This window comes from Notolepis coatsorum (assembly GCF_963971535.1).
Source record: "Notolepis coatsorum genome assembly, chromosome: 4".
NCBI classification, from domain to species: domain Eukaryota; kingdom Metazoa; phylum Chordata; class Actinopteri; order Aulopiformes; family Paralepididae; genus Notolepis; species Notolepis coatsorum.
In genome coordinates, this window is record NC_140168.1 from 134,765,436 (window position 1) to 134,837,524 (window position 72,089).

A 72,089-nucleotide genomic window follows, 5' to 3' on the forward strand; every position below is an offset into this window, starting at 1 on the left:
GCGGGAGTGCAATGCAGACAAACAGTTTTGCTTTACTGAGCTCCGTTATCTGGGGGCTATAGTTGGTCACTTTAACACTTTAATCGCCATGGGTTAAATTCTTAATATACCATCCTCCGCCAGCTCTATTTGTCTATGGAGAAGTTCCCCTTCTTTGCAGGGCTATAACTTTTTAAATTCTATTGCTACATTGCCATTATTATGGCCCATTCAATGTCCTATATGTATTGTTCAGGGTGTAGCAACGTTAAACTTTTTCATTCACATATTCATACTAAAATATGGTCTAAAGTATAAGTATGTTTTTATCGTTTTCTGCAGCTTTCTTCAGAACGTGATTTATAGCCCTAAATGCATTATATTGATGATCAAATACAGTTTGGTAGGAATCTGTGCGAGATAAAAAGTTTCAACTGGACGTACTTCTAGAAGTTTCTACGCATCATCTGATGTTGACCGGATGGGCGGGGGATCGTTTATAATTCCGTGGGCAGCGTTAGATGATTCATCCAGAGTGGGTCATATGTTCATCAGATCAGTTAGTATAGAATACGTTAGAAAATAACGCTGAATCTTACCGTGGCTTCCTCGCGCCGCTGGCAGATGAGCGTGGAACAGATTTTTTCTATTATGGGATGTAGAAATGCCCGATCCATTTCCAGGTTGTATAATAGTATATACTAGGGCTGCAACGATTAGTCGACATAATCGACGATGTCGATTATAAAAAATCGTCGACGAGAAATTGTTGCGTCGATTAGTCATTAAAAAAAATAATAATAAAAACTTTATTTAATTTTTTTTTTTGTGCACTACCTATCTTTGTGAGAGTGGCTTCTCAGGGTTCCAGACAACATCAAACCATGATGATCCCATAGCAAATTTTGGACATTGAAAACATTGTTCCCCTGCAGGAGATGATGATCAGACTAGACACACAATACATTACACACGCACTCCTCTCACTCACACACAGCGATCAGAGTAAGACACACACATACACACTCCTCTCACTCACACACAGCGATCAGAGTAAGACACACACACATACACACTCCTCTCACTCACACACAGCGATCAGAGTAAGACACACACACATTCACACTCCTCTCTCTCACACACAGCAATCAGAGTAAGACACACACACATTCATACTCCTCTCACTCACACACAGCGATCAGAGTAAGACACACACACATACACAAATTACACAGTACACACCTCTCACTCACACAGCGATCAGAGTAAGACACACACAAATTACACAGTACACACACTCCTCTCACTCACACAGCGATCAGAGTAAGACACACACACATACACACATACACACACGGACTCCTCTCACACACAGCAAACAAAAGACCTAGAAGTCTGTCTGATCTGACTCATCCCCCTCTCCCCTTACAGCTGTTCCACGTCACCCTCCTGGTCCTGGACCAAGTTACAGCCCCATCAGCCGCGGTGCTGGGGGCAGATTCTGCTAGTTATTTTTCTTTTTTATTATTATTTTTTTAGTTATTTAAAGTACACTTCCACTTTAATTTGTATTATTTAATTTATTTATCTTGTTATGAGTGATTGCTGTATTGTTCTTCAAATACATTTTCATTTAAAGTGGCTTAAGATCCAAATTCAAATGTTTCATGAGCCATTATTTTAATTTGCTATGGGATCATCATGTTATGATGTTGTTGTTTGGTCCTGACAAGAGTCTCAAAGTCTGGGGTGATGGTAGACAAGCAACTCTGAGGTCATGCTCAATGTCCAATCTGTTCCTCTGCTCTGTCTTCAGCTGGACCAGAGCTGAGAAGCCACTTTCACAAAGATAGGTAGTTTAAAAAAAAAAGAAAAGAAAAAAATTATATCCTTTTTTTTTACCTAATTGGTTTTCGATTAGTCGACTAATCGAAAAAATTATCGACAGATTAGTCGACTACCAAATGTCAATATTTCAAAAATCTGTCATCAAAATCATATTTCCTTTCCGGAGAAAAAAAAAGTTGCAGCCCTAGTATATACGTCCAAATAACGTTGTTTATTGAGTTAGGGCGAGCGATCTATTATCCAGTGTTTCAAGATGGAGTCGCGGGAGCTATAGCGAGTGGCCGGACCACATTTGGATGAGTACTACCGGTTCGAAGGTTAATATCCGGTTGGCGATCTGCCGATCGGCCACCAGATGGCGCTCTTGAACCGCTAGAGAGTTGAGAGGAGATCAGCACTGTGTCTCAGGGCTCCGGAAAGGAAATATGATTTCGATGACAGATTTTTGAAATATTGACATCAAAGACGAGTTACGGCGTCTTCGGCAGAATGAGCATGGCTCAGAATGACGTGAAACTCGTTTTCGGCGACCATAGTGTTAAGCTGCACACCGGAGCATCTTTTAATCCAGCTGTTTGCTGTTCTCTGATATTTTCTGACATTTCGTTGATGCGTCGCTCGACACTTCAAGCTGACATGGGGATATCTTTTATCCTTGATTTGATTGTCTCTTTGTTTGGCAAGCCTTCAAACAAAACATCTGAGCTACAGAGAAAAGCCTCCTTGATATATTCGCCATCAGTGAATGGCTTTCCACATTTCGCAATGCAATGAGCAATGCGATAGCTTGCTTCAGTTGCGTGTTTTTTAGCAGTCGTGAACACTTTGAGGGTGCTGGCTTGCTTTCCATACCTGGCCATGGCACGTTTAATCGATTCTGCCTTACCTTTTTTGATGCTTCGTCTCAAAATGGCGTTTCACACCTGACGTTCTGCAAACTACATTTTCTAAACATAAAGTACACACAGCACGGTCCTTCTGACACACAAACCCGTAGTCGTCTGTCCACGAGGGCTGGAATGCCAGAATTTCCTTTGCTTTAACTGTCTTAGCGGGGGTTGCCATCATGAAAGACGGCACGTGATTACCTGGGAACTGCGCTCGGGCGCGGGAGGCCAGCTGACTGCTGACAGCTGAGCACCATGGGAACAGCTGTATAGCTGTCATAGGGGTGTGCAAAACAGTCGACTTACAAAAAAGAACCTGTGGGAGGATTTCAACAAGATAAATGCGACAACAGTGCAAAATATTTCACTATAATATTTCAGAGCAAAGTAAAAAAAAAAATATATATATATATATAATTTTTTATTTTGTTTAATGCTGCCCCCTGTGCCAATGAAAATGCCCCCGCGTGCCTATGCGGGCACGCGTGCCTAGGGTTGCCTACCCCTGGTCTATGTGAAGCTGTTAAGGCTTCATGTAGCACGCTATGACTGGTGTCATGGCTCTGCTTTGTCATTGCATCGTATCAGGGGTGAGGGGTCATGAGGGGGTGAACTGATAAAACCTCCCTCCCCTTTTTCTGATTGGTCAGGGGGTTGGGCCTCCTGTCCTTCGGGCTTCCTGTCACGTTGCTGGGTCAGCACGTCACAGGGTAGGGAGGGGGGGGAGGGAGTTTCCTGGTCCCACGCCATATTGGGCGGTGGGCCACGGAATTCCCCCCGCCATAGAGTACGTCACTGGGTGCGTTTCTATTGGTTGTGAGACTTTTGTGAGTTATTTTCAGGCTCCATGTTGTGGACCTCTGTTACAGGGAGTTTCAGAGCCTCCTCCTCAGGGAGTTTCAGAGCCTTCTCCTCAGGGAGTTTCAGAGCAGCAGGAGACACACACACCACTGATGATTAACGGGGCTACCGTGGACAGGGTGAGCAGCTTTAAGTACCTGGGGGTCCACATCTCAGAGGATCTGACATGGTCAACACACATAGACACAGTAGTAAAGAAGGCGAAACAACGCCTCTACCACCTGAGACAGTTAAGGAAGTTCAGAGTATCGGGGAAGATACTCCAGTCCTTCTATTCAGGAGCTGTAGAGAGCATCTTGACCGGAAACATCACTGCCTGGTATGGAAACAGCACGGCACAGGACAAGAAGGCCCTACAGAGAGTGGTGCGCTCAGCCGAGCGTACCACGGGGTATTGCACTACCTCTACTACTTCTATACAACAAGAGGTGCAAATCCAGAGCCTGCAGAATAATGAAAGACCCCCACCACCCCAATAACAGCCTGTTTCAGCTGCTGAGGTCAGGCAGACGCCTGCAAACCCCAGCTACTAGGACAGAGAGGCTTAGGCTCAGCTTCTTCCCCCAGGCCATCAGAGTCTTGAACAATGAACATTGAGTACCACAGAACACTGAACTATCCACACATAAGCACACATGAGCACACACACGACACGCACGCTGTGCACGCTCACACACTAGCAGCCACTTTAACACTTCAACATGAGCGGGCACACACTCATGCCGCACACACCCACACTTATTGCCAAAAGGAAAGGCCACTTTAAATTAGTATTAGCAACAGTAACAGTGTATTGCACTACCAAAGCTACCTAGGATGTCCTATATGCTCTGTAAATAACTATGTACAAATACCGAGATGTCACACCATGTTACCTGTTACCTGTTATTGCACAATGTTTTTTGTATTGGATTCTATTATATGTTGTACCACTGTATTGCACATCGTTGCGGGCAAGACCACCCGCATTTCATTGTATACTCGTATGCCGTGACAAATAAAACTCTTGACTTGACTTGACTTGAGCCTCCTCTGTGAGTTTCAGAACCTCCCTCTCAGTGAGGGAGCCTCCTCAGAGTTTCAGAGCCTCCTCCTCAGATTGTCAAGATGAGTAGAACTTAAAAAGAAGTTCTGCTCTGTTGTATGTGTATTGAGCTTGGTAGGTGATGCAATGCAGTAGAGACGATTTGTTCTTCTGCTCTGCTCCCTACTAGTAGTGTGTGTATTGGGTCAGAGCCTCCTCCTCAGGGAGTTTCAGAGCCTCCTCCTCAGGGAGTTGCAGAGCCTCCTCCTCAGGGAGTTTCCGAGCCTCCTCTGTGAGTTCAGAGCCTCCCTCTCAGTGAGGGAGCCTCCTCAGAGTTTCAGAGCCTCCTCCTCAGAGAGTCCTAGTCCAATTTTTACATAGCTCAATGTTGCATATGTCTTTTAAATTTATTGCTCACGTGGGAAGTCTCTCTGGGGGTTCCCTGTCCCGTCTTTTGTGGAGCAGGTTGACGGGGTGTTGTTTAGGGAGTTCCCTGACTCCTCGCCTGTAATGGTCGGTTGAGTCATGGGATTGCCCCCGCCATAGGGTACGTCACTCCCCGTCCCCTCTTTTATGGAGCAGGTTGACGGGGTGTTGTTTTTCCCTCAGCCGCGTCGTATGGGACCCATGTCCGTATTTTTTTCTGTGAAAAAAGCGGCTTCTTGTCGTTCTCCCAGACGGCTTGGAGGAACGGTATCTGGGTTCTTGTTAGAATGTCCATTGATATGTTTTGGGTCTCGACGTGTACATAGTGCTGGCTCTGGGTGCTTCTGATAGGAACCATGCATGGGCTTGCGCGCCTTGGTTGCTCATCATTGAAACAGCGTTTTTATGGGGCAACTGGGATGGAGTTTGTCTCTTCCGAGCGCCAGTGTACTAGGCTTGTCTCGACGAATTCTCGTTCATCTCTGGGGGATGTTAACAGAATAGATCAAAGCATTGGTAGAGGGGTCTCACGCCCTTGGGGTGGGCCACCGGGCACGGTGCTTTGTGTTCTGACCGTCTGGGTGGCGCCCTCTATAATGTTTTGGATCGACACGCGTACCTACCCCCCTCCTGGGACTGGGGATGGCGGCGTGATTAGGGCATGGGACTGGTTCTGGTCGCGCCGGACCAGGTCAGTTAACCCGTTGTCCGCCGGGGCGCAGATCTGCTGTTCTGGTACCCCGAGGGACTTGTGCTTTTTCGGGGGGAAAATGTTGGGTCGGTCCGGGCGTTGCAGGGTTTGACGTTATGGAGATGTTCGTGGTTATGTTACTGCGTGTTATCCCTCACTGTTGCTTGGTCCATGTTGTGTTGTACCTTGCGCCGTACTGAAGGAGCCTGGTCCTTCTCCATTCTTTTTCGCCCCTCTCTTCTCCTGCTTGGCGGGGCTGGGAGGGGGCTGTTGAGGTGGTTCTTGTAGAACTCCTCTGGCATCCCTGTGTATGTCCCGGTCTGCCGGCCCGGGTTCAAAATTGTTTTCGTCAACCTGTTGGCCTGAGTTAACCCCTTCTTGAAAACTGAAACACTTGTACTGCTGTATAGCCAGTGTATACCCGCAGTTGTGTTTTTGAGTTTTTTCTTGGGGGGTTATAGGAACAACCGCCTCATGTTAGAACCAAGGGGGTGGTTGGTTCCCTGGTGTGTTGGTAGCGGAGTCAACTCTCGGGGTAGGCCGGGTTTGGCCCTGTCTACCTGTGAGTGACGTCTGCCAATCATGTCAGCCTTCTCTGCCTCTGCCCCTCTAGAGAGTCGAGTTTTTTTTTGTGGAGGCTGCGACATGATGCACAGCATGCCAGCATACGCCCTTTCCGCCGGGGTGCTGTTTTCAGCAGACCCCTTTGGCGCCTGTCTAGTCCGCAGTGCTCCAGGCTCAGATTGAGTGGCCTGTTGCCTGGATTGAGGGATCGACCTCTTTTGGGGGTTGTCTCCCCGGTGCGCTGCCTGGTCCTGCTGTGGGTGTAGCCTCTTGAGTGCTTCAGGGCGGCGTGCTGTAGGGGGGAAGGGCCTGCTCTTGGATGGGCCCTGTCCGAATACGCTGGCGATGTGGGGGGTGGTGTCACTAGTGACCGCCTGGTGGGGTCTCGATGCTGCGGCGTCGTTGGCCTCACCAGGCCCTTTTCCGGGGGGTCCAGTCCCTTCCTGGGGGTGGGTCCTCCTTCGCGCTCTGCTGCTACGGCCTTGCCACGGGGTTGGGTTTTTGCCCTTGACCCCGTGATATTAGGGGTTGTAACAGGAGTTTTGTTTCTTCCCGTTCGTTCCCTAGTGGCATGTGGTTTGCGCGTTTGTGTAGTCGTGGGTTCTTCTGTGGAAGGTAAGTCCCGCGGTCTGCTCACCCTGTGCGTTTGAGTTGCTAAACTCCTCTTTGCACAGTCGGATCCGATACCCTCCCGTCCTCTATTAGGGGGGTCCGGGGGCTCGGGTCCTCCCCGGGTCTGATGGTTGTGGGGGACCTCAGCGGGTACATTTGTCGAGCTCCCGCTCTGCTTAGCTCCTGTATTACAGTATGACGCAGAGCGGAGCTACACGATACTATAACATACGGTTATGTCTATAACCATAGTTATATGAGTGTAGTGACGCTCTGCGTCAGACTCAATGAGGACCCCGTGGTCTTGCCTTTGTGGTGAAAGACTTGGGAAGGAGCTGTTAGTATGGCCACACCCCTGCTTATGTAGAGGAGCGGATGGGGGTGTGGCCAGGCAGATGAGGTGTGTAAAGGTGCATGTGAAAATGTATTCAGTGCTAATACTGATATTGACGAGTATTACAGTATGACGCAGAGCGTCACTACACTCATATAACTATGGTTATAGACATAACCGTACGTTAACGGCTGCATTGATTACAGTACTGGCAAGTATTTCATACCACTTTATGTCAAAAAATGAATTCCCAACTATCCCGTCTTAATCGAACCAAGTGGGTGCGGTCAACAGCCAATGCCAATGATCTCAAAACGCCGGATATCTATCATTACTGGTGTGACATATTTATGATGTCATAAAGACTCCTGTTGTACCATGGGCTTTCATCTTTATTTCATTACATCTAGGATACAAATAGAAATTCATCATCAACTGCAACACTAAAGATATGTAAAAAAATATGGGCAAAGCCGAACAACAGATTATCTTAGTATCGCCTTTAAAAAATACATTCGTAACGCTAAATAGAATAATGCCTTTAATTAATTATTTCGTTTTTCTCATGAATGGTTATGACGGAATAGAAACGAGCCAATAGAGGCCTTTCACGGAATTTTTGTGTAGTTCTCTGTCTTCCAATATGGCTGCCTGTAGCATAGCAATCATTGTATTATTGTACATGGCAATGGAAGAACAATGCAAAACAACGGTTGCCATGTGTTGATATACGAGGAATATATGAACAAGAACGCAATCATTTTGCATCTTATTACTGGATCTTGTAAAAGAGTCCCAGTGGAACAGTAATATCATGTTCCAGTGTTTTACCTACTACATACACAGCACAGAGCTACACAAGCGTTCCGTGTGAGGCCTCCATTGAAACATAAATAACAAAAATCTAAATATATGGCAAATAAACAACCGAACAAATAATTCATTAAACACAACTGAGGTCACAAAAGGAGATGGACATCAATTTACAACAGAAACCGACAAAACATGAAATGATGAACAGTCAAAGGTTAAAAGTACGACTAAAATAGAAAGGATGACATGGCGTTGGACCAAAAACAACATCAAAATGTATCGATATAATAAACACTGTATAATAAACAGTCTGACCTTTAGACTGATTGAAGGATTGTAATTTCTTCAGTGTCAGCTGTACGACAATACAGTGGTTCTCAACTGACTGTAAAAAAATCTTTTTCTTTATTAGAATATAATGAAATCCGCCTGTAATAATTATTTTCCCCGATCAAAGTTAATACATTTAGCTCCTTGGCAGCAGCTGCTCGTAACTTTTTTTGTCTCCTCTTGTGATCATTTAGTGAGTTCATTGTTGATTGAGAACCACTGCAATAATAAATATCCAGCTGTATTTCTGTCTTTCACTGTGCTCTTAATTCTTACACTTCTTGTCGCCGCTTGTGTCAAAGTCTGAGGCGAAACCATCGTATGTCTGCTGTAGCTGAGGAGGTGAAACCATCGTATGTCTGCTGTAGCTGAGGAGGGGAAACCATCGTATGTCTGCTGTAGCTGAGGAGGTGAAACCATCGTATGTCTGCTGTAGCTGAGGAGGTGAAACCATCGTATGTCTGCTGTAGCTGAGGAGGTGAAACCATCGTATGTCTGCTGTAGCTGAGGAGGTGAAACCATCGTATGTCTGCTGTAGCTGAGGAGGTGAAACCATCGTATGTCTGCTGTAGCTGAGGAGGTGAAACCATCGTATGTCTGCTGTAGCTGAGGAGGTGAAACCATCGTATGTCTGCTGTAGCTGAGGAGGTGAAACCATCGTATGTCTGCTGTAGCTGAGGAGGTGAAACCATTGTATGTCTGCTGTAGCCGAGGCGAGGCGTCTGTCCTGCTGCTTTCAAACCTCAACCCTTTAGTCTGTGATCACATTGGACGCATTTTTCGTGCGCTCAAACACGAGGCGCAGTGGTGAACATAGAGAATCTAAAGCGCAGAGGGAGCAATGAGCGATACCACCGATTACTGTTGCTACCTCAGCTAACGTTATATACGTTACATACATTACCACTAATTACTGTTTTTACCTCAGCTAACGTTACATACATTACCACTGATTATTGTTGCTACCTCAGCTAACGTTACATAAGTTACATACATTACCACTGATTACTGTTGCTACCTCAGCTAACATTACATGAGTTACATACATTACTATTTACTACTGATTACTGTTGCTACCTCGGCTAACGTTACATAAGTTACATACATTACTACTGATTACTGTTGCTACCTCGGCTAACGTTACATAAGTTACATACATTACTACTGATTACTGTTGCTACCTCAGCTAACGTTATATAAGTTACATACATTACTACTGATAACTGTTGATACCTCAGCTAACGTTACATAAGTTACATACATTACTACTGATTACTGTTGCTACCTCAGCTAACGTTACATAAGTTACATACATTACTACTGATTACTGTTGCTACCTCAGCTAACGTTACATAAGTTACATACATTACTACTGATTACTGTTGCTACCTCAGCTAACATTACATAAGTTACACATACATTACTGCTCACAGCCCTCCAGGCGTTGCTGTTCATATCTCGGTTGTGGTAAGACCTGCTCGTTCAAACAAGGTTTGTCGGAAACCAACAAAATTAGCTTCTCCTTCATTATCGATTGGTTCGTTTCGCCGTCGATTTCTCCTCAGATACCACAGATTTGTAATCCCTCCCCTCGGTTGATTTGATCGGTCCGTCGACAAGAAGGTGACGTTGACGTCTGTGCGCTCCACGGCTAAAGTTCCTAAACTTTTTCAAGTGAGAGCGCCCGGAAACGCATCGCTTCTGACACGTGAGGTGAGTAGTTTAGAGGAGACACCTGTCACAACAAAACCATTGAGAACCATAGAAAAAAGGTGCAGGTGTTTTCCAAAAGGCGTCCAATGTGATCACAGCCTTGAAACAGACTGGAAGCAGAAGCAGAATGACGGCAGCATGCAAGACGCGACACTAAATATCTGTATTTATCCTGTATTTATTCTGTATATATTTTTTTATGTATTCTGTATGTATTCTGTATGTATTCTGTATTTATTCTGTATGTATTCTGTATTTACAGAGAAGATGAAAAAAAAGAACATGGTCAAAAATATTGACTGATCTGAGAATTGACCTATTGCAAAACCCACGCCCTCTTTTCTTGATCCTCCAATCATAACCGTTGCTTTTCGGGGGTTTGCGATAGGTCAATTCCTAAAATAGGTGGCCTTCCCCTTTAAATCCATGTCATCTCACTAAATGCTAACAGTTGAGCCGAGTAGTGTCCCTAAGCCACCCGGTAGCCGGTCATGTGGTAGTACTTCTATGTCCCTAAGCCACCCGGTAGGCCGTCATGTGGTAGTAGTTCCGTGTCCCTAAGGTAGCCAGTCATGTGGTAGTAGTTCCGTGGTCCCTAAGCCACCCGGTAGGCCGTCATGCGGTAGTAGTTCTGGCTGTGGCTCCGAGCCGCCCACACGAACAGAGCGGCAGCCATCATGTGCAGCGGGGAGGAGATGAGGGCCAGGTAGAGCGACCAGCCCAGAGAGCCGTCCACCCCGGCAGGAAGCACCGAGACGCGGTGGAGGAGGTCCGTCCCGGCCAGGTAGCAGCACACCGTGGCCAGGGTGCACAGCCCTGCAGGACGCAGCAGAACGTTAGTATGTATTGAAATGTTATTGGTTGACTTAATAGTCATAGGATGGTGTCGACTAATCAATTTGTTGATTTCATGGATCTCGTATCTGTAGAATTGTGTTATGCAGTCGTACAGAAGGGCTTCTTTAAATCTGGTGCCTGGTCATTTTTTGGGGGTTTTAAAACAAAACGACTAACAAATTCTTGGTCGACGAAGACCAAAACCGACCGATTAATGGACGAAGACCAAAACCGACCGATTAATGGACAAAGACCAAAACCGACCGATTAATGGACAAAGACCAAAACCGGATTAATGGACTAAGGAAGCATTGGGGAGGGGAGGGGGACTGGGGTCATGTTTTCATCAGGAGGCTCTTGTCACCATGTCATTCAATAAATGGCTGTTTGCAAACTGATCCGCCATCAGCTCTATTTTCAATCTTTCAAAATGTTCTGTTGCTATTGCATGCACTTACCTGTGTTAACCATGAAGTCAAACTGTTTACCAACTGTTTCGCCTGTTTTATACACTACTATCATCAACATCTAAGAAGGGAGATCCCCCCTTGAACGGCCCTTTTAAGGTTTCTCTCCTCCACATTGCCTGTGGTGCATTTTTTCCCCCTATTGCTAGGTTTTAGTGAGTTTTTCCTTACCTTCGCGTGGGGTATGTCTGGGAGTGTTGCATTCATTTATTAAAATTTGTTTGGACTTCATGGTGTTTTTGGTTTTGTTCTTGATTTATTGTGATGTTTCTTCTTGACTTGTTTAAATAAGACGTGTCCGGCCAATGGGGACATTAACGTGCGTTGTCAGGCCTTAAAAAATAAATTTGATTTGATTTATGAAATGAACGTGACAATGTCGTTTTAAATTCTGCAATTTGCAAAAACCTTAGGGCTTAAGCGGTTAAATGCCATTCTGTGTGCAAGGTGCCACATGCCGCTTAGTGCACGAGGCAGGGAGTTGAGGAGGATGGCAACACAGCGGAAAGAGAAAACCTTATCTGGATCTCTGAGGTAGATCCCTTCTGTCTATCCCTTCAGGCTACCTAACCAATCCACTTTCCAAATACATAAAGCAGTATTGTGCTTCAAACACTATAGTAAAAAGAAAAAGAAAAACATAAAATATTGTGATACACTGCTGTTAACTCATTCTGCGCCATCGCTTAATGCGCCAGAGGGCGCTATTACGGACGACTCAGCCCTGCTGGTCTCTGACAAGAACAAGCTACAGGTTGAAAAAACCCTCAGCTCGGAACTAGGCAAAATCTGCATATGGCTCGCTGATAACAAACTATCATTACACATGGGCAAAACAGAGTCCATTCTCTTCGGTTCAAATAACAAACTCAGCAAGACCGACGGCTTCTCAGTTACAGTGGGTGACAATATTGTCACAAGGAAAGATGAAATTACCTACCTGGGTTCCATCCTAGAGGCTAATCTTTCCTGTGACAAAATGGCATCCAATGTAATAAAAAAAAGTCAACCAACGAACTTGATTCTTGTACCGGATCTCCTCTCTGGTAAACAAGAATACCCTGAAGACTCTGGCAGGAGCACTCATTCAAGGGTACTACAACTATGCTTGCACCTCATGCACCTCAAAGGCGCTAAAAACAAAATTACAAACATCTCAAAACAAACTGGTCAGACTACTGCTTGACCTTACTCCTAGAACCCACCTCACCCCTGCCCACTTTGACAACCTAGGATGGCTTAAAGTAGACGACAGAGTACAGCAACTTGCAATGGGCCTGGTCTACAAGATACACTACACGACCAAGGTACCCATGTACATGTCAAAATACTTCCCAAAGGTCAGTGAATACCATGATCACAACAGCAGAGGGAGCTCCACAAATCATGTTAAACCCAGATTCGGCTCAAACAAGGGACTAAACACGTTTCGCAATTATGCCACATCAATGTGGAACGCCCTACCCACTTTCAAAACCACTCTCAAAGAACACCTACGGGAGACTGCAATTCGAAACTGGCCCCTGTAAATGTCCTAACCCAACCCCCTCCAATGTACAGTAAATTACCAAGTATGGTTTTGTCAATATTCCAATGTACAGTCTTGCTTGTACAGTTGTACAGTGTCCCCCACCCACCCCTCCTACCAAACCCCCCACCTCACCCACCCAACCACCTCCAATGTACAGTCCCCCCCCCCCCACCCACCCAACCCCACCCCACCTACCCAACCCCCTCCAATGTACAGTTTCTACGTCAAATGTATATACTCTCTTTTCTGGACTCTTTTTGTATCACAAACAGTACTGTATTTGCAAATCTGGTATGTCATAAATGTATAGATGTAGCAGTACTGTCTATCTGTATGTCGTGTGTGTCATATATGTTATGGTGAATTGAAAATGGGGGACCCTGATGTAAACAAGACGAAAGTCTTTCTCTGGTCTGCATCCCCTTAACAATTGTATGTATTGAGCTGTACTGTACTGTACCCATTCTGCAATCTGTTAATAAAGTTTTCAATCAATCAATCGCTTTAATCAATGGGGGGACTGCGAGATTTGCGAGTGCTTAAAATATATCTTATATTATAGCTATGGGTCTAATACACCCGTCGATTGTCAGTGAGTTGCTTCCAGTCAACATGTACAAAACGGATTGTTTTTTCATCCGTACATTTCCATTTTATACCGTTTTGAATACGAGCATAGTTTTGGTGATTCTTAGTAATCCCAGGAAAAGACGCAATAATAGCCCTTTAGTGGAATACACTAAACACGTTGTCATTTTTCGCCTGATTATCGAATCTTCCTGAAATCAACGCTAGATTATCATTATTATCCTTCCTCATGCAAGAATGAAATGGCCCTCATAGCGCAAGGCTCCCCCAGTCCCCTCCTGCACCCAACGGCACACAGCCACACACACACACAGACAGCGTCGATCGGGGTAGAAAGAAATATCAGATCAATGCAAGATTTTATATATAGGGTTCTTACCTAGTATCTGATCTAATGCAAAAGAAATAATCTAATTATCTGATCGCCATTCCAAATACTGCTCGTGGAGGTCCGTCCCACATTACAGAGCGTTACACATGAACAGGCGGGCGGGGTTACTGTTCCATGCCATAGTTGTAAAGGCCTGCCTCGTATTTAAACCCCGCCCGCACGGCTCGGATCGTCCCAGAAAAGAAACTATACCATTTCTAATGGAGTGCAATACCAGCTGGAAGGCGTAGGCGGCGGTATTTGCCCTTTTGCAAGCTCAGACCCATTCCCAATGATAACATCAGGCTGGATGGATGAAAATCAATGGATATCGCTAATAAAAGAAATAACGATTAAAACCCGACTATACTCGTGATTGGCGCTGAACGGTTGGCGAGTTAACCCGACTATACTCGTGACTGGCGTTGAATGAGTTAATCAGAAGAAAACAATTGTAACAACAGTAAAAAAAATATCACATCTTTAGTTCACATGATGTTCATGTGTTTAAAGTTTTCACTACCACACTACCAAAAGGTTAACCCTTTCACTCCGACAATACAGAATGTTAACCCTTTCACTGCCACACAACAAAGGGTTAACCCTTTCACTACAGAATGTTAACCCTTTCACTACCCCAATACAGAAGGTTAACCCTTAACCGTCTGTAGTGTGGTAGTGAAAGGGTTAACCTTCTGTAGTGTGGTAGTGAAAGGGTTAAAATGGTATTTCCCCCCTACATTTGCACAGATTTGTACACATTGAATCATAGATCCCAGGGTACTACTAACACAGCGTTGCCCTGTGCACGCTGGGACACAGTGGTGCAGATTGAGGTCAGTGACCCATATATAACCCTTTATCGACTGCCTCGGTAAGTCAAAGGCTTATGCAACGTTCCAGACACCTCGGAAATTCCGACTTCCCACTAAGAGGAAAAAAGCAATGGAATGGCAATGGCCCTTTGAGTACAATTTCAGAGTCAGAAACTCGGATTGAGGGTCTCTGAGGTGCAGTTATTTGTCGTCACGTCAATATGGCGTCATATACGCGTTAAAACTGTAAACATTGCTTTTAACATGATTGTAATATTTTATATAAACACACATTTGACTCAAGATCAAATTACTTACTGTATGCGTGTTCATGTATTTTCTCTGCATATATTGTTGCCAACAAGTGTCTATGTTTGTCCCTGGGTTTTTCCTGGATCCTTGGAACACGCAGGGGTTGTAATTACCACCTCCCAACTGGGGATTTCCGACTTCCATCTTTGAACGGAATGCGACCCAGCCTAAGGCAGCGTGTCCTCTGCAGACCTCTTCTTCAGCCGGCAGTGTTTGAGGGAAGCCGTCACTTGCCTGGCGTGGCTACTGTTGTTGCTAGGCGACTATTGAAAACCCATCAGAGTGTGTATATTTCTCCGAGTGGTGAAAACATGCTCAGCGTGTTTGTGGGTTATTAGTCGGTTATTTGTGGATTATTAGTAGGTTACTAGTGTGTTACTAGTGGCTTATTAATGGGTTATTATTAGTGGGTTATTAGTGGGTTATTAATGGATTATTAGTGGGTTACTAGTGGGTTATTTGTGGATTATTAGTGAGTTATTAATGGATTATTAGTGGGTTACTAGTGGGTTATTAGTGGGTTATTTGGGGGTTATTAGTGGGTTACTAGTGGGTTATTACTAGGGATGTCCGATATTATCGGCCTACCAATATTATCGGCCAATATTGGCATTAAAATGCAATATCGGAAAATATCGGTATAAAAAATTAATTCAAGTTTTTTTTTTTTTACATTTATTTAACCTTTATTTACCCAGGCAAGCAAGTAAGAACAAATTCAGATTTTATTTATTGTCAAAAGTATACATAATGTTGTGTTAATTCCACGACAAGATATATGTAATGTTAATTACCTGAAATTATTCCGTTTTTTGGGAGGGGAAACCCTGCATATATCGGTATCGGTTGATATCGGTATCGGAAATTAAGAGTTGGACAATATCGGTATATATCGGATATCGGTAAAAAAGCCAATATCAAACATCCCTAGTTATTACTTTAGTGGGTTATTTGTGGATTATTAGTGGCTTACTAGTGGGTTACTACTAGTCAACACACCGTATAATGGTGCCCTATCCACTATGCCTGAAGACTGCATGAAATTAGTCCCCATTCCATGTTGGTTCCTTTCACACGGAGTATGCAGGGATAATGTGCAGTAACCGAGGTAACCTGGAGGAACACAACGTCAATTCGCTCACCTGCACCTTGTGTATTCCGTTTATTTGTTTTCATATTCAGGAGTTAACAATTTCAGTGCCACCAGGGGGCGCACGACTTAGTGCTTGAATGCCACCATCGGCACCAATGTTAACGTTAATATCGCCTAATCTATGTTTTAAATTATGGCTATGTGTCTAATCTGCCCGTTGCTTATCAAAGAATCATTTTCCAGTCAGTGTTGTCAAGGCAGATTGGTTTTTTATCGCTTCATTTCCGTTTGAGAGCATTTAGAAAAGCACCCGTTTTGAGGTGAAAAACAGCCCATTCTGTGATAATCGCCTTTTACTGGAATATTCCAGAACGTTGATATTTGTCTGCCTATTTATGAATCGCTTTCAAATAAACGCTAGATAATCAATAGTATACGTGCACGCACGCACGTTCGAGGCGCGCGCTGATAATAGCTGATTCATTTCCTCATGGATTTTACAGTGAAACGGCTGGAGCACATATCACAAAAAAGCTTATATCTCCTCGAAAACGAGTCTGATTATCCTAACACTGATAACATAGATTCCTTACCTGACAGCAGATGGTATCCAACTGGTATATTCCAATTCCTGATCACCATTCGAAAAAATCGATAAGTGTATAGGCTCAGAGCCCCCTGTACTCCGGCTGCATGGGTGAGAAGTGAAATGTGGACTGGAATATTTTTTTTTCCCCATCCATTTTCATTGAGTCCATTCCAAAAGGGTGATTTACCATCTGGGACACGATAGGGGGCGCTTTTTTCACATCTGATCGCCGGTGGCCCTTGAGGCTCGCGTGATGCAATATGATTTCAGATCGTTAAAAAAAAATCCGAGAACTCTCGTGAGTGGCTTTCAACGTAACTATTGTAAACACGAGTTTAGCCGTGAGTGGCTATCAAAGTGTTAATTATATTGTTTACACTGTTTATTTTTCTCATATTTTCATACTCAGATCTCATCTCATTGCCTATATTTATGTCTGTACCCCCCCCCCCCCCCCCCCCATGCTGCTATGACACCCACATTTCCCCAAAGGGATCAATGAAGGAATATCATATTTATTCTGAGCTTTAAGTAACTGTAGTACGTCTTACCGGCCAGCAGGTGGAGCACTCCTATGCCCAGGGTGGGGGTGAGGCTCTTACACAGGCAGGCGCAGAACCCTATCAGGCCGGCCAGAACCACCAGGCCCAAGGAGACCAGAGGCAGCAGGAACTGGCACCTCCACAGATCTACACACACACACACACACACACACAGACAGACAGACAGACAGACAGACAGACAGACAGACAGACAGACAGACAGACAGACAGACAGACAGACAGACAGACAGACAGACAGACAGACAGACACACACACAGCCACACACACACAGAGTAAGCATGTACGCCTCGAAGCCCACCCTGCAGCAATTGGAATATTTTCCTCATACATGTTTGAGTTGCAGAGGAACATGTGATATTCTATTCTATTCTAAATGTATTATTCAGTGTCACACATGCTGTTCATAACCCGTAGTCCACAAGGAGCAACGGTCAAGAAAACGTAAATTAAGTACTAATAGACCACAGGAAACAAGGTACACTACATAATGTATGTTATGTTATAGCCATAAGTAATATTTACATTTCTATCGGCAAAGGTCCAAAATAAACAGTGCGACTGGGAATCAAACTAACAATGATTGTGGTCTCAGATGAGTGCTCTCATCACTAGACTAAGACCCTGATACAAACACAGCTCTCACCACTAGACTAAGACCCTGATACAAACACAGCTCTCACCACTAGACTAAGACCCTGATACAAACACAGCTCTCACCACTAGACTAAGACACCCACCCTGATACAAACACAGCTCTCACCACTAGACTAAGACACCCACCCACCCTGATACAAACACAGCTCTCACCACTAGACTAAGGCGTCGGTTACACCTAGGGTGTTTTCGTTTCGTTTTCAAGATGAGTTTCGCTTTCCAGGTCGCAACGTAGTGGCAGCCGAGTTAGACATTTGTTTTGCAACCTGAGCACTTTCGTTTTGCCTCCTGAGCACAGTGATGTCGTACAATGCCAAAGCAGTAGGTGGTGAACATGAAGGCAATTTTCAACCAATCAGAACTTGAATGTGCCAATACACTTCCTGCAAAAAATATCAACAAGCCGCCATCTTTAAATGCCTCCGTGTAGCACTTATTTTTCAGCAAAGAAATAGCAATTTATTGCAATAAAAGTGCAATAAACAAAATGGATACATTCACTGTGTGTTCTGCCTCTCATTTGTTGATGAAACAAAACTAACATCAACACAATTGACCACCAAGAGCGGATAGTTTAGTCTCACAAAAAGATCGCAGATGTTGTTAGCTACATGCTAACGTGAATGGAATATGCCAGTATAACAGTATAGCATTATGGCTAGCAGCTAACGTTAGCTCACGTTAGTTAGCCAGCCAGCACCAAACTGATGATATCAGGAGCTATCAGTAGCTAGATAACATTAGACAACGCCTCGTGTATTAAACAAAGGTGAATAGATGACTGGGCCATTTTGTTTAATGCTTGTTAAGATTGAAAGAGGAGCTCTGAGCTAACAGGGTCTGATAGCTAACGTTAGCTCACGTTAGCCAGCTGCTCATGCAATCGTTAATGCTAGCAGAATTAATGGATGTAAACTTTATTTAACATATTGCAGAATGGGTACAATACAATACGGCTCAATACAAACAATTGTTAAGGGAATGCAGACTGTTGTAGCTTGGACTGGGGTCCTTATAACAATAACTTGACAACACATGGTAGCTGCAGCTATTTGGGACAGCTCTGTTGTCACCGGACGTTGGTGAGGGTACGCAGATGTCGGTATCTACTGCGCATGGGCATTGAGCAACAACGGCTCGGCGCAGATTACACGACAGTCGGCGAGTTTTGCCGTTTTTCCAAAACGGAAACACAATTTCAGCGTTGTCAGTAGGGCAACGCGTTTTCCTGCCAAAACGGCATTTCTATTTAACAGGGACAGCAAACGTATTCATTCAGCAACAAAACAAAAACAAAAACACCTAGTCTAACCATGGCCTAAGACACCCACCCTGATACAACCACAGCTCTCACCACTAGACTAAGACACCCACCCTGATACAAACACAGCTCTCACCACTAGACTAAGACACCCACCCTGATACAAACACAGCTCTCACCACTAGACTAAGACACCCACCCTGATACAAACACAGCTCTCACCACTAGACTTAGACACCCACCCACCCTGATACAAACACAGCTCTCACCACTAGACTAAGACACCCACCCAACCTGATACAAACACAGCTCTCACCACTAGACTAAGACACCCACCCTGATACAAACACAGCTCTCACCACTAGACTAAGACACCCACCCTGATACAAACACAGCTCTCACCACTAGACTAAAACACCCACCCTGATGCAAACACAGCTCTCACCACTAGACTAAGACACCCACCCACCCTGATACAAACACAGCTCTCACCACTAGACTAAGACACCCACCCAACCTGATACAAACACAGCTCTCACCACTAGACTAAGGCACCCACCATGATACTAACACAGCTCTCACCACTAGACTAAGACACCCACCCTGATACAAACACAGCTCTCACCACTAGACTAAGACACCCACCCTGATACTAACACAGCTCTCACCTCTAGACTAAGACACCCACCCTGATACACACAGCTCTCACCACTAGACTAAGACACCCACCCACCCTGATACAAACACAGCTCTCACCACTAGACTAAGACACCCATCCACGCTGATACAAACACAGCTCTCACCACTAGACTAAGACACCCATCCACCCTGATAAAAACACAGCTCTCACCACTAGAAAGACACCCACCCACCCTGATACAAACACAGCTCTCACCACTAGACTAAAGACACCCACCCACCCTGATACAAACACAGCTCTCACCACTAGACTAAGACACCCACCCTGATACAAACACAGCTCTCACCACTAGACTAAGACACCCACCCACCCTGATACAAACACAGCTCTCACCACTAGACTAAGACACCCACCCACCCTGATAAAAACACAGCTCTCACCACTAGACTAAGACACCCACCCACCCTGATACAAACACAGCTCTCACCACTAGACTAAGACACCCACCACCCTGATACAAACACAGCTCTCACCACTAGACTAAGACACCCACCCTGATACAAACACATTCAGGTGTGTTATTCAGGACAAACAAAGCTTACAGGTGTGTTATTCACGACAAACAGGGAGCTTACAGGTGTGTCATTCAGGACAAACAGAGAGCTTACAGGTGTGTTATTCAGGACAAACAGAGAGCTTACAGGTGTGTTATTCAGGACAAACAGAGAGCTTACAGGTGTGTTATTCAGGACAAACTGAGAGCTTACAGGTGTGTTATTCAGGACAAACAAAGCTTACAGGTGTGTTATTCAGGACAAACAGAGAGCTTACAGGTGTGTTATTCAGGACAAACAGATAGCTTACAGGTGTGTTATTCAGGACAAACAGAGAGCTTACAGGTGTGTTATTCAGGACAAACAGAGAGCTTACAGGTGCGCAGTAGGTCCTCTCCGCTGTTGTGGTTCCCTGGTTCTCTGTATTTGGGGGTGAACTGCTGAGGTAACGTGAAGCTCCTGCACTCCATCACCGTGTTGGCATCTGAAGCAAACATTAATAACCAGCATTTAATCAGCACATAATCCTTCTATATACCTACTTATACACCTGCATATATAACCCATATAACTCTGTGTGATAGCATGTACAATAATGCTGTATATTTATTCCCCTATATATCTTTCATCTATATCAAATAAGTTTGGCATCCAACCAGAGTGCAATAGTAATATACAATGTACAGGTGATTAAATTGGGTATAAAATATATAAATTAGTACTACTGAGTAATAGTGCTAATCAGATGTATGTACAGGGTTGTAGTAGTTGTACAGTGATACAGGTATAAAGACACTATGGTAGTAAGTCATACTGGCCAGGAGCGTAACTAGTAAGAGTACTGTAGGTAAGGGATATATACAGATAGATATAGTAACTAACTAGTCAAGTCAAGTCAAGTCAAGAGTTTTATTTGTCACGGCATACAAGTATACATTGAAATGCGGGGGGTCTTGCCCGCAACGATTGTGCATAATACAATAGTAATATATAATAATATAATAAGAATCCAATAGAACGACATTGTGCAATAATACAAGTAATCAAAGTAGGGCATATCGGTATATGTACATGAGTTATTTACAGAGCATGGTAGGACATGCTAGGTCCTGTGGTAGTGCAATACACTGTTAGCTACGGATGAGGCACTGGGTCTTTATGTACACTGCTATACAATGCTATATTATACAATCTCAAGTTATACTATACTATTCTTAAAGTGACCTTTCCTTTTGTAAAGTGGCCATAAGTGTGAGCGTGTGCAGCACGAGTGTGTGTGTGCTCATGTTAAAGTGGCTGCTCGTGTGTGAGCGTGTACAGTGTGTGTGTTGTGTGTGTGCTCATGTGTGCTTGTGTGTGGAGAGTTCAGTGTTCAAGGCTCTGATGGCCTGGGGGAAGAAGCTGAGCCGAAGTCTCTCTGTCCTAGTTGCTGGTGTTCGCAGGCGTTTGCCTGACCGCAGCAGCTTGAACAGGTAATGTAGGTAGTAAGAGTAAGAGTAGTAAGACAACTAGTAAGAGTAGGTAAGGGATATGTACAGATATAGATATAGTAACTAGTAAGAGTAGGTAAGGGATATGTACAGATATAGATATAGTAACTAGTAAGAGTAGGTAAGGGATATGTACAGATATAGATATAGTAACTAGTAAGAGTAGGTAAGGGATATGTACAGATATAGATATAGTAACTAGTAAGAGTAGGTAAGGGATATGTACAGATATAGATATAGTAACTAGTAAGAGTAGGTAAGGGATATGTACAGATACAGATATAGTAACTAGTAAGAGTAGATAAGGGATATGTACAGATATAGATATAGTAACTAGTAAGAGTAGGTAAGGGATATGTACAGATACAGATATAGTAACTAGTAAGAGTAGGTAAGGGATATGTAGATATATATAGTAACTAGTAAGAGTAGGTAAGGGATATGTACAGATACAGATTTTTTTTTATTTTTATTTATCCTTTATTTATCCAGGAATGTCCCATTGAGATACAAGATCTCTTCTTCCAGTGAGTCCTGACCAACACGGCACACAACAAGCTTCAACATAAAACAGGGAATTAAACAAAAAACATACAATTCAAATATAAATACAGAGGGTCATTTGTGCAGTGGCAAGGAGCATAATCACATCAACAATAGAATCAGGTAAAACAGTTACATGTTTCATGAAGGGCCAATCGTAGCATACCTTTAAAAGCATTCACAGTAGGAAGTGCCTGTAGACAAAGTTTTACTTGCAACGTATTCCATAAAAAGGGAGCATAGTGGGAGAATGCAGCTTTACCAAGCTCTGACTGCATCAAAGGAACATTTAACAGCATCCCATTTGCTGCTTGTCTGGTATTAAAAAAGCAAGTATAAAAGGACAGAAGTCTGGAGATATATAAGGGCAGCTTACCTAGCAATGACTAAAGGATAAAAATCAACATGTGTGATTGTCTTCTTTGGTACAGAGAGGACCATCCTAATGACTGATACAAAGTGCAGTGGTGGGTGCGAGAGCCTGCACCCGTTACAAAACGTATGTAACTAGTAAGAGTAGGTAATGGATATGTACAGATATAGATATAGTATCTACAGATATTTAAAATGGATTATATGCAGGTATGTACAGACAGATTCATTTAGATTGACAGTAGTAGTAGATAGTATTTCTAGCTTTAGGGGGGGGTGCAGTGCAGGGGACATGCCCCCCCCCCCCCCCCCCCTCATTATTGAGAAGAGGTACATTTCTCCCCCTCATCAATAAAGCTAATATGATTCAGGGCTGTACGCTAAGCTTTTTCACTAGGGGCACACTTGCCCCTAAATGAGAAATTTAGGGGCAAAAAATATTTTTTAGGGGCAAATTTTTAAATAACAATTTTACCATTATTTAAAAAATATGTTCCTGCCTCATTACTGTGGTCCTTTTATTTAACATTTAAGTGCGTTTGTTTTCAGGTTTGTATCTTTTATAATGAACCAACCGAGAAAGTGTGTAAATCACTAATAGAACAAAAACAACAAACTGTGTGTGTGTGTGTGCACGCGCTTGTGTAGTGCTCCTTGAATGAGATCACCACAACACACACACCATTGCATTAATCAGGAGGACAAGAAACTCTGCATACATTTGTTTCACAATGAAAAGTGCTTTAGAAATCAAATGAATTATTATTGTAAATAACCCCATGAAAGGTTTATTATTTGTATGGGTAATTACCTGCTTCATATTTGTGATGTTACTGGTTTCAGTGTGTGCCTAAAGTGATCAATGTATTGGGCCGTTTATAGAGATCTATGCCAATTAATGTTTATGTATATCCAGGACTTTTTTTAGTAAGAATTGAGAGGTGTTTGTATATGTGACCTTTATTTTGAAAACCGTGTTGCGACGCAACCTTATTTACATTTGCGCTTTTGACAGTGAAATGTTCAGTCCAACTTAGCTCGAAGGAAAGACTAATCAAAAAGGTTTAATTGACCCGTATGAGGCTCTTACGGTAGGACTTTGATTGTTTATAGAAGTGGAATGTAATACTATGCTAAACGAGAAATAAACAGTGATTTTACCAGCAGTAAAGTTGCAAGCCACTTTCATTTCATATACGGGGACACCGTGACAATTATTAGTATTATCTTATTTGCATATTGTCTCATTATTAGATAGATAGATAGGTTGATATTTTATAAATTTAAGTAGACAGTATTTCACGTCCTAATAGTGGGCTACTACTACTCACCAAATCGATGGCTGAACCTGAACGTTAGAAGTGTCCGTGTCCGACTCCCCGTCAATCAATCATAACATCATCACGTCAATCATCATCATCTTATCATCTCTCCACATCGGACGTGGTTGTCATAAGATGGACTGATATCCACTCCGTTGTTCTTGCAGAGCAAAATTTGCGTCTTAAATGTATTGAAATGAGGTGCTTCTTTGGCGATGTTGAAAGGAAGAGAGGCCACATTCAGTTTCGTTTTGCTAGGAATTATGGGATTTGGTGTTGGATGTATAGACTACGCAGATAGGGACATGGTCTTTAATCGCACGATAGACTACAAGTACCAAGTATATAGCGTGACCCAGATTCACTCCACACGCAAATCTTTTTTTTTCACTCAGGCTATCGGTGATCGCAGTAAGTTCATTCATTGCCGACAGATTCTTTCATAGCACCACGACACTGTACAGCCTTGGTTGTAGGCTAATGTTTTTAAAAAAATGTATCCAATTTGTATGGATTAATTTAGGAGTGAAATGCGAATGAAGGGTTGAAATCACAACTCGCAACGTTGCTCCCAAATAATATTTCCAACTCGCAACGGCCAAATTAAGGGGCAATTTGTGACGAGATCATCGCAGTGTACAGGCCTGATGATTGTCTTCTCTCCAGTAACCGTCGTGCACAATACGAGACCTAAGAGTAGCCTAAACTTTAAAGATGTATTGTTAATATGTACATGATTCTGGAAAAAGAAAACACAAAAAAAACATGTGCAATATGTTTTGAAATGTGCAGAAACAATACAGGAGAATAAATATCACTGCATTATATTCCATTATATTTGTGTCAGCATTTCCACCATGAATTGATGCAGAAAAGGCACAAATTGGTGTAGAAAAGTTTCACCAGAATGCAGCAAATTAAGCATTTGACGCTCACAAATTCTAGGAGGAGGAGTAGGGTTGGGCATCGTTTGGATTTGAACGATTCCGGTTCCGATTCCGATTCTCCATTTCGATTCCTGTTCTAAACGATTCTCGATTCCGATTCTTTGAGGTGCAGGTCAAAACAGGTCACAGCTTATTTCACAGGAGTTTTTTTCCAGAACCGGAAGTTAGGAACCGGGTCCTATTAGAACCGGTTCTCAGTGCCCAACCCTAAGGAGGAGGACCACCAGCTATTGATTGAAAACTTTATTTAACAGATTGCAGAATGGGTACAATACAGTACGGCTCAATACACACAATTGTTAAGGGGATGCAGACCAGAGAAAGACTTTCATCTTGTTTACATCAGGGTCCCCCATTTTCAATTCATCATAACATATATGACATACATGACATACAGATAGACAGTACTGCTACATCTATACATTTATGACATACCAGATCTACAAATATACAGTACTGTTTATGTGTACAAAAGGAGTCTGAAAAGAGAGTATATACATTTGAGGGGGAAGAAACTGTACATTGGAGGTGGTTGGGTAGGCGGGGTGGGGGAAACTGTACATTGGAGGGGGGTAGACATTTACAGGGGACTACAGTGGCTGTCAGCTGTATACAGTTTAAACAGTATGGGGGTCGTACCTGGCTCCCTGGTAGTGGCTGTCAGGTGTATACAGTTTAAACAGTATGGGGGTCGTACCTGGCTCCCTGGTAGTGGCTGTCAGCTGTATACAGTTTAAACAGTATGGGGGTCGTACCTGGCTCCCTGGTAGTGGCTGTCAGCTGTATACAGTTTAAACAGTATGGGGGTCGTACCTGGCTCCCTGGTAGTGGCTGTCAGCTGCTGTATACAGGTATATATATATTTGAGGTATATTTGAGGTAACAAAATACATTTTGAGGTCACATTTGAGGTTGCATTATGAATAGAAAATGGGGGACCCTGATGATTGTAAACAAGACGAAAGTCTTTCTCTGGTCTGCATCCCCTTAACCCTTTCACTGCCACACTACCAAACGGTTAACCCTTTCACTGCGACAATACACAGAAGGTTAACCCTATTCACTGCCACACAACAGCAGGTTGACCCTTTACTATCGGTAGTGTGATAGTAAAGGGGTGACCTTCTGTAGGGTTAACAATTGTGTGTATTGAGCTGTACTGTATTGTACCCATTCTGCAATCTGTTAATTGAAGTTTTCAATCAATCAATCAATCAGTTTAAACAGTATGGGGCCGGGGGGGTCGTAGGTAGGTTAGGGTGATCGGGTCAAAATTGTTCAGTCGCAGGACAGCAGCACTGCTTTTGCGGGACAATGCGGGACACGTAGGTGAGGGAAAAAAAGTATATGATTTTTTATTTATTTTTATTGCTAATTAAAATGAAAGAAATGTATTTATTAAATGCCTTTATTTCATATTAGACACCGACGGTAGGCTATATACAGGCATGCGTTGCTCTTGGGACGGGGTTGCACTCCGTGCAGGGTAAGATTTGAGCCAAAGCGCGTGCACGCACACAGGAATGCGCTGCACTCGCCAACTCGCTATAAGTACCCACCTGGGCTACTTTGCATATCAATAGCGCCGGTCGTCAGGTGTGTTAAATACGTTCTCAGATACATTCACACCTAACTTGTTGTGAATGATATGTGTTACATTCCATTCGTAGAGGCAATTAGGCACTGTCTGTAGTCTGTGCTCAAGCGAGGGGACATTTATGCGCATGCACGGGCCATTAGGTGCGTGGAACCCCAGTTGATATCAGGAACGCACGCCTGGCTATATATAGCAGATTTTGTTATTAATCTGAGAGAATTAGTCTATTATTAATCTAATGAGAACACACAGCCTGCGTTTAACTTTTTCTTTTTTCCCCCCTCACGCATTAAACATGCCCTGGCTGGCTGGCTCAGCAAGGCTCTCTCTCTCCACTCTGTAGCCTAGACCGGCTCTACCGGACCCGGTGTCTATGGGGGCAGTGGCGGGCGAGGTGGCGAGCTTCTCTCACGGTTTTCTGGACAGCTTCGGTCCCTCGCTGGCGGCGCATCATCCCCCGTCGCGGAGTCATGGAGTATTATTAGCAGTGTAAAAACAGCGCAACTGTCTTTCCGGTATGTCAAGTATTTGAGCCGTGCCGTTTATTAAAGTCGACGGCGGACAGGCAGCAGGCTTTTGCCCCGAGCGGGACTCAAGCCGTCAACACGGTTCCACAAGGAAGCATACTAGGTCCGCTACTGTTCCTAATTTATGCAAATGACATGTCGTCAGCTTGTGACTGCAACTTGTTCCTGTTTGCGGACGACTCAGCCCTGCTGGTCTCTGACAAGAACAAGTTACAGGTTGAAAAAACCCTCAGCTCGGAACTAGGCAAAATCTGCATAGGGCTCGCTGATAACAAACTATCATTACACATGGGCAAAACAGAGTCCATTCTCTTCGGTTCAAATAACAAACTCAGCAAGACCGACGGCTTCTCAGTTACAGTGGGTGACAATATTGTCACAAGGAAAGAAGATATTACCTACCTGGGTTCAATCCTAGAGGCAAATCTTTCCTGTGACAAAATGGCATCCAATGTAATAAAAAAAGTCAACCAACGAACTCGATTCTTGTACCGGATCTCCTCTCTGGTAAACAAGAATACCCTGAAGACTCTGGCAGGAGCACTCATTCAAGGGTACTACGACTATGCTTGCACCTCATGGTACCAAAGCACCTCAAAGGCGCTAAAAACAAAATTACAAACATCTCAAAACAAACTGGTCAGACTACTGCTTGACCTTACTCCTAGAACCCACCTCACCCCTGCCCACTTTGCCAACCTAGGATGGCTTAGAGTAGACGACAGAGTACAGCAACTTGCAATGGGCCTGGTCTACAAGATACACTACACGACCAAGGTACCCATGTACATGTCAAAATACTTCCCAAAGGTCAGTGAATACCACGATCACTACACCAGAGGGAGCTCCACAAATCATGTTAAACCCAGATTCGGCTCAAACAAGGGACTAAACACGTTTCGCAATTATGCCACAATAATGTGGAACGCCCTACCTAAAGCTGTAAAGGAATGTGAATCACTACCCACTTTCAAAAACACTCTCAAAGAACACCTACGGGAGACTGCAATTCGAAACTGGCCCCTGTAAATGTCCTAACACAACCCCCTCCAATGTACAGTAAAAATGACCAAGTATGGTCTTGTCAATATTCCAATGTACAGTGCTGCTTGTACAGTTGTACAGTGTCCCCCACCCACCCCTCCTACCCAACCCCCCGCCCCCCCCACTCCTACCCAACCTCCTCCAATGTACAGTACCCCCCCCCCCCCCCCCACCTACCCAACCTCCTCCAATGTACAGTTTCTACGTCAAATGTATATACTTCTTTTCTGGACTCTTTTCGTATCACAAACAGTACTGTATTTGCAAATCTGGTCTGTCATAAATGTATAGATGTAGCAGTACTGTCTATCTGTATGTCATATGTTATGATGAATTGAAAATGGGGGACCCTGATGTAAACAAGACGAAAGTCTTTCTCTGGTCTGCATCCCCTTAACAATTGTATGTATTGAGCTGTACTGTACCCATTCTGCAATCTGTTAATAAAGTTTTCAATCAATCAACGCGTAGCTGCACGAGAGAGCAGTTCAGCACCTTGGACAGCGTGACAAATGCACCCATTTCATTGGCTGTCACTCTGTTAGACCTATATGGCCCCGCAGGGGTAGAGGTGCGTGTTTCTTCTGACTCACTTAACACTTTGAGTGCCACTCACGAGATTTCTCTGTTTTTTTTATAGGTGGTTGCTAGCCACTCACGAGATTTCTTTTTTTTTGCGATCTGAAAAATTATTGCATCACGAGCGGCGCCGGCAATCACTGTGGAAAAAAGCGCCCCCTGTCGTCTCCCAGATGACATAAGTGATTTTGGAATGGACTCAATGAAAATGAATGGGGAAAAAAATCCGGTACTCCACATTTTCCAGTTCACTGATCCAGCCGGGGGTTACCACAGTTCATTCTGGAACCTCAGATCCCCGCTGATCATGGAGCAGCGTTTCCGTTAGCCGGTAATTACCGGTATTTGACCGGCAAAATCTGTTTAAGTCCGACATATTTAATATCTCCGGTCTTAATGTCCGGTGAAAATAATTCCCTGAGTCTAAGCACAATTTGATTATTTGAATTGTATTAAAATAGGCTAAAATTAAATAGCCTATGCGATGAACGAAACGATCATTACATTTGTTTCCTCGTTGCTTCTAATAATGACAACGACGTAGTCAGCGAGAGCTTAGTGCTGGGTGTGCGAGTGCATGTGAAGCTGCAGAGCCAGAGAGGCAACAGCACAATGCAGTATTCCAGCAGTACTCCAATTCAGCCATTTTCAGCCAATGTTGGGTGGGGGGCGCTGCTGTGCGGTTCCCAGAAAAGAGCCAATAACAGCTAAATCAGCTTCTCTGCAGCGCCATACTCTTTGCAAATAAGTCGTTGCGAGGTGGAGAGAGTCGTCACGCAAACCACGATAATGTTGCCGTCTCTCTGCTTTCTCAGTTCTTCGCTTGATATAATTAATACAAATGTCCAATATAACGGAATTCGTTAGCTCATAAAAATGTGATTATAACAGACTGCTGTTTAGTGTCGGACCGACTGCCCACAGATACGCGGTCTATTTTATTTCAAGTCAGCAGCAGCATGGAGTATCGAGGGACTTATTTTATTTGGAATATATTAATTAATGACTGTATACGCAAAAGTAGCCTAGTTTTAAGTAATAATATTATAAATCTACATGCCTTGAGGATGACATTCTTTATATAGCCTGCCTATCAATTGTTTTAAAACTCAATAAACTATGACCGGAATTAATCTCATTTGTCCGGTAGATTGAAATCTTGCAGGTCACGGAGACCGGCAACAATTTTTTCTAACGGAAACCCTGTCATGGAGATCTACAGTATCGTGTTGGATCCATACACGTATCGATTTTTTCGAATGGTGATCAGGAATTGGAATATACCAGTTGGATACCATCTGATGTCAGGTAAGGACTCTATGTTATCAGTGTTAGGATAATCAGAGTAAGTTTGATGAAGTTATAAGCTGTTTTGTGAAATGTCTTCTTTCGGTTTCACTGTAAAACTCTGTGAGGAAATCAACGGAGCGATTATCTGTGCGCGGCCGTAATGTGCTTGCGTGCACGTATAATATTGATCATCTAGCGTTTATTTGAAAACGATTCATAAAAAGGCAGACGAATATCAACGTTGTGGAATATTCCACTAAAAGACGATTTTCATAGAATGCTCCAGAATGAGCTGTTTTTTATATCAAAACGGGGGCTTTTCTAACTGCTCTGAAACGGAAACAACGCGATAAAAAAACAATCTGCCTTGACAGCACTGACTGGAAAATAGTCTTTGATAATGCGATGGGCAGATTAGACACATAGCCATAATTTAAAACATAGATTAGGCGATATTAACTTTAACATTGGCGCCGATGGTGGCATTCAGCCGGTAAAACGGAAAACCAGGCGTGGCGCTTGTAATATTCCGCTAAACGTCACTCTTAGTGTCTATAGGGAATGATGGAATCGGGCGACTGCTTATTGGGTTACCGTTTATTATCACGTCCCGGGCAGCAATGACAACCCAAAGAACAGCGTCTGCTAGGCCTGCCACGATAACACATTTTGCTGGGCGATTAATTGCCCCCGAAAATATCGCGATAAGCGATATTATTGCGACCGGTTAGAGAATTTTTTTTGAGAAATTTATTTCCCAAAACTTTTATTTTGAAGCCCACCGCTCCGTCTTTTCCGGTTTTAGACTTTTATTTTGAAGCCCACCGACCGGACCGGAAGTATTGTTGCGATTATCCTAAGCAGAACATATGAGCCGACAACATGTCTCGTCCGGTTGTTTTTGAGCTAATAACAAATGTTGAGATTGTTGGTGAACAACTAACTTTAGGTTAGTTTTAACGTTAGCTACTAACGTTAGATGCAGCTACTACAGGCAATCAACGATGAGGAGGAAGCGTCAAAGCAGTATATAATAGAATAGCTGTGGTGCGTAGGCACTGCAGCACGACTCGAAAATACCGGAGTGTTATAATAAATTAATTCATGTTTAACTTGTCCCCGTGTCCAGTCCTTTGACCAGCCCCACCCGTTCATTGTAAACAATGATGCATGTAATTGTATTAACGTTATTCTGTGTTGTACTTGTAGCTATGCTATACGTTGTATTTCGTTTGTTAGCTAATGTTGTTAGCATGGAATGAGAATCAAAGCTCTATCTTTCATCTTTATTTAGCAGTCCAGTTTCTCCGGGCAGTAGCGAGTAACTACTTGGGTCTAAAAATAGCTAACGTTACACTACAAATAATGCTACTTGGTTAAAAGGAGCCACACTATTGAGAAATGTAGTTAAGCTGTGGCGTTGCCCCACGGGGCTCCCGTGCTGTACTCTAGTAACGTCAGCGACCCGCCTCCCAACACGGACAGTGACTGACAAGCGGCACTGGTTCCGCCTCATTAAAACAAACGCGCAAATAGCAATTAATCGCGCCCGTCAAAATCATTGCATTCATTTTAATTATCGCAGCAATTAATCGATTTATTGCTTATCGCGGCAGGCCTAGCGTCTGCATATCGGATGACTGGAATACGTAACACGTCATCACGCACGCATCATTGCTGTGCTGTGGTAGGCTATGGGCTACACAGATATCCCTAGGATATTACATCTCCCTTCCTAAGATGAAACTCACGGTGGCAACCTAGAATCCTGAAAACATTACTTTAGAATATACGGTATCGTTTGTTCTATATTCACACACCTGTGGACCATTATTTATATTCAAACAATATAGGCAGAAACGGTATACTTAAACAATATAAGTAGAAAACGGTCTCAAGACATGTCAATTATTATGATAATTACAGTAATTACAATATTTCCTCCCCTCTCTTTTTTTTTTTTTTTTTTTTATACATGCATTTCACTTTCACGTGGCCGTAATGATTCAGGGTCCACTGAGTAGGGTCTTAGGATCTTAAATGTCAAGCTTTACTCTTGGCTTAACGATGCGACCAGATCTGGTAGTGATGCACTTAGAATGTTCATCTGGACCTTCAGGTGGTGGACATTCCGGTGATGCCATCTCCGGCTGCTGGGGCTGGGTGTTGGCCTCCTGTGCCATTGTTCGGTGGGTACCTTGGTCAGTCTCTTTTGTCTGTAACAGGTGACGTCTGTTGCGCCTGTATTCCTGGCCTTCATCAGTACGAACGTGGTAAGACCTTTCAGCGCCTGCTGGTTGAATGACAGTGGCGGGCTTCCATTGTCCATTATTCTGTTGGAAACGGACGGCCTCTCCGTCCTGCAGAGTCGGCAACGGTCTTGCTGTCCGATCATAGTAATATTTCTGTCTTTGTTGGCATAGTTCTCTCTTGGCGCGCACTGTGCTCTGGTTTACAACCTGTGGTCGTAGCTGCTGACTGGTGGTGGGGAGGATAGAGCGTAGGCGTCTGCTCATGAGCAGTTGTGCGGGTGACTTGAGGTTGTCAACTGGTGTATTTCTATATTCTAACAGACTCAAGTATGGGTCCTTGTTGTCTACTCTAGCCTTCTCTAACAGTGACTTTGCAATCTGGACTCCCTTCTCTGCGAGGCCATTGCTCTGGGCGTAAGTAGGGCTGCTAGTTACATGTCTAAAGTCCCAGTCCTGTGCGAATGTCTTAAATTCACTGGAGCTATAGCATGGGCCGTTATCACTGACTACGGTTTCTGGTATGCCTAGCCTTGCGAACTGGGCTTTGAGCATTCGCACTACGGCTGATGTAGTGGTGCTGCGTAGTTTGTCTACCTCAATGTACCTGCTATAATAGTCTACTGTGACTATGTAGTCCTCTCCATGTAATGTAAAGAGGTCTGTGGCGACAGTCTGCCATGGTCGGTCAGGTATCTGATGAGATATCATTGGCTCTTTGGGGTTGGAGCTACGATACTGTTGACATGTGCTGCATGAGCCTACCATTTCCTCTATTTGTCTACCCATTCCAGGCCAAAATAGCACATCCCTCGCCCTCTCTTTAGACTTTTCTATACCCTTGTGGCCTATGTGTATGCGTGTTAGCATGTCCTGTCTCAGCGTGTGTGGCACGATAATCTTCTCACCCTTAAAGAGGACGTCGTCCATCACTGTGATCTCGTCCCTGTGGTTCCAGTAGTCGGCAACACTGGGTGGACACATCTTTCGTGTCTCAGGCCATCCTGACTCGCAGATCTGTCTTAGGGTGATGAGCTGTTGGTCTTGGGCGGTGGCTGCTTTGATCTCAGTCATTTTGTTGTCGCTCACAGGCAGGGTGCTCAGGACTGTGTGTACTTGTGTGTCCATACCCTCACTTAGTGTGCGGTCGTGGTAGGTGATAGACTTTTCTATACCCTTGTGGCCTATGTGTATGCGTGTTAGCATGTCCTGTCTCAGCGTGTGTGGCACGATAATCTTCTCACCCTTAAAGAGGACGTCGTCCATCACTGTGATCTCGTCCCTGTGGTTCCAGTAGTCGGCAACACTGGGTGGACACATCTTTCGTGTCTCAGGCCATCCTGACTCGCAGATCTGTCTTAGGGTGATGAGCTGTTGGTCTTGGGCGGTGGCTGCTTTGATCTCAGTCATTTTGTTGTCGCTCACAGGCAGGGTGCTCAGGACTGTGTGTACTTGTGTGTCCATACCCTCACTTAGTGTGCGGTCGTGGTAGGTGATAGACTTTTCTATACCCTTGTGGCCTATGTGTATGCGTGTTAGCATGTCCTGTCTCAGCGTGTGTGGCACGATAATCTTCTCACCCTTAAAGAGGACGTCGTCCATCACTGTGATCTCGTCCCTGTGGTTCCAGTAGTCGGCAACACTGGGTGGACACATCTTTCGTGTCTCAGGCCATCCTGACTCGCAGATCTGTCTTAGGGTGATGAGCTGTTGGTCTTGGGCGGTGGCTGCTTTGATCTCAGTCATTTTGTTGTCGCTCACAGGCAGGGTGCTCAGGACTGTGTGTACTTGTGTGTCCATACCCTCACTTAGTGTGCGGTCGTGGTAGGTGATAGACTTTTCTATACCCTTGTGGCCTATGTGTATGCGTGTTAGCATGTCCTGTCTCAGCGTGTGTGGCACGATAATCTTCTCACCCTTAAAGAGGACGTCGTCCATCACTGTGATCTCGTCCCTGTGGTTCCAGTAGTCGGCAACACTGGGTGGACACATCTTTCGTGTCTCAGGCCATCCTGACTCGCAGATCTGTCTTAGGGTGATGAGCTGTTGGTCTTGGGCGGTGGCTGCTTTGATCTCAGTCATTTTGTTGTCGCTCACAGGCAGGGTGCTCAGGACTGTGTGTACTTGTGTGTCCATACCCTCACTTAGTGTGCGGTCGTGGTAGGTGATAGACTTTTCTATACCCTTGTGGCCTATGTGTATGCGTGTTAGCATGTCCTGTCTCAGCGTGTGTGGCACGATAATCTTCTCACCCTTAAAGAGGACGTCGTCCATCACTGTGATCTCGTCCCTGTGGTTCCAGTAGTCGGCAACACTGGGTGGACACATCTTTCGTGTCTCAGGCGACAGGGTGTCCGCCACTGGAATGTCTTTCCCTGGGCGGTGCATAATGACGATGTCATACCTTTGGAGCTGCAGTATCATGCGTTGCAAACGCGGCGGCGCAGCGGCGAGGGATTTTCTGAGAATCGCCTCGAGTGGCTTGTGGTCTGACTCTACCACTACCTGTCGACCATACAGGTACTGGTGGAACCTCTTGCATCCGAAAAGGACAGCGTACAGTTCCTTTTCTATTTGCGCATAGTTCTCTTCGGTCTTGTTCAGAGCTTTAGATGCGTACGCGACTGGCTTACCGTCCTGCAGTAAGACTGCGCCTAGTCAGCTTTTTGAGGCGTCGACCTGGAGTCTCACAGGTTTGGTGTGGTCGAAGTATGTGAGGACGGGGCCCGGCTCACGGGTTATGAGCTCTTTCATCTGTTGGAACGCTTGGTCGTGCACAGGGTCCCACTGGAATTCACTGCTTTCCTTCACGAGTTGGCGCAGTGGCGCGTTCACGTCGGACAGTCCTGGAGCGAACTTTGAGAGGTATGTGACCATTCCTAAGATCGTTTCCAGCTCAGCCTTGTTCTTTGGCGGCTCCATCTCCCTGATCGCTTTGACCTTGTCTGGGTCTGGTCGAATGCCTTCCTGTGTCAGTCTGTGACCGAAGTAGCTTACCTCGGTCACACAGATGACACTCTTGTCTGGGTTGAGTTTCACCCCTCTTTCCCTTGTCCTTTGTAGCATGGCGCGCAGGTTGGCATCATGCTCGGCTCTGGTGTGGCCGTAGACCAACACGTCGTCCACGATGGCGGACACACCCGACAGTCCTTCATATGTGTCATCGATCCGCCTCTGGAACTCATCCTGCGCTGAGATGATCCCAAATGGGAGCCGTAGGAACCTGTACCTTCCGTGCACCGCGTTGAAAGTAGTTAACTTTGATGATTGTTCAGTCAGTTTGATCGCCCAGTAGCCCGATCTTGCGTCGAGTACACTGAAGTACTTTGCTCCGGCGAGCCTTGGGGTTATGTCGTCCAATGTTGGGAGCGGGTAGTGTGGTCTCTGGATCGCCCTGTTGAGGTCTCGGGGGTCCAAACACACTCGTAGCCTACCGTCGCGTCTTTCCACAACGACGAGGGCGCTGACCCATTCTGTGGGTTCTGTCACCTTCTTTATGACGTTTGACTTCTCCATGTTGTCCAGTTCCTCTTTGAGACGCCCACGGAGAGCGTATGGGATGCGCCTGGGGGGGTATATGACTGGCGTAGCCGCTGGGTCTATGCTGATACTGCATTCCCCTGGGAATAACCCGATGCCCTGAAACACATCTGGAAACTCCTGCCTGATGTTAACAGGGTCCTCTACCTGTGCATCAACAATGTGTATCATTTTTACTAAGTTCAGATCTAGGCATGCTCTTAAACTCAATACAGGGGGGGAATTAGTGGTCACAACATCAAAATCCAACATTTGCACATTTTCTTTATGCTTGCATGTGAGTTTGCATGACCCCTCTACCTTGAGAGCATGGCCACCATATCCTGAGAGTCGGCTGGATGGTGGGCCTAGTGTCACTTTACCGTACATCTGGTGGAAGGTTGCTGTTGGCATTACGTTCGCTTGTGCACCAGTGTCAATTTTAAACTTTATTTTGTGCTTGTTGACTTTACCAACCTCCAACTCAGCGAACGCCTGTTCCCGCTTCGTATCTGCATGCTCCGTTACGATGGAGTCCACAAACCATTCGTCATCCTGTTGCGCACATGCACATTTCTCTGATACCTCGTGCACGTCCTTCCTCTTGCCGTGCACGTCCGTGCGGCTTCTGCACACGTTTGCAAAATGGTTGAATTTCTGGCATTTATTGCATTTGCGACCTTTAGCTGGGCAGTCTTCTGACTCCGTGTGGCGCTCTCTTCCACAGTTCCTACATGTGTTATCTGTCGAGTCTTCTCTGTTGCTTCTGTATTTGTCCATGGCTGGGCGCTGTGTACGTGCCCCGTACGGCTTCTTGCCGACCGCGTGCACGTCCTGGCTAGCGTTAGCCCCTGGGCTAATCATTAGCTTCATCTGTACCTGGGCTAGCTCGTGGGAGCGTGCTATGTCCATGGCCTTCTCGAACGTTAGCGCTGCCCCGTGGCTCAATAGCTTCTCCCGGACCCTTACAGAGTTTGTAGCGAAAACAATTCTATCTCTAACCATCTCCTCACTATTGGGGTAGTTACAGTCATTCACGAGCAGTCTTAGTTCTGTAACAAACTGGTCAACACTTTCGCTAGGCCCCTGGACCTTCTCTTGAAATTTGTACCTTGCAAATATGGGATTAGCCTTTGGCATAACGTACTCTTCATATTTGTCGTAGTAGCTTTTAAGCTCCTTCCTGTCGTCGTCGGACAACTGCCAGGTGTTGAAGATGTCTCTTCCCTTTTCCCCGATCCATAATAGGAGGTAACTGCATTTGATTTCCTCTGTCTTGCCGTTGAACGGTCCGCTAAACATTAGCTCGACGTGCTGGCGGAATTTTTTCCATGCGTCAGGTAGGTTTGAGGATTCCCAATGCATCGTCGGCATTGGTACTGCTGCAGCCTCCATATTGTCTTTCTTTCTCTTTTTCTTTCTTGGCATGGGTTCGAACAAGACCCAGCTTCTGGCACCATGTAATATTCCGCTAAACGTCACTCTTAGTGTCTATAGGGAATGATGGAATCGGGCGACTGCTTATTGGGTTACCGTTTATTATCACGTCCCGGGCAGCAATGACAACCCAAAGAACAGCGTCTGCATATCGGATGACTGGAATACGTAACACGTCATCACGCACGCATCATTGCTGTGCTGTGGTAGGCTATGGGCTACACAGATATCCCTAGGATATTACAGCGCTCAAAGTGTTAATTGGAGCAGGCATTAAATAACAACATTTAAAAAAAAAATTAAATAATAATTATTATTATTATTGTTTTTAACATGATCTTTGAATTTCGGGACATTGTTCTGTTGGAGCAGGACACGGGACAAACGTCCCATTATCGAGCGGAAGGCGGGACAGGTGGGCACCCTAACTGGTAGGTAGGTAGGTAGGTACTAGGTATTTATTTAGACAACAAAACATATACAGATCATTACATCACATATTTGCTTTAGTCAAGGATAGGAACGAAAAAGCGAATGACTTATTTACATCGTTGTCCCTGAAAGTCAAGGATGCTTGATACATACACATACAACCAGTGGTGCAGTGGCAAATTGACAGTAGGTCAACGCGCACATGCACAGTTTTTTTTGGCACAGCTTTTTTTTTTTTTTTTGCCTTGAAATAGAGAAGCTGAAAAAGGTAGCAGCGTATGAAACTTTTGTATCACAAACAGTAATGTATTTGCAAATCTGGTATATGTCATAAATGTATAGATGTAGCAGTACTGTCTATCTGTATGTCGTGTATGTCATATATGTTATGATGAATTGAAAATGGGGGACCCTGATGTAAACAAGACGAAAGTCTTTCTCTGGTCTGCATCCCCTTAACAATTGTATGTATTTAGCTGTACTGTACCCATTCTGCAATCTGTTAATAAAGTTTTCAATCAATCAATCAATCAATCAATCAATCAATCCCGCAGTGCAATACTCCAATTCAGCCATTGGGTGGGACGGTCATGTGACCCAAATCAGCCAATGGAAGCGAGGGTCCTTAAAGTGTGGGTCCTTAAAGTGTTGCGGTCCTGAGAGTGTTGATGCTCTCGTCCTGCAGCTGGATACTATTGCCTCACAGCGCGGCCGTCAGCGCGCGGCCCAGAGAGCGCCGCTGGCTCTGCGGCTCTGCAGCTGCATGCTTTTCCGGGAGTCCGGTTGGATAATGCCATGTAAAAAGTCGCATGCCTGACATATCGGCATGTAACTCGAGAACCGAGGCACGGATTTTGGCGATCCAGATGGCATTCGAACGGCAACGAATAGCGCTTTATTCTGTAATTTATATGTTCGGCGAAAAATGCAGCCCCGAGCCTTCAGATGCTTGCAAAGGGCCGTGAAACTGAAACTGAAACTGAAAAACAGTGAAACCCCGGACATTTCGATTTGATTGATTGATTGAAAAGTTTATTAACAGATTGCAGAATGGGTACAGTACAGTACATCTCAATACATACAATTGTTAAGGGGATGCAGACCAGAGAAAGACTTTCGTCTTGTTTCCACCAGGGATGAATTAATAAATCCCCCCCCCGGACAGGGCGTGAAAAGAGGACATGTCCGGGCAAAAGAGGACGTTTGGTCAGCCTACTCTACCTGTGCTTTTGTTATGTAAAAACGGTGGCCGCGGGCCGAGCCGATACTTAGTTACAACGAATGGGAACAGCGGATTTTTGTGTGCGTGACTGCGCGTACACGCGGGAACATATCCGTGCGCGATTGCGCGTACTTCAGCCTCAGTGACCGAGGTAAAACGCCGTTATACCTCGTTATACCAGCACTGCACCACTGCATACAACTCAATAACTCATTACAGAAAATCATTCGCAATTATTACATTTGATAACAATAATGGCACAATCATTAATTAATACAAACATGCGCCTTTGTTGAGACATGTTAAACTAGCCTTGAGTACCAACCTGGGCCTGGCTCCCGGGACCAGTGGCTGTCCGCCGGCACCACGACGCATCGCCACCAGAGCCCCATGGAGCCGTTGAGGCGGAACACCGTGTCGCTGACCGTCTTCTCGTCGAACTCCTCCCCGGCGTCCAGGAACTCGTCGCGCAGCGCCCGCAGCTCGGACCCGTTGGCCTGGCCGCGCACCGCGGGGGGGCTGCAGTAGCGGTACCAGTGCGCCGTGCCCAGCGCCGCGCACAGGTACACCGAGGCCAGCGCGCTCAGCACGCAGCCGATCACCAGCGCCGTGGCGGAGCGGTGCTCGACCATCGCTGTTGTTGTTTACTACAGACTCAAGAGAGGCTCAGGGAAGAAAGAAGGGATTATAGGTTTTATTAATGCAAAGCACCGACTCTCTGCAACGCGGCGACACACCGATCCGGTCACAGCGGGAGGGGAGGGGGTCTCAAGTGATGCGGGTCGTTTATCTCCAATATCACCCCGAGACGCGCAGTGCGTCCTCAAGATCCGTGCAGACTTCTCAGCGGTGCATCATGCAATATCTCGCATCATGCAACCTGCAGGCAACCTGCAGGCCTAGTGTCGCCCCCTGCGGTAATATCGGTGCAGGACACGCCATCTGTCCCCTGCCTGGTCCCACTTCTCTCTCTCTCTCTCTCTCTCTCTCTCTCTCTCTCTCTCTCTCTCTCTCTCTCTCTCTCTCTCTCTCTCTCTCTCTCTCTCTCTCTCTCTCTCTCTCTCTCTCTCCTCTCTCTCTCTCTCTCTCTCTCTCTCTCTCTCTCTCTCTCTCTCTCTCTCTCTCTCTCTCTCTCTCTCTCTCTCTCTCTCTCTCTCCCCCTCTCTCTCTCTCTCTGTCTCTTCTCTCTCTCTTCTCTCTCTCTCTCTCGTCAGATGGTGGCTCTGGTCCGACGATGCGACGGGAGAGTATGCGGCTCCTCCTCCTCCCCAACAACAACAACACAAACACAAGTAATTCACTGTAACCACGTCATCCGGTACCGATTCGAACCAATGTCGGGTCTGATGTAAGTAACTGTAATTACTGTATAACGGCGACACCGAGGACGGTGATCTGATTTAAAGGGGAACTATCTTATAAATGGCCTTTTTCAGTGTGTAGCATTGTTTCCTAGCTATGTGGACTTATATTAATATGGTCTATGTCTCTAATTCTCATATTGGCGCATTCTTCCAATTCTCCTCTCACAATATTCACCCTCACTGAACTGAGTCATCTGAAAATGTGATGATTTGTGATGTCAGAGAGACACCGCTGCATGATAATGTTCAGGCGGCGGCGCAGGCCACACAGTGGTTTAGGAGCCCAGCCTCAAAACAGCTTAAGATCTTCAGGTAGAAAAATGCTGTTTTTGAGGACTTGATTAGAAATACAAAACAATGAATTAAAAAAAATATATAATTACAGAGGTGTTCCATAAACTCACAGGAATTGTGTAAAAGTGCCCAAATAGTGAAAGAAATAGTAAAATAGTTCCCCTTTAATAAACACAAATCCATGCGTTTTCCTTTTCCGGTCTGGTGAGGCAGCGGGGTAAGGATGCTGGGTTTTGTAGTTCTCTTCGTATAATTATATGGCTGTACTAGTCATGATGAATGAATGAATGAATGAATGAATGAATGAATGAATGAATGAATGAATGAATGAATGAAAACTTTATTTAACAGATTGCAGAATGGGTACAATACACACAATTGTTAACACTTTCAGCGCCACGCCTGGTTTTCCGTTTTACCGCTTGAATGCCACCATCGGCGCCAATGTTAACGTTAATATCGCCTAATCTATGTTTTAAATTATGGCTATGTGTCTAATCTGCCCATCGCATTATCAAAGACTATTTTCCAGTCAGTGCTGTGAAGGCAGATTGTTTTTTTATCGCGTCGTTGCCGTTTCAGAGCAGTTAGAAAAGCCCCCGTTTTGATATAAAAAACAGCTCATTCTGGAGCATTCTATGAAAATCGTCTTTTAGTGGAATATTCCACAACGTTGATATTCGTCGGCCTTTTTATGAATCGTTTTCAAATAAACGCTAGATGATCAATATTATACGTGCACGCACGCACATTACGGCCGCGCACTGATAATCGCTCCGTTGATTTCCTCACAGACTTTTACAGTGAAACCGAAAGAAGACATTTCACAAAACAGCTTATAACTTCATCAAACTTACTCCGATTATCCTACCACTGATAACATAGAGTCCTTACCTGACATCAGATGGTATCCAACTGGTATATTCCAATTCCTGATCACCATTCGAAAAAATCGATACGTGTATGGATCCAACGCGATACAGTAGAACTCCATGATCCGCGGGGATCTGAGGCTCCAGAATGAACTCTAGTAACCCCGGCTGGATCAGTGAACTGGAAAATGTGGAGTACCGGATTTTTTTCCCCATTCATTTTCATTGAGTCCATTCCAAAATCACTTATGTCATCTGGGAGACGACAGGGGGCGCTTTTTTCCACAGTGATCGCCGGCGCCCCTCGGCTATACTCGGGTAGGCTCGGGTGATGCAATCATTTTTCAGATCGCAAAAAAAAAAAAAAATTATTCAGAGAAATCTCGTGAGTGGCATGCAACCACCTATAAAAAAACCAGAGAAATCTCGTGAGTGGCACTGAAAGTGTTAAGGGGATGCAGACCTGAGAAAGACATTTGTCTTGTTTACATCAGGGTCCCCCATTTTCAATTCATATAGACATTTATGACATACACAACATACATGACATTTATGGCATAGGGACATAATGGTATTTAGTACTGATACATTTGTGACATAAACGGTATTCAAATATACAGTACTGTTACCCCTAGATCCTGACAGAGTATATACATATGGGGAGGGGACTGTACATTAGGAGGGGGTGGGTGGGTGGGAGAGAAAAATACATATGGTGGGGTGGAGACTGTACATTTGGAGGGGGTGGGTGGGTGGGAGAGAAATATACATACGGCGGGGAGGGAATATATACATGCGGTGGGGAGGAGACTGTCTATTAGGAGGTGGTGGGGGGTTTGGGCATTTATGGTGGCCAGTTTCGAATTGCAGCCTCCCGTAGGTGCTCTTTAAGAGCGGTTTTGAATGTGGGTAGGGATTCATACTCATAATATAACTCTACTTGTGTTGTAGCCTATCATTTGCTTCCCCTCCCCCCAACCAAGTCATTATTGTGTTTTGGGATTCAAAATCATTTTCAGGGGTTAAAACCTCCATTGTAAGGTTATTATTATACATTTATTTAACCAGATAAAACACAAGGTGCCTGTCTGCCTTTAATTCCTGGCTAAAACCCACCTGTTTACCCTATTTAGCCTTTAAACTGAGCCCTTTAGCCTGGGTAGTCTGATCTCACACCCCTGTTTTATGTTGTGTATTTTTTCTATATATATTTCTTATTTCTTAATCCTACTTGTTGTTATATTTGTAACATTTATATTGCTTTCTATACCATGTTTGTACTGTGTTATATTATAGTGTCATTGATATATACAGCACTTTACTTACTATTTGTCAGAAGAATCTTCTTGTCACTTAAAGCACCATTCCGCAATGATATGTTGGTCAGTATGGTAAAGGGGCAGTATGGTAAAGTATGGTAAAGGGAAAGTATAGTAAAGTATGGTAAAGGGGCAGTATGGTAAAGTATGGTAAAGGGTCAGTATAGTAAAGTATGGTAAAGGGGCAGTATGGTAAACAGGGGAGGAAACTAACTTTTTGGCTTACCAGCCAACTGGCGAGTATCTGATTTTTTTTACCAGCCAAACAGATTTTTTACCAGACAAAAAAAATCGCTAATTGTGATAAATACTTCTTTGTATGTCTTCGTCTAAATAGATTTTCAATCATAGTAAAATAATCACACCGTGTCTCTACTCTTTAAAATATGTATTAGCATAAAACATTAATCTCTACTCTTCACAATATTAGCATAAAACATATTAACATGAAAGAGGTATCTATTCTGGACTGGGTTGGGCTGAACTGGGCAGTGAAAGATGCTGGGTTGGACTGGGTTGGGCAGTGAAAGAAAAAAACCGAAGTATGTTGTGAAGTGTATAGATAGATGTGAAATATATAGATGTAGCAGTAGTCTATCTGTATGTCATATGTTATGATGAATTGAAAATGCCTTACTGTATTGTACCCATTCTGCAATCTGTTAATAAAGTTTTCAATCAATCAAGTTAACTTTGAACCTCGGTTGTCAAGCCTCGTCAATGTTGTGTATGCATCTGGGTAGGCACACTGTGCCTTTAAGACAGCACGGTGGTCTTACGACAGTACCGTCAAGTGTTGTGGTAACGTCAGTTGGGTTGGTGTGCTGTTGTACACAGTGCACTGGTTGAGCTTAGCTAGCCCCTTTCGTGACTGCGATGTGCAAGCCAGGGGCTTTTGAGCATGAAATAAAATGTCTAACCTTACGTCGTAGTCCGGTGCTTTTTTGGAAACATTATAGTCATAACAGATACACCTAGCTGGCTGCTTTGAGCACACAGGGCTAACGTTAGCTAGCAAGCAGCTATCGCTAAAACTAGAAGCTAACCACTGTATACATTTCCAGTAGACTAACATTACACCTCTGTGATTTAAATGTGTCCTTAGTAACTTATACTCGAGGGTTGTACTAGGGTTGGATGCAGTTCCCCGTTGGTCAGTCTGTCTGTTTTCCATCTTCTGCTGTGTTTAACGTTATCCGTTTGAGAGTGCTCCTGATGGCTAGCCTAGTAACGCAGGACTTTTATCATTATATGTTCGCGGGTTGGCCAGTACTGCGCAAACTTTTATTAAACATTATATGTCCGCGGGTGGTCTTGTGCAGTGCTCTCGTGGCACTGTCAACTAAAGCGATCACTCAGAAGACGCGCACCGTTTGCCAGTGCAGTGATTGCAGAATGTTTTTTTTTTTTGTATACTCGCCAGACTGGCGAGTGGTCTTCATGAATCACTCGCCAAACGTAAAAAATACTCGCATTTGGCGAGTAAAGTGGCCTAATTTCCTCCCCTGATGGTAAAGTATGGTAAAGGGTCAGTATGGTAAAGTATGGTAAAGGGTCAGTATGGTAAAGGGTCAGTATAGTAAAGTATGGTAAAGGGCCAGTATGGTAAAGTATGGTAAAGGGGCAGTATGGTAAAGTATGGTAAAGGGTCAGTATAGTAAAGTATGGTAAAGGGTCAGTATAGTAAAGTATGGTAAAGGCGCAGTATGGTAAAGTATGGTAAAGGGACAGTATAGTAAAGTATGGTAAAGGGACAGTATAGTAAAGTATGGTAAAGGGACAGTATAGTAAAGTATGGTAATGGGACAGTATAGTAAAGTATGGTAATGGGACAGTATAGTAAAGTATGGTAAAGGGTCAGTATAGTAAAGTATGGTAAAGGGGCAGTATGGTAAAGTATGGTAATGGGACAGTATAGTAAAGTATGGTAATGGGACAGTATGGTAAAGTATGGTAAAGGGGCAGTATGGCAAAGTATGGTAAAGGTGCAGTATGGTAAAGTATGGTAATGGGACAGTATAGTAAAGTATGGTAATGGGACAGTATGGTAAAGTATGGTAAAGGGGCAGTATGGCAAAGTATGGTAAAGGGGCAGTATATAATCCTTCTATATACTTACTATACATCTGCATCTAATCCTTCTATATACTTACTATACACCTGCATCTAATCCTTCTATAGACCTACTATACACCTGCATCTAATCCTTCTATATACCTACTATACACCTGCATATAATCCTTCTATATAGCTACTATACACCTGCATCTAATCCTTCTATAGACCTACTATACACCTGCATCTAATCCTTCTATATAGCTACTATACACCTCCATCTAATCCTTCTATAGACCTACTATACACCTCCATCTAATCCTTCTATAGACCTACTATACACCTGCATCTAATCCTTCTATATAGCTACTATACACCTGCATCTAATCCTTCTATAGACCTACTATACACCTGCATCTAATCCTTCTATATACCTACTATACACCTGCATCTAATCCTTCTATATACCTGTAACGGATGGTAGTGCAGTCAAGAAGGGCTGGGGTGAGTAGCGGTGCTATGGGTTAAACTCACTCTCACATCCTCAAAAGACGCATAGACCCAGTACTTAGAAGTGAATTCACCTCTTGGTATAGCGGTCTGTGTTGCTGCCCGCGGTGTGGGAGACCGGGGTTCAACTCCCACTCGGGGCATCGAAGTTTGAGGTGACGTTGTACCAACCGTTACATACCTACTATATACCTGCATCTAATCCTTCTATATACCTACTATACACCTGCATCTAATCCTTCCATATACCTACTATATACCTGCATCTAATCCTTCTATATACCTACTATATACCTGCATCTAATCCTTCTATATACCTACTATACACCTGCATCTAATCCTTCTATATACCTACTATACACCTGCATCTAATCCTTCTATATACCTACTAATACACCTGCATCTAATCCTTCTATATACCACCTACTATATACCTGCATCTAATCCTTCTATATACCTACTATACACCTGCATCTAATCCTTCTATATACCTACTAATACACCTGCATCTAATCCTTCTATATACCTACTATACACCTGCATCTAATCCTTCTATATACCTACTAATACACCTGCATCTAATCCTTCTATATACCACCTACTATACACCTGCATCTAATCCTTCTATATACCTACTATACACCTGCATCTAATCCTTCTATATACCTACTATCAGGGCCGCCTCAGGGGGTGTGCGAGCAGTGCGGTCGCACAGGGCCTTGCGGGAAGGGGGGCCTCGCACAATTTTTTTTTTTTTTTTTTTTTTTTTTTTGCGAGGCCCCCCTTCCCGCGAGGCCCTTTTTCATCACATACCTAAAATCTAGTTTTGCTTATATGCTTATATATTTCACATTAGACACGTTCCTGGCTCTGAGGCTCTGCAGGCAGCAGAATTGGTTTCAATGAGGGGAGGGGTTACAGGTAAGGTAGCGTCTGTTGAGTTCATTGTGTGTGTCTGTGTGCGTGCCGGGGGGTGGGGGGGGGGTGTGAACCGACTCATTGCCAGACGTGAGCGATTCGACTCACGCTCACGGCAATGAATCGGCTCTTATGAACGAGTCGCTCATGACCGACCCATCACTAGCGTCTGACTATTTCGCGCGTGCAGCATTGGAGGTTATGCCAGCCAAGATGAAGAGGACATCGTTCGGCAGATGGACTGAAGATGAAAGTTGTTGCATGTTAGACAGTTCAGTCAGGCTAGCCATCCCGGCTAAAGACAGGGACAGCTAGTTAGCTTTAGCTACATTATAATATTAAGTGTGGTTCAGTCGGGATATAGCCATGATGATGTCGGCTAGTAGCTAGCTTAGCTAAAGGCTAACTAGCGTTAGCTAACCTAGAGACAGCGCGTGCAGCATTGTTATGCCAAGATGAAGAGGATGGTCGTTCGGCAGATGAACTTCGTCAACTCCACGCGGTTGTCTCCATCCTCTTGGACGTTTGGTGAGTTTTTAATGCACTCTATTCTATTCCCGCCGTGGATATCTCTCTCTCTCTCTCTCTCTCTCTCTCTCTCTCTCTCTCTCTCTCTGGAGCCAAACTGGCCGACTAGCTGTTGTAGTACTAGTAGCTAACGGTGTGTGGCCTGGTGTCAGCACCTGTATTGCTTTTCTCACGTTGTACAGTTTTTCAGTGGTAGCCGCATAGCTTGCTTCTGCGTTAGCTAATGGTTAGCGATAGCCGGGTTGAGCTAACTGTTAGCCAGTTAGCTGTTTAGCTACGATGTTAGCTGCCGGCTGCGCTCGGCTGGGAACGTTAGTTTGATGCTATCAGTTAGCCTAGAGTTAGCTTGTGCTACGACCATTGACATTAGCCGTGAGAATAGCAGGGGGTTCTGGCACTCTGACTACGACATCATCTTTGACAGAAGATGTAGTCGGGCCTGCACCATGACAAGGCTCCGGCCATAGCTTCTTTTTGTCCCGCCAGCGAGAGGCCTTTCGTCAACGTGGAGACCTGTGTTGCGGCCTTTCGCCCTGCGTTCCTTGGTGCAGGTAAGATGCCACTCTTCCTTCCTTCCCCTCCCGAATGTTTTGTTAATAACGATGTTTTTTTCCAGGCAAAACATATGTTACTTCACAACATTTGGAGATACGACATGTGCTGTGTGTGAATTGTCTTGGTCGTTTGCGTAGCTTGGGTAGCGTTGGGCCGTTGGCCAAAGCTGTGTGTGGCCTGGTGTCAGTACCTGGCTAGCCTATTTAGCTGATGTTGGCCATTGGCTCCGAGTCCTTGCTACTTTGTTTTCTCTGGTATAGACCCTCTTCTCTTTGGATTTAAGTGTTGATCTTTGTCCTTTTGGATCTATGTATATTCATGTTGCCTTTGTGAAGTTATCTTTTCCTTCTGTTTTGTTCTTCCATTAAAAGTTGAATATCCTTTAGGGGCTCATCTTTGCTTATCTCTCTCATACATGCTCTCTCTCTAACACACACACACACACACACGACAAACACACATGCTCTCTCTCTCTCTCTCTCTCTCTCTCTCTCTCTCTCTCTCTCTCTCTCTCTCTCTCTCTCTCTCTCTCTCTCTCTCTTTCTAACACACACAGTCTGCCTATGGCGGCCTTTCTCGATGGCTAGGCTGTGCTCGCTGAGTCTGTACCTAGTCAAGGATCTTCAGTCACAGTGCTCAGGTATTCTGCCACTGTGTACTCTCTGTTTAGGGCCAAATAGCATTTCAATTTCTTTCCAATGTGTGTCTCTCTCTCTCTCTCTCTCTCTCTCTCTCTCTCTCTGTACACTGTATATTGACTGTAGAACGGGAGCTCTCTCTCGCTCTGTCTCTTGCTATATGTTGACTGTATCATGCCCAGCCTCGGGCAGTGCTATTATTTAAGAATATGTTGGGGGGGGGGGGGGGGGGGCCTCGCGTTTAAATCTCACACAGGGCCTCGCATTTCTCCCTGCCGGCCCTGCCTACTATACACCTGCATCTAATCCTTCTATATACCTACTATACACCTGCATCTAATCCTTCTCTATACCTACTATACACCTGTGTTACGGTTTGGTAGGTGTGTTGGACCCAGGTGCAGTGCAGAACAGAGAAGACACCAGGCAGGTGTAGGTTTTAAAACAAAGGACTACTCTTTTATTTGAGTAGATAAATGAACACGCATATGATGGCGGATAAACAAAAGGGGAGAAATCTCCGTCTCCAAAACACGTTAAATAATTCTCACAATACATAAAGTAATCTACACAATAACCCGGGGAAAATAAAGGGGAGAAAGCAAGGTCTCCAAAACACGCTAAATGGTAAACACGTCAAACGACGCTGCTGCACAGGGACGTGCACAGGACTTTCGAGGGGCAGGTGCTCAAAGGCTGAAAAGAGCACTATACCTGTGTGTGTTTTAACCGAGCACGCGTAGCGCACAAGCCCGATTTTTAAGGGCCCTTTTCTAACTATAATAATCAGTGCAGGAGCTCACTTATCCTTGAAAGACACTTTTATCACTGACTTAAAAGGCCCATACATCTCCATGAATGTTCAGGGGGGAGGGAATAAGTGCTTACCCTACAGACCCCAAGAAGTGCTGTATATTCTGTATTGTTTAATATAAATGCATTTTTTATTCCAATCCCGATTTGTATTTGAGATTCCCAAATCCCATCGGACTTTACTTCTTCGTGTCCCTCAATGAGTGTAATACCAGCATTCAACTGTATGGGCCACAGCGGTTTCTATCATCATCATCATCACCACCCACGCTATGCATAAAATATATAGGTCCGTGGAGAGGCACGCTGAGGAGGCTGTGTAAACTGCAATGGAATATGGGGCATCTCTCTCTCTTTACCTAATATTTTGATTCTATCCTGACATCTTTCAGTTGGAAGGGCAGTCTATATGCGTAACGGTAAAAATATATATATATATATATATATATATATATTTTTTTAATGGCACTTTTTTATGAGGCTCAAAAAGGCAGGTGCTCAAGCACCCCTTGGGCTCTATGTGTGCACGTGCCTGGTGCTGCATATACACGCGATAATATAAACTTTCAATAACAAATTAATTCGGCAATCAAAGTGACACAGCGACTCAGACACATAGTGAACGTACTTATCCTCCGTGACAAGGAGCGACAAGGCTTACACATGGACAGTTTGGTGATCGACTGACAGGGTTTGTGTGACACAGGGGAGAATATATGAAGGGATATTAACGAGCCATCACCACCACCGAGCCATCACCACCAGGCCAGCCCCAGCCTACCAGCTACCAGCCACCAGGCCAGCCCCAGCCTACCAGCTACCACCACCAGGCCAGCTCCAGGCTATACACTCTACTTTTCCTTCATCTTTGTTTGTAATTTGTAAATAGTGTTTTGCCTGCTACAAGGGACCTCTTTGCATATTTGCCGCTAGAAAAGTGTACTCTCACTACCAAAATGGCTGTACTAGGCCCTAGGCGTTTGATCACTGTGATTCTAGTCCTATTAGGTAGAATGTCATTTTCTCCAGAAAACCACAGTAATCCAAGCCAACTGGAGGAAAAAACATGGCAAACTGAATCATCTGTGCTAAACTATCAGTTAAACTATCAGCCCATTGTAACCAGCAGAATGCTTACTCTGTTATACCTTGACAGTATACATACTAGATGCTTTCCTACAGGTCGAAAAGTTAAACTAAGCAAATACTCCACTGATCCAGTTCAGCAATGCCTGTTTGTGATCCTAGTTTTAAGTGGGGATATCCAAACAAACCCTGGTCCTTCAATTGATACTTGTGGGTCATGTTACAAGCACATCCAAACAAAACAAAGAGGTATATGCTGTGATGACTGCAATAACTGGTATCACCCAAAATGTATCAATATGTCTGTGAAAGAATACAACCACTTAGCTAAATCATATCTTAAGTGGTTTTGCAATCTGTGTACACTACCCATGTTCAGTGATTCATTTTTTAAGGATAATCTGTTCACAGAGGACTGTTCAGCCTCCAATAGACCTACAAGTCCAGGCCAGGTCTCACCATCCTCAACAACCCAAAATGATCCTTTTGAACACTTTAACAAAAAGGGTTTGCATATCATTCATCTGAATGCACGCAGCCTGATACCAAAACTACCTGAAGTGCAAATAAAGGCATCTGTGATTGCAATAACTGAAAGTTGGCTTGATGATAGTGTACCGGACAATGAAATTATAATACCTGGATTTGTTGTGACTAGGAATGACCGAAATAGGGAAGGAGGTGGGGTCTGCCTCTACATACGTGCCGATATTGCATTCAACCCCAGGCATGATTTACATAGAGATGACTTAGAAACAGTCTGGATTGATATACTGTTACCAAAATCACAACCTATTCTGGTCGGTTGTTGCTATCGACCCCCGAAATGCTCAAATTTTGTTCATCTTCTCGAGAAGTCCTGTGCAAATGCAGACCGTTTTCTAGATCAAGAGGTTATTGTCACTGGTGATTTTAACTGTAATGTCCATCCAACTAGTCATTTAAACAATGGTCTACGTGCAGATTTTATGAATTTTTGCTCAGTTTTAGATTTTACACAATTGATTGATAATTTTACCAGAATTACTAAGACTAGCAGATCTATCATTGACCTGATCTTGTCATCTGACAAAGAAAAAATCTGGGGTGCTACCTTTAGGAATCAGTGACCATTTTGTCACATACTGCACAAGAAAGATCTGTTACAGCCAGATAGGCAAACACAGCACGGTTAGGATCAGGTCAATGAAAAAGTACAACCTGGAACATTTCCAACAACTATTGCAGTCTGAAGACTGGAGTCAGGTTACAGAGTGCGACAAAGCTCAGGAAGCTTGGATAATTTTTAAAGAAATATTTCTATCGGTTTTAGACAAAGTATGTCCCATCAGGCTTGTCAGAGTCAAACAATGTTCCAAACCCTGGATGGATTCAGACATCTTAGAACAAATTCGGTTAAGAGACAAAATTCTGGCAACATTTAGAAAATGCGGCGATAGCGCTCTATTCCATGAGTATCGACACATGCGAAATAGAGTAACCAGCCTGGTAAAAAAGGCCAAAACAGAATACTACAAAACAAAATTCCAAGAAGTGAAAAACTCCCCCAAAGAACTTTGGCAAACTCTAAAAAATCTGGGGGCTCCCATTAGAAACAATTGTTCAGCTTCTTCAAAGATTGGGTTGGATATTGATAATGAAATTTGCTTTGACAGTGCAAGGGTGGCCCAAAAATTCAATGATTTTTTCACTACAGTGGCATCAACACTTGTGAAGAAGTTACCCGAACCCACTGGACAGTTTGGTAGTAGTCATGTATTTAATTATTATTCAGATAAGGTTGCACAGGATTCCTTCAAATTACAACTAGTGGACATGGCTCTGGTAGAAAAAATTATCAATACCCTAGGCAAGGACAAAGCTACTGGAATAGACGGCTTACCAGTGAGGTTTATCAAAGACGGAGCAAACCAGATTAGTGAACCTCTAACACATATCATCAACCTATCACTGAAACAGGGTATCGTACCCGACGACTTCAAATGTGCCAGAGTGGTTCCACTACACAAAAAAGGATATAGGACAAATGAGGGAAACTATCGTCCAGTTTCTATTCTCAGCGTCATCTCCAAAGTTCTTGAGAAGGTCATATTTAATCAAATATCAGATTTTCTTAAACAGACAGATCTCCTTTATCAATTCCAGTCTGGCTTTTGCCCTGGGTATTCTACGGATGCTTTCCTGATTGATCTCACTGACCATATTCGAACCCAGATGGACTGTGGCAAACTAACTGGCATGGTTCTGATTGACCTGCAGAAAGCGTTTGATACTGTTGACCATTAGATCCTGCTTGAGAAGCTCAAAGCCTGTGGGATGGACGATGGGTCGGTGAGATGGTTCAGGTCGTACTTGACTGGGAGGACCCAGGTTGTGAACATAAATGGTGTCGCATCTTCATATAATGAAATAACAAGTGGGGTGCCGCAAGGCAGCATCCTTGCTCCATTGCTCTTTTCACTATATGTTAATGACATGGTGTCTGCAGTATCCTGCAGACTCCTACTGTATGCTGACGACTCAGCACTTCTGGTGTCTGGAGACGACATGGCAGAAATTCAAGCCGGTCTCAGTAGGGAGCTGGAAAGCCTTCACAAATGGTTAGTTGACAACAGATTATCGATTTACCTTGGAAAAACTGAGTCAATTCTATTCAGCTCAAAACATAAATTAAAGGAATGTTCCCGACTTGAGATCAGCTGTAATGGCTTCAGTGTCGAGTCTAGAGACTGTGTTAAATACCTAGGTGCAGACCTCGACCAAACACTCTCAGGGAAAACAATGGCCCTGAAGGTGATCAAAAAAGTTAACACAAGGGTGACATTTTTGCACAGAAAAAAGAGGTTCTTATCACTGGAAACTATGAAATTGCTTGCCAACTGCGTGATCCTCAGCCAATATGATTATGCATGTACGTACTGGTATAGTGGTGTTACAGTGGCAAGTAAACACAGGCTACAAACCAGCCAAAATAAGACCATACGATTGGTCCTAAATCTGCCACCTCGAACCCATATTGAGCCATGTCACTTCAATGAGGTGGGATGGCTCCCTGTGGAGCAGAGGGTCTCCTTTCTGAAACTGGGACATATGTATAAAATGTTAAATGGATCTGCCCCCAGATATTTATGTTCTCGCATTGTCCTGCGTGGCCAGGTCCACGGACGACAGTTACGGTCTGGACAGCTCTCAGTTTATGAGCCTAGAAAGGGTTCCTATTCACAGAATGGCTTTCTGTCTACAGCCTGCCGGCTGTGGAACTCTCTGCCCAGGGCCATCCAAAACTCCCCCACTATTGCTGTCTTCAAAAGGGGTGTGAAGCGACATCTGCAACAATAGGTTGCAGAGGGTGCTTGGCCACCACTCTTGAAGAACAGGAACATGACATGCTGTAATGAGGCTCTTTCAGAAAATTGTGTTGTCTATTTTATCTACTTGTTGTATCTATCTTATCTTCTTAACTCTTTCTTTGTGATTTATTGTATTCTTCTTGGGACCATGTTGGAAACAAGTCGACAGACTTTCACATGTTATCCTTGTACCCCTTGTTTTTATACTTTTGTATAAATTGTATGTACTAAATCAAAATCAAATTAATCATCAAATCAAATCACCAGGTACCAACAATGAGTGTAATTAACACTTTCTATGCCACTCACGAGATTTCTCAGATTTTTTTTCTTTTTTTCTTTAGCGATCTGAAATCATATTGCATCACGCGAGCCTACCCTAGTATACCCGAGTGCCGCCGGCGATCAGATGTGGAAAAAAGCGCCCCCTATCGTCTCCCAGATGACATAAGGGATTTTGGAATGGACTCAATGAAAATGGATGGGGGAAAAAATCCTGTACTCCACATTTTCCAGTCCACTGATCTAGCCGGGGTTACCACAGTTCATTCTGGATCCTCTGAGCCCCGCGGAATCATGTGTACTACTGTATCACGTTGGATCCATACACTTATCGATTTCTTCGAATGGTGATCAGGAATTGGAATATACCAGTTGGATACCATCTGATGTCAGGTAAGGAATCTATGTTATCAGTGTTAGGATAATCAGACTCATTTTGATGAAGATATAAGCTGTTTTGTGAAATGGGCTCTATCGGTTTCACTGTAAAAATCCAAGAGGAAATGAACACAGCGATTATCCGTGTGCGGCTCGAATGTGCGTGCGTGCACGTATAATATTGATCATCTAGCGTTTATTTGAAAACGATTCATAAATAGGCCGACAAATATCAACGTTCTGGAATATTCCAGTAAAAGACGATTATCATAGAATGGTCCAGAATGGACTGTTTTTTACCTTAAAACGGGTGCTTTTCAAAATGCTCTCAAACGGAAAAGAAGCGATAAAAAACCAATCTGCCTTGACAGCACTGACTGGAAAAGGATTCTTTGATAAGCGACGGGCAGATTAGACACATAGCCATAATTTAAAACATAGATTAGGCGATATTAAGCGTAACATTGGCGCCGATGGTGGCATTCAAGAGCTAACTCTGGCGCCACCGCGTGGCACTGAAAGTGTTAAGACAGGTAGACACGGCAATTACCCACCAGGTAACGCTAGAGGCTCGCTCACTGAGCAGAGCAAAGCCCAAACGTTACACACCTGCATCTAATCCTTCTATATACCTACTATACACCTGTATATAATCCTTCTATATACCCACTATATACCTGTATATAATCCTTCTATATTCATTCAATCTTTATTTATACTCGATAATACACTGAGTAATTAAACTCATTTAGAGTGCCGTCGAGATGTTACATTCACAAGTGTCACAGTGTGTTCTTAAATATAAAGACATCAGACAATCAGAATAATTAAGAGCACATTTTAAAATACATTAAAAAAAATACTTTTAAAAGAATAAAATAACAAAAAATGTAAACAGAGGTAATAATTTAAAAACAATTTCATATTCTGGTGACCTGACTGGTCATTAAGGTTCTAAACCGACCCATAGACACTAGAGTGTCTAGTTTCAGTGTTTCCTGCAGGGTATTCCATGATGTAGGGGCAGAAAAGCCTAAAGCAGATCTACCAAGTTCAGTACAAACTCTAGGCACTCTAAGTGTAAGCCAAAAACTGGATCGTGTACGACAGGGTCCAGTGGTCCATTCCAATAAAGAACTAATATAATTTGGACAATCTCTAATTATGGCTTTATAAATAAAAAGATTCCAATGCAACTTACGTCTCTCTGCCAGAGAGGCCCACCCGACCTTATTATATACAATGGTGATACATCTAATGGCTGAATGGTAAACAGAGTCTAGGGCTTAAGAGTGGAAGCCGCTGCATGTCTGGCTTTGGAAAACAACATGAATTTAGTTTTACTGGCATTAAGCACCAATTTTAGACTAATACGTGCATCTTGCATGGCGTCAAAGGAGAGTTGTAAATATTTAGTGGCCAGTTGCACAGAATCAGCAGTACAATAGAGAACTGTGTCATCCGTGTAAAGGTGGCTTTGACAGCTGCTCAGAAATCCTTCTATATATCTACTATACACCTGCATATAACCCATATAACTCTGTATGATACCTTGTACAATAATGCTGTATATACCATATATATATACTGTTACATTTGCACTCTGGTTGGATGCTAAACATCTTTTTGTTGTATTGTATTTGTGCTGAATAATGACGATTTGAATCTAATCTAATCTAATCATACAGTATTTCTAACCTCTACTTATTGAAATAGTGATACTAAATTACCCCCCACCTGTACATTGTATATTACAATTAAGGGCACACAACATCATATTAGTTTATATGCGGACAACGTAATATTGTTCATGCAAAACCCTACCACCTCAATGCAATCTGGCAATCTATCGGGATTTAGGATAAATTGGCCAAAGTCAGCCTTCCTACCACTTAATGCCCCTGCAAAGAATATACTCCTTCCAGAAAAAATACCAATGGTAAAACACTTCAGATGTTTAGGAGTTGAGGTATTCCCTACTATAAGCCAAACGGTGAAATACAATTACACAAAATTCCAAGATAAGATCAAATACGACTTTGACAGGTGGTCCAAACTTAAAAACTCAGTACAGGCACGAGTATCAATAGTTAAGATGGATGTTTTACCTAGAATCAACTTCATTAGCTCAATGTTACCGTTACCCCCTCCTGATGGTTACTGGAAAAAATTACACTCCACCGCATATAAATGTATTTGGAATAACAAACCTCCACGAATAAAAAGATCCACCGCACAGAGAAACAAAGCCGACGGAGGTTTAGCATTTCCAGACTTTCACCACTATTTTAAAGCGTACTCTTTAAGACCACTGACAACCTGGTTTGACTCCCAAGCATCTGTATCCTGGAGAAACTTAGAAGAAAATATAGTAGCACCACATAGACTGCAGGACATAGTATACACCATATTATCAATTAAGCAATGCGAATTGAAATTTGGCCCCCTTATTACACATGTGATCCGGATATGGCGTGAAACAAAAAAAAAATATTCTAACCAACATAAATGGCATAGCCATACTCCCCTATTCAATAACAATGCACTCCTTATTGGAAAACGACCTATCAGATACACCAAATGGGAAAAGCAGGGCATACACACATTGGGAGATGTTTTCAACAAACGGGTTTTTTGTAGCTATCAAGATATACATAACAAATTTAACCTCACCAGTTCCACATATTATTTTTACGCACAGTTATTGGATTGTTTGAAGGCTCATGGAGTCCCATTAAGGATACCAATTGAGCACCACAGATATCACAAATTATTCTATGAAAGAGAGACATCGAGAGGCTTCTTATCTGATTTTTATCATCACTTACTAACGTCTTCGTATGGAATCCTTCCCCTAGACTCAGTCTGGAGGAGGGATATACCAGACTTGGAAATAGATTTTGATTGGCAAGAAGTCTGGGCAAACGTTCGAATTGCGTCACGCAACCCGGACCATCAACAAATTAATCTTAATTATATTCATAGGACATACCTGACTCCTATAAGATTGAACAGAATGGGACTTAAACAAGATTCTCTATGTTCCTTATGTACAAATGGGGATGAGGGTACATTTATGCACATGTATTGGGATTGCCCACCGGTTAAGATATTCTGGGAAGAAGTGACCCAGCAATTATCAGAATTCTTATTTCTGAACATACCTGTACATCCCTCTGTATTGCTGTTGAATGATGTTTTTCAGTTTGCAGCCCCTATACAGCTAAAGAGACTAGTTTTATCCGGTCTCACAGCTGCTAAAAAGCTGATAGCATCACGATGGATTCAACTGGATAAAATGTGCCGGAAGGTATGGGTTCTTACCTATCTCGATGTGATTTATCTAGAGATATCTACAGCAAGAATTTTAGGTGTCAGTGAATCCAACATTGCAATCTGGTTAGAAGTGGTGGAGAGAATAAAAGCTAGCATATGAATTGTAGTGCCTGGTTAGAAACGAATGAAAATGGATGGATTATCCAAGTGGGGGTCCGGGGGGGGGAGAGCGAGCAAGAGCATATGTATGTATTGTATTAGATAGCAAGTATTAGGTATATATCTCGTAAACTACATTTATATTGATTCAAATGGTGATTTACATTGGATGTTTACTGTTAATGCTTGTGTGTCTAATTTTATGATATGTTTTAAAAAATAATACAAAAAAAATACAAAAAAAAGAAAAAAACGTTTCTATGTAGACATGTGACACATCCACAAAGGTGTGGTATCTCTTACTTCCTGTTGTCATTCCAAGTAACTGCTCATCGTCTGTCAGAGATGCTGCAACATTCTCCGTCTCCACTCAGCCTTGACTCAAAGCCTTCTGGGTTGAAAGATCAGGTGTAATTCGGTGCCACACGGCCGTCACATCTGTCAATATCTGTCACCTATGGACAGTAAGTAAGCTAAAAACGTACCTCTCCACCTTAGCCTTTTAATACACTCTGCCACTTAGACTCATTACATCCATAGTAATACTATGATTATTGTAAATGAGAGCTATTTTATTGCATGGCACTATTGCACTATTTTATGTCTATTTCTATGATTATTGCACTATAAATGAGAGCTATTTTATTGCACTGCTCTTATTCTGTCTATTCTATACTCATTTTATGTCTGTACTTCATGCATTAATTTTATTTAGTCAATTATCTTATGCCTGGCTATATTTATGCCAATTTTATGCACATTTTGTGCCTATGTCTATTTTATGGCTATCACCATGGCTATCACCATGGACATTCTCATCCCTACTCCCCCAATCAAGCAGATGCGTTCCATAACATTCCGTAATCTCAAATCCATCCACCCCTCCTCTCTCTCCTCCCTACTGACTGACACCATCCCTGATGCCTCCCTCTTACAGCATGACCTGGTCAACATCTACAACAACACTCTCTCCTCCTGTCTCAATCAGCTCGCCCCAATCAAAACCAAGTCTGTCTCCTTCATTCACTCCGCCCCCTGGTACACCGATCACCTACACCACCTTAAATCCAAGGGCCGCCAGCTCGAACGGCTATCTAATAAAACCGGTCTCACTGTCCATAAAGAGGCCTACAGACAACATCAACAGCTCTACAAAGACGCCCTCAACTCTGCACGCTCCTCCCAATACTCCGCTATCATACAGTCTGGCAGCAACAACCCCAGGACTCTGTTTTCCACCATCAACACACTTCTTAAACCCTCTGACACAATCTCCTGTTCCTTCACTGTCAGTAAATGTGTCTCCTATCTGTCACATCTCCAAAAAAAAATTGACAAAATCCACACCCAACTAACAATTGCCTCCGCCAACAGCAATGAAAACAATGAAAACTTCTACCTGCATCCTGGACCCTATCCCCTCCATCCTAGTCAAGGCTTGTCTCCCTGCCCTTTCTCCCCTAATCACCTCCATTGTAAACACCTCTCTGACCACTGGCCTATTTCCCCCCGCCCTCAAAATTGCTTCTGTCACCCCCCTACTAAAAAAACCCGGTCTCAACCCTGAAACCCTTGATAATTTCCGCCCCATTTCCAACCTCCCCTTCCTCTAAAAAATAATTGAGCGAGCCATTGCCTCCCAATTAAAATCCTACCTCGACAACAATAACCTTTATGATACATTTCAATCCGGATTCCGTACCAAACATAGCACCGAAACTGCTCTTCTAAAGGTCACCAACGACATACTCCTCTCTGCCGACTCTGGTTCCCTCTCCATCCTCATTCTCCTAGACCTCAGCGCTGCTTTTGACACCATCAGTCACCCCATCCTCATCACTCGTCTCCAGTCCTCCGTTGGCATCTCCGGAATCCCCCTCACCTTGCTCCAATCATACCTCTCACACAGGCACCAATTCATCTCTATCAACAACTGCAAATCCCCCACTGCCCCCATCACTCATGGTGTCCCCCAAGGCTCAGTACTTGGTCCCCTGCTCTTCATCCTCTACATCCTTCCACTTGGTCTGCTTCTCCGCCAACATGGCCTGCGTTTTCACTGTTATGCAGACGACACTCAGCTCTACCTCTCCACCAAGACTATCACTCCAGCCACTCTCTCCACCCTCATCACCTGCCTCACAGACATCAAAACATGGATGCAAAATAACGTTCTCAAATTAAACTGCAATAAATCAGAAATCATCATTATCGGTCCAAAATCCCTCACCAGCCACACCCAGGATTTCACCCTAAATATTGATGGTACCATTGTCACCCCCTCCACTCACGTCCGTAACCTTGGCATCATCCTGGACTCCACCCTTTCTTTCCTCCCCCATGTGAACCACATAACCAAATCTGCCTTCTATCACCTCCGGAACATTGCTCGTCTTCGCCCCTCCCTATCACTCTCCGCTGCTGAAACACTGGTTCATGCATTCATATCATCAAGACTAGATTACTGCAACACTATTCTCAATAAACTCCAATATGTCCAAAACTCTGCTGCCCGCATGCTCACCTCCACCCGTCGCTCTGATCACATCACCCCTGTCCTCCACGACCTCCACTGGCTTCCAATCAAATACAGGATACATTTAAAAATACTACTCATCACATTTAAAGCCCTCAACAACCTTGCCCCTCCCTACCTGTCCGACCTCCTCCACCGTCACACGCCCACCCGTCGCCTTAGGTCTGCAGATGCCAACCTCCTAACACCTCCCACGACCAAGCTCCGGACCTGGGGCGACAGGGCCTTTGCTGCTGCTGCCCCCTCCCTCTGGAATGCCCTCCCCAGCCATATCCGTGATGCAATGACACTGACATCTTTTAAATCAGCCCTCAAAACCCACCTTTTCAATCTTGCTTTTGACCTCTAATTCTGTCGGTTTTATTTTATTTTGTCATGTATTATTTTTGTTCTGTTTTGTTCTGTTTTTTTTGTTTTGCCATAGTTTGTCTCTCCTGCCCATGTGAAGCGTCTTTGAGCACCTGGAAAAGCGCTATATAAAATAGATGTATTATTATGTCAATTTATGTCTACATTATTGCTGTGAAGCACTTTGGGCTGCAATTCTTGTATGAAAGGTGCTATACAAATAAAGCTTTTTATTATTATTATTATTATTATTATTATTATTATTATTATTATTATTATTATTATTATTATTATTATTATTATTATTATTATTATTATTAATAATAATAATAATAATAATAATAATAATTATTATTATTATTATTATTATTATTATTATTATTATTATTATTATTATTATTATTATTATTATTATTATTATTATTATTATTATTATTATTATTATTATTATTATTATTATTATTATTATTATTATTATTATTATTATTATTATTATTATTATTATTATTATTATTATTATTATTATTATTATTATTATTATTATTATTATTATTATTATTAATAGGGTTGAGTTAATAGTGCAGTAAGCAAATCTGGCTTGGGAAGACTTCTTGAAATTCGTAAAAATATCTAGGGTAGCATTAGCATTCAACCAAAAAGAAAAAAAACTTGTTTTTATCTCCACTTGATCGCTTGTGCAGGAAGTGTAATCTGTGGTGAATAGTTCCCACAGCTCACCTCAATGTCACTGGGCATGGTGCCACATACTGTAGACCTTGTAGGAATTGTACCAGGAACAGTAGGCACCTATAGTGTTCTGTACCTCGTGCATGATAAAGGTGTGATACCATCAAATAGACGAGACGATCCGGTCCACCCGTCTCCACCTCAGCCAAGCCACAGAACGGGGAGGCCATTACATTAAATAATTCATACCGGGAGATATAGCGCGAAATATAGCCCCAGTCAGGCCACTTTTAAAGCGGGCGTCTGGGAGTAACCCCACCAGGAACATTTTAGTTACAAAGACTTAATTTCCTATCAATATCTGGCCCCCCGTAAATTCGAAACTGGCCCTCCGTAAATGTCGCCTCCTAATGTACAGTTTCCTCCCCCTCAAATGTATATAGTTTCTGTTCTCTGTTAAACAGTACTGTATATTTGTATATCTTGTATGTCATACATGTAACAGTACTGTATATCTGTATGTCATGTATGTCATGAATGTCATTATGAATTGAAAATGGGGGACCCTGATGTAAACAAGACGAAAGTCTTTCTCTGGTCTGCATCCCCTTAACAATTGTGTGTGTATTGAGCCGTACTGCATTGTACCCATTCTGCAATCTGTTAAGAACATTTTCAATCAATCAATGAGCAACACACATACGGGGAGAGGTAGAGTAGGGGAGAACAGTCCATGGCCTGGTGAGACATAACAACCTTAACCTTAACCACACTGTTACCTTAAATTAACCATAACCCTAACCCTAACCCTAACCCTAACCTTAACCTTAACCTTAACCTTAACCTTAACCTTAACCCTAACTCTACCTTTCTATCTTAACCATAACGGTTGAACAAATCATCATCATCGTATTGCTGTGTTTGTATCAGGGTGGGTGGGTGTCTTAGTCTAGTGGTGAGAGCTGTGTTTGTATCAGGGTGGGTGTCTTAGTCTAGTGGTCAGAGCTGTGTTTGTATCAGGGTGGGTGTCTTAGTCTAGTGGTCAGAGCTGTGTTTGTATCAGGGTGGGTGTCTTAGTCTAGTGGTCAGAGCTGTGTTTGTATCAGGGTGGGTGTCTTAGTCTAGTGGTCAGAGCCGTGTTTGTATCAGGGTGGGTGTCTTAGTCTAGTGGTGAGAGCACTCACCCATGACTGATTGATTGATTGATTGATTGATTGAAAACTTTATTAACAGATTGCAGAATGGGTACAATACAGTACAGCTCAATACACACAATTGTTAAGGGGATGCAGACCAGAGAAAGACTTTCGTCTTGTTTACATCAGGGTCCCCCATTTTCAATTCATCAGGACATATATGACATACATGACATACAGATAGTCAGTACTGCTACATCTATACATTTATGACATACCAGATTTGCAAATACAGTACTGTTTGTGATACAGAAGGAGTCAAGAAAAGGGAGTATATACATTTGACGTAGAAACTGTACATTGGAGGAGGTTGGGTGGGGGGGGTTGGGTACGTTGGGATATTGAAACCATACTGGGTAATTTACATTGGAGGTGGTTGGGGGGGGGGGGGGCACACTGTATAAACAAGCAAAACTGTACATTGAGGGGGGGGGAGACACTGTACAAACAAACAAAATTGTACATTGGACTATTGACAAAACCATACTAGGTAAATTACTGTACATTGGAGGGGGTTGGGTTAGGATATTTACAGGGGCCAGTGTTGAATTGCAGTCTCCCGTAGGTGTCCCTTGAGAGAGGTTTTGAAAGTGGGTAGTGATCCACATTCCTTTACAGCTTTGGGTAGGGCGTTCCACATTGATGTGGCATAATTGCGAAACGTGTTTAGTCCCTTATTTGAGCCGAATCTGGGTTTAACATGATTTGTGGAGCTCCCTCTGGTGTTGTGATCGTGGTATTCACTGACCTTTGGGAAGTATTTTGTACATGGGTACCTTGGTCGTGTAGTGTATCTTGTAGACCAGGCCCATTGCAAGTTGCTGTACTCTGTCGTCTACTCTAAGCCATCCTAGGTTGTCAAAGTGGGCAGGGGTGAGGTGGGTTCTAGGAGTAAGGTCAAGCAGTAGTCTGACCAGTTTGTTTTGAGATGTTTGTAATTTTGTTTTTAGCGCCTTTGAGGTGCTTTGGTACCATGAGGTGCAAGCATAGTCGTAGTACCCCTGAATGAGTGCTCCTGCCAGAGTCTTCAGGGTATTCTTGTTTACCAGAGAGGAGATCCGGTACAAGAATCGAGTTTGTTGGTTGACTTTTTTTATTACATTGGATGCCATTCTGTCACAGGAGAGATTAGCCTCTAGGATGGAACCCAGGTAGGTAATTTCATCTTTCCTTGTTACAATATTGTCACCCACTGTAACTGAGAAGCCATCGGTCTTGCTGAGTTTGTTATTTGAACCGAAGAGAATGGACTCTGTTTTGCCCATGTGTAATGATAGTTTGTTATCAGCGAGCCATATGCAGATTCTGCCTAGTTCCGAGCTGAGGGTTTTTTCAACCTGTAACTTGTTCTTGTCAGAGACCAGCAGGGCTGAGTCGTCCGCAAACAGGAACAAGTTGCAGTCACAAGCTGACGACATGTCATTTGCATAAATTAGGAACAGTAGCGGTCCTAGTATGCTTCCTTGTGGAACACCACAGCTCACTGTGAGGGGGGGGGTAGGGTACCGTTTACCTCCACCATCTGTTCCCTCCCCTCAAGGTAGGATTGCATCCAGCTCACTGATAGACTATCAAAACCAATTGCTTTTATCTTGTCAATCAGAATGGAGTGAATCATTGTTTGTTCCACTCCCGATCGTAATATATTACTGATAAATATATTACTCTATATAACATAACGTACATTACTGTATGTACCTTTTTTCCTGTGGTTGATTAGTACTTTATTTATTTTTCTATTTTCTCCCATCCCAATTTCGTGTTTCCAATTCTCCCCTCCCCTGTCTTGAACGTTGCTCGACTATGCCCCCCACTGGTCGGTTGTAGGGAGGATAGAAGCCTTGCATCACGTGTCCCCTCCGGTACACGAGTAGGCAGCCTGTCACATCTTTTCACCTGCCAGCACGGACTCTCATTGGCGAGGTGTAACGCATTGGAGGCTCACACTACCCCCGCCACTTCCTGTCTCTGCTGTGCAGGCGTCCCCCAACCGACCTGTAGGAGTCGCTGTCCACAACGTCCAGATTACCACCCATCGACTTCCACCCGCTGACTCTGCCAATTGAGCCAGTATGACGGCTGGCCCAAGCCGGAGGCAATGCTGACACCCGGATTCGAGACCGGAGTCTCTTGCATTGGTGACGAGCGCAATGTCCGCTGTGCCACCCAGCTGCCCTGATTAGTACTTTATTTACGTTTTCTGACAACAACTGTGTTGCAGAATACTACAGCATTAGCTACTGAGGTTATTCCATCCTCACTACATCTGATAAATCTGATAAATCTGAATCCTCAATAATTTACACACGTAGGCACACATGCACACACGCACACACACACACACACACACACACACACACACAACCACACACACGCACACACACACACAAAAGAGAGAAAGAGATACTCCAGAGATTGTACCACTTCCACCATAGATGTACAGGATGTATTTTGTATTCTGATCATTGTGGATATCTGTTACATATTGCATTCAATTGTACATAAGTACAGTAAAGCTCACAGAATACAGTTATACATGATAAGTCTTAATACATTATAAACATGACTGCCTGGATGACCATACTGGGCATTGCTTAGGCTGTAATGCATTACACGTTGGTACATTATAAATATAAATATGCAGTGCATACATAATGCATTCTATAATAATCATGGTTCAACACACATCTGACGATAAACTACGGGGGAAGTGTCATCAAAGCAACGTGAAACCATCTGTCTGCCACACCTTTGCTTTCACGTGTACGTTTTGGTTGTGTGTGCAATGTGCATGTGTGTGTGTGCGTGCTAGAAAGAGGAGGCATGCTATACGGAAAGGCACTGAACCAGTTTTGCTGCTCACATCTTATCATCGTAGAGCGCGCACCAAAGTGCAGGGAGTGAATGGGACAGACACAAGGTTACAGACACAGGGGTGTGTGAGGGAGACAGAGAGGCTTGTGCAGGTGAAACCATACCACTGTTACCTTAAACTAACCATAACCTTAACTCTAACCTTAACCACACTGTTACCTTAAACTAACCATAACCTTAACCCTAACCACACTGTTACCTTAAACTAACCATAACCTTAACCCTAACCCTGTGTGTGTGTGTGTGTGTGTGTGTGTGTGTGTGTGTGTGTGTGTGTCTGTGTGTATGTGTGTGTGTGTGTGTGTGTGTGTGTGTGTGTGTGTGTGTGTGTGTGTGTGTGTGTGTGTGTGCGTGCGTGTGTGCGTGTATGTGTGCCTGTGAATCTTTTCTCACATCTTATCATATATTTCAAACAATCTACAATACATTTACATTCAGTCATTTAGCTACAACTATCCTGTATCCTGTTTTTCCTGTTCAGTTGGATAGACTCGGGTATACAAATCATTCTTATTAAGTCCTGCTGTGTGCAAATAACAATTACACTAATGCTAACTGCAGTAAGATTCAAACGTTCAGTGCAAAACATTGTACATTTGTACATAGTGCAAGTATTTTTGACTAATATGACAGCCCTGTTTTCAAATGTATGCCAATTCCTCTCAATTTAATCATTCATAAATGGTCAAAGGGACTATTATTTCTAGTAATGATATAACACATTCATAATAGTTTCAGTGCACCAGGTGGGATGCCTGGGGTCTTGTATTGACATCGTCATCGCTCTTCCATGGTCCACCCAACAGTGAGGCAGCTTGCACCGTAGATAGGTAATGACAGCAAACCAGGGGGCTGACTTCTCCATGCACCCAAGCCGTTGACCAATGCAGTTTTGACCGTTACAAATGATTTGTATACCCGAGTCTATCCAACTGAACAGGAAAAACAGGATACAGGATAGTTGTAGCTAAATGACTGAATGTAAATGTATTGTAGATTGTTTGAAATATATGATAAGATGTGAGAAAAGATTCACAGGCACACACACACACACACACACACACACACACACACACACACACACACACACACACACACACACACACACACACACACACACACACACACACACACACACACACACACACACACACACACACACACACACACACACAGGGTTAGGGTTAAGGTTATGGTTAGTTTAAGGTAACAGTGTGGTTAGGGTTAAGGTTATGGTTAGTTTAAGGTAACAGTGTGGTTAAGGTTAGAGTTAAGGTTATGGTTAGTTTAAGGTAACAGTGGTATGGTTTCACCTGCACAAGCCTCTCTGTCTCCCTCACACACCCCTGTGTCTGTATCTAACCTTGTGTCTGTCCCATTCACTCCCTGCACTTTGGTGCGCGCTCTACGATGATAAGATGTGAGCAGCAAAACTGGTTCAGTGCCTTTCCGTATAGCATGCCTCCTCTTTCTAGCACGCACACACACACATGCACATTGCACACACAACCAAAACGTACACGTGAAAGCAAAGGTGTGGCAGACAGATGGTTTCACGTTGCTTTGATGACACTTCCCCCGTAGTTTATCGTCAGATGTGTGTTGAACCATGATTATTATAGAATGCATTATGTATGCACTGCATATTTATATTTATAATGTACCAACGTGTAATGCATTACAGCCTAAGCAATGCCCAGTATGGTCATCCAGGCAGTCATGTTTATAATGTATTAAGACTTATCATGTATAACTGTATTCTGTGAGCTTTACTGTACTTATGTACAATTGAATGCAATATGTAACAGATATCCACAATGATCAGAATACAAAATACATCCTGTACATCTATGGTGGGAGTGGTACAATCTCTGGAGTATCTCTTTCTCTCTTTTGTGTGTGTGCGTGCGTGTGTGTGTGCGTGTGTGTGTGTGTGTGTGTGTGTGTGTGTGTGTGTGTGTGTGTGTGTGTGTGTGTGTGTGTGTGTGTGTGTGTGTGTGTGTGCGTGTGTGCGTGTATGTGTGCCTGTGAATCTTTTCTCACATCTTATCATATATTTCAAACAATCTACAATACATTTACATTCAGTCATTTAGCTACAACTATCCTGTATCCTGTTTTTCCTGTTCAGTTGGATAGACTCGGGTATACAAATCATTCTTATTAAGTCCTGCTGTGTGCAAATAACAATTACACTAATGCTAACTGCAGTAAGATTCAAACGTTCAGTGCAAAACATTGTACATTTGTACATAGTGCAAGTATTTTTGACTAATATGACAGCCCTGTTTTCAAATGTATGCCAATTCCTCTCAATTTAATCATTCATAAATGGTCAAAGGGACTATTATTTCTAGTAATGATATAACACATTCATAATAGTTTCAGTGCACCAGGTGGGATGCCTGGGGTCTTGTATTGACATCGTCATCGCTCTTCCATGGTCCACCCAACAGTGAGGCAGCTTGCACCGTAGATAGGTAATGACAGCAAACCAGGGGGCTGACTTCTCCATGCACCCAAGCCGTTGACCAATGCAGTTTTGACCGTTACAAATTAGACTTTATTATCTCAAACAAAACAATTATTTAACCTTAATTATAAATCTGGCAGGTCAATTAAGAACAAAGTCTCATTTACAATGATGTCCAATGCGAGAGGACAAAAGGACCTGGTGAGAGGACAACAAAACCAGGTGAGAGGACAAAAGGACCTGGCGAGAGGACAAAAGGACCTGGAAAAGGACCTCTCGAATGGTAATACATATATATATATTTTTTTTAAAGCTTAAATTAAATTAAATAGAAAAAATATATCATGTAAAATTAAAGAACATTTAAAAAGAAACCAAAAAGAACAATCCAAATAAGTTACTGGACAGAGATGATACCAGTACAACACAGACGATACATACATCACAGAGGTAAGAGACAAACGATGGCATTACCTGGCATTTAATTAACATACCTGGCAGTTAACATCTTGCCTAGGGACTGCAGTTGAAAACTAGCTACCCAGCTAACACTGGCATATTTACAGTGGTGGTACTCTGTCTCATTACTGTTGAATGGTGTGCACTGTCCCTATTCAAATAAACTTAATACATTTTTCTTTTTTAAAGATAAGAGACAGACGGGAGGTAGAGCAGCCGTCTGATAATCCAGAGGTTCCCGGTTCGATTCCAGATCCTCCCGGGCAGCATGTCGAAGTGTCCTTGAGCAAGACACTTAACCCCTAACTGCTCCCGATGAGCAGGTTGGGGCACCTTGCATGGTCGCCTCAGTCGTCGGTGTGTGAATGTGTGAGTGAATGGGTAAAAATGTGAGGAAGAAATTGTAAAGCGCTTCAGATAAAAGCTGTTATATAAATGCAGCCATTTGCACCATGCACCATCAATATGATTGATACTATTGTTGACATGATAGTAGCCATGACAGAGCTACCAAGGACACAGTAAAGAGACTGATCTTGTGTCTTACTCCGCTTGAAGACTCTGAAAACAGACAGAAAAGGACAGACGTCATGCTATGTATCATGGGGAAAGTATTGAGATTTTTGTCAGATAAATCAAAATCAATCAATAGAATGCAGGTATTATATTTGTTTATTGCTTACGTGGGTCTCCGACAGTGATTGAGCTGGTGTCGATGTTGAATTGTGTGATGTTTTCTGCTGCGTTGATTAAGACATTTGCAATCTGATTGTCATTAGGAACAGATCCTTGGAATCCCAGATTCATGGTATTGACAATTGATCCTTTGCTGGGGAATAAATGACAGATAAATATAGTCATTATAATTTCATACTGTTGTAATGTAAACTCAATATAATACTGTTATACCATCTGTAATGTAAAATGATCTATAATACTGTATAACAACACACGTAACAACACATGTACCATAACAACACACGTAACAACACATGTACCGTAACAACACACGTAACAACACACGTAACAACACACGTAACAACACATGTACCAAACAACACACGTAACAATACACATAACAACACACATAACAACACATGTACCATAACAACACACGTAACAACACATGTACCATAACAACACACGTAACAACACATGTACCGTAACAACACACGTAACAATACACATAACAACACACGTAACAACACATGTACCGTAACAACACATGTAACAACACACATAACAACACACATAACAACACACGTAACAACACATGTACCATAACAACACACGTAACAACACATGTACCGTAACAACACACGTAACAACACACATAACAACACACGTAACAACACACGTAACTTTCTAGAGCTCTCACAGCCTTAGATGTTTGGCTCATACTGGACTGAACCCTGGAATCGGGATTTTTTGCTTAATCAAAAATCGACCTATTGTACATAAACATCAGCAAATCACCTGAATCGTACCACCGTCAAGCTGGTGAAAGATGAGACTGCTGCCCTGTAGAAAGGTTCAAGCTAGAGGAATGGAAACAAGGTTGTGTAAATTCACGTTACATTCTTGATTGTCTCTGGTGTTGTTTACAGCATTCATATTGCATCTGGCAGAAAGACTAATTGTATAATAATGTAGTGAGTCTGTCTATAGTTATATATATATCATGTATCATAGTTCTCTATTCTAACGGTGAGACTTACCACAGTTTTTAACAGTGCAGAGCGAAGTTTAAAAGATGCAGATGATGAATTCAACAGGTCAGCTGTAAATGTTTCTTCAGATCTGAAAACCACCTCTCTGAGGGTGACGGTTGCTGTCGTGGTTGCAATGATTGCAACTGTGGTAGGAACAGCCACAACTGTGGTAGGAACAGTCACAACTGTGGTAGGAACAGCCATGGTAGCATTAGTTGCAATGATCGCAACTGTGGTAGGAACAGCCATGGTAGCATTAGTTGCAATGATCGCAACTGTGGTAGGAACAGCCATGGTAGCATTAGTTGCAATGATCGCAACTGTGGTAGGAACAGCCATGGTAGCATTAGTTGCAATGATCGCAACTGTGGTAGGAACAGCCATGGTAGCATTAGTTGCAATGATCGCAACTGTGGTAGGAACAGCCATGGTAGCATTAGTTGCAATGATCGCAACTGTGGTAGGAACAGCCATGGTAGCATTAGTTGCAATGATCGCAACTGTGGTAGGAACAGCCATGGTAGCATTAGTTGCAATGATCGCAACTGTGGTAGGAACTGCAGTTGTTGTAACTGTGAAAACAAAATGTCAGAATATGAACTTGATGCTGATTTAGCCCAGACTGGGCCTGGCGACACCTGTCTCGTTACTCATGTTCATACAGGGAGAGATGATCAGTTAGTTACCAACTATTTCATATGATTTGAAGAAAGAGAGAGAGAGTGAGAGAGAGAGAGAGAGAGAGAGAGAGAGAGATAGAGAGAGAGAGAGATTGCTTACGTGGGTCTCCGACAGTGATTGAGCTGGCGTCGATGTTCAATTGCGTGATGTTTTCTGTTGCGTTTATTAAGACATTTGCAATCCGATTGTCATTAGGAACAGATCCTTGGAATCCCAGATTCACGGTATTGACAATTGATCCATTGCTGGGGAATAAATGACAGAGAAATATAGTCATTATAATTTCATACTGTTATACCAGCTGTAATGTAAACTGACTATAATACTGTATAACAACACACATAACAACACATGTACCGTAACAACACACGTAACAACACATGTACCGTAACAACACACGTAACAATACACATAACAACACACGTAACAATACACATAACAACACACGTAACAACACACGTAACAACACATGTAACAACACACGCAACTTTCTAGAGCTCTCACAGCCTTAGATGTTTGGCTCATACTGGACTGAACCCTGGAATCGGGATTTTAGCTTAATCAAAAATCGACCTATTGTACATAAACATCAGCAAATCACCTGAATCGTACCACCGTCAAGCTGGTGAAAGATGAGACTGCTGCCCTGTAGAAAGGTTCAAGCTAGAGGAATGGAAACAAGGTTGTGTACATTCACATTACATTGTTGATTGTCTCTGGTGTTGTTTACAGCATTCATATTGCATCTGGCAGAAAGACTAATTGCATCATAGTGTAGTGAGTCTGTCTATAGTTATATATCATGTATAATAATGTAGTGAGTCTGTCTATAGTTATATATGTAGCAACCTGGAAAATATATCTATTATCCAGATGTGCTGACTTGCCTTTCTATCTCCCCTGATGCACCAAGACATTCTAATTAGTCTCAGCTAATATTCTCTCGAACAATGATGCTCGCCCCTCCTTGCTCTACTCACTGGAATATGAATTATAAACGGCATTACTGGATTCTATTCTACCATCCTTTTCCATGTGTGGCTAGTTGGCGGCCAGCAGGGGGCGGTGGCAGGCAGAGAGCGTACGTGAGAGACGGAGAAGGAAGTGGACGGGAGTGCAAGGAAGCAGCCTCTTCGAGATTGAACTTGGACCGGAGCGGTCGTGTCTGGAGAGCCCCGTATTGAACCTGAGGATATTACGGGTTATCCTATGAATGTACTCGTAGTGGAGCCTTGCATGTTTCTCCCTGAATATCCCTAGTGATATACCACGAGTTATCCTAGAATAAGAACGGTATAGCCGAGTTGGGCTTAAGTTAAAGTTATTCCCTCTAGAGAGGCGTCCCCGCCAGCGTGGCGCGAAGAGAACCGGTGCTTAGGAGCACCCTGCGTTATGATATATCCCGTCTAGCAGAAGGGCTGTTTGGGACCCAGAGTTTAGCTGCAGTGTGAGTGAGGGCAAGGTAGATCCGCGTGTCGACCCAGCACCAACTCTACAACCAGATCTGCACCCGGCTGCCTTCAGAGACCAGATCTGCACCCGGCTGCCTGCAGAGACCGACAGAGGTCGCTATCACCCAGCACACGCTCTCAGCCCAACACTGCCCTCTGCTCCAACTCCGCCGAGAGCGTTCGACGCCATCTTGCCTTCCGGACGACAGTGGCGCGGCGAGGCCGCCATTTTGGATGAGTATAAATGGGCATCGATGCTTCAGAGCCTTACACCATACACAGCGTGGTGCAGCCTGCGGGCGAAGTCAGCGTTGCTATTACAGTTCATAAGGGGAACCCCAAACAATA

General features: G+C 43.5%; 1 protein-coding gene across 1 annotated transcript; it reads right to left on the bottom strand.

The window, feature by feature from the left end:
* Positions 1-7,612: 7,612 nt before the first annotated feature.
* Positions 7,613-59,883, bottom strand: LOC311226892 (claudin domain-containing protein 1-like). Its single transcript, XM_084312350.1, has 5 exons — positions 59,849-59,883; positions 39,253-39,592; positions 20,734-20,841; positions 17,236-17,373; positions 7,613-10,898 (listed from the first exon to the last, which is right to left on the bottom strand). The coding sequence occupies exons 2-5, from the start codon at positions 39,557-39,559 to the stop codon at positions 10,678-10,680; spliced, it is 774 nt and encodes a 257-aa protein (XP_084168476.1). The 5' UTR covers positions 39,560-39,592; positions 59,849-59,883; the 3' UTR covers positions 7,613-10,677.
* Between the last annotated feature and the right edge of the window lie 12,206 nt (positions 59,884-72,089).

Coding starts and splice junctions, on each gene's coding strand:
- LOC311226892 (XM_084312350.1), bottom strand. CDS start 39,559: ATGGTCGAGCACCGCTCCGCCACGGCGCTGGTGATCGGCTGCGTGCTG. Junction 20,842..39,252: donor GTCCCGGGAGCCAGGCCCAG/GTTGGTACTCAA, acceptor TGTTTGCTTCAG/ATGCCAACACGGTGATGGAG. Junction 10,899..17,235: donor AGTGCTCCACCTGCTGGCCG/GTAAGACGTACT, acceptor TGCGTCCTGCAG/GGCTGTGCACCCTGGCCACG.